The following is a 72,089-nucleotide window of genomic DNA, read 5'->3' as shown; positions in this document are numbered from 1 at the left end:
GTGCTTTGGAAAGCAGGGATTGCATTTGCGGCTCGAGGCTGCAGAAGAGATCTAATGCATGTTTTAAAAAGCAACATAATCAAATAAAAAAATATATATTTCTGTTGACATTTGGGCGCAAGTCATTCATTTATTCTTTTTTTCAGAAGCAACGCATATGCAAACAGAACGTAAATAGAGCCTACTTACATACCAGAATACAAGCCTACCTACATACCAGAATACAAAAAGTTCATAATCACCGAGTTCATTGTGGGCCGTGTGCGAGTGGCCGCAGTAGACTCATCACTCAGGGTGGTGCGTTCCACCGTGCAGAGGGTCCCGGTAGAGCTCTGTACACGAGAAATCCGAGCAGAACCCCCGTCTCATTCCCTTCATGTCGACGTTTGTTGCCATTGCCTCACTCTGAAAACAATATTTTTAACGGTCAGTCATTTAACGCCCATACTCAACCTAGCGCTAAAGCGCCTAAGAAAAAAAAAAAAAGAAGAAAAAGCAAACTCCTGTTTATATATTTTTCGCAGATGTACCACACAGAAAAAAAGATATTCAACCAGCTACAGAAAACAAGGAGCATAATAAACATCATAAATAAAATCTCCAAAAAAAAACCATGATCGGCGCCGAAAAAAAAAAAAAAAAAAAAAGCCGGTAGCTTTGCTGGCGCGACCGTCAAAGTATAACAAACAAAAAAGTACCGCAAAAAAATATTAAAAAAAAAATGTACTCCAGGGTTATCGCGGCATTTTTCCCCTCTTTCCGCATGCAGACGCCGCGACGCCGACGCAACGCGCAAAGAAAAAAAAAAAACCTTTTTCTCTTCTTTTTTTTTGTGGGGTTTGAATTAGAAGTTTGTCCACCCTTCCCACCCCCCCTTTTCACATACATACACACACATTATGGGTTTTTGCTTGCCTCCCACTTGAGAAAGAAGTTCATAATCACTGTAACGCTAACGATGTCTACAACATAACGTTGCAGTGCAAATTGCTGTAATGAACTCTGAAGGCAAACAAACGCAAAATCGCCAACATTGTTTCCGTCAATCAACGCTCTCGGGCGGTCAACCTCAATCATTTAGAGTGCACACCGAGAAAGAAATCGGCGAGCCAAGCTTACAAACACTGACTGCCCCAGCTAGGGTGCCTTTATGCTGGCTTTGCCTTAGGGAAGGTGATGCCATCCTTTGAAGTACTCGATGCCGACAGTGTACGCTCACGGATGAAATACAAGGAAATTGCCGGTAATGAAATGCCGGCGTAGCAGTGCCAAAGCTAGCAGCTCGAGCTGGGAGAAGAACGAACGCGCGTCCGAAATTAAAAAGTAGACAAAAGCGTCGGGCAGAAAATGGTCTGATATCACCAGCCTAAGACAGACGCGTACACATTGGGGCACCCTAACCCGCTAAAAGTGTTTTGTGCTAAAGACAGCCCTGCGGCTCACGGCAGGGCAAACGATTATCGACGCTTTGTCGTAGCTGAACGAGCAGATCCAGGAAGCGACCGCGTCCGCGGACTGCAGCTGAACACTCTTACTCTACATGCAGAGCTCGTAGATCTCACAGCCAGCGTGAAAATATTGATGGCTCGTTATTCCCACCCGCAATGCACCCAAAACAAAACCGTCAATATGACAGGATTACTCACCCGAAGGAAGTCAAACGAGCAGCATGACGCTTGCGACCCTCCGGCAACGACCGTTTCCAGCTCTCCGTGAATTGGCGCGAAGCCTTAGCACCGTCCGAACTCTTTGCCGTGGATTAGTGCGCCTGCCCCTCTCCTCCTGACCGAACTACATCGGTCCAGTTAAGAGGGACCAGTCCCCTTTTAATATGAAGGGAGACCCGTGAATCTTTCTGTCGGTCTTTCCTGTTCAGAGGGACTAACGAAACGATTTCCTTGGTCTCTCTTAATATGTTGGTGTCCCTCTAGATGTTGCTATTTTATTTTTCAATTTCCCTCTTAAAAAGAGCTGTCCCCCTGAAAGCATTGGTGTCCCCTCTAAAATCAGAGGGACAGCGTTTTTTATGAGAAACCGGTTTTAGAGTGTGGAGAAGGGGAACAAGAGGGACATAGGACAAACACAGTTTGTGTTTGTCCTTTGTTTCCTACTCCAGGGATTATTTTCGGCACATGAAGAAACGGCTAAGGCGAACGCATTCAAAGCAATGTGTAGTTTACTTTTAATGCATGACTTGGCTGTCGATGTCGATGATAGTTGCCGGAAGGGCGTCAATAAATGTCTGTAGCGGTTCGACAGAACAGACCCACGTGCAATTTTGGGGTCTAGTGTAACGAAAAGGGTGTTTGACGACGCAGCTTGCGAAACCTCGAGATGTCACGGACATAAGATTCAATCTACATTGGAGCGCTCTTGATCCGTCCGTATAGACGATAGGCGGTGATCAGGCGCTTGATTGCGGCAAGTGATTTCCGCGCCACAACAAAAAATAGCTCTTGCGATATGTTTTTGTTTCTAACATCGTTCTTTCTACTTCGGATGTTTCATCGTCAACTGGACCACACAAACGAATGACGTTGTCAATGGCTGCGATTGACGTATCTAAAGGTGAGCGATAGGGGCCGACGCAATTTGAAATCGCATTCATTCTTATCGGTGCTGTGGCCTTCCAAACTCGTTCGTGAATGCTGCCTTGACACGGATCCGAGAGTTTATGCTTTCCCAGTGGTTATCAAAGCACCTGAGTGCAGTGTTCACCCAAGTAAGACAGTGTTTGCAAGTAGGCCAGTGAAGTTTCGGTGGTTGAATTGGCTGGGGTGTTCATTGTAATTTTAAATTCAATCACTGATCTCAACCTCAGAGGTCCCATGAATACTTGTGAGTGTCTTTTGCGATGTGTTACCAGTGGCATAACTGCGCCGGGAATCGGGGTGGTGCATATTTGATGTGACATAATGCCTTGGGCAGTTCTCGCGCTGTGCAGCTCTACGGTCCTTTTACCCCCAAGCTGACACTGTGGTGGGAGTTAGGCACTCGCCGGTCCAATCAGTGGCACCCTTCCATCACCAGACCCCGCTCACAGCGCTTGCCTATAGACGGGAGCGTGATCACGGGGCGAACCCATGACTGGTTCAGGGTGTACTTAGCTTCCACCGCAGTACCAGCTTAGGGGTGAATCTGCGTATATATCTCCTAACGAAACGCGTTCGAGAGGCTGGGAAGCGATAGCATTCCCACCCAGTTAAAGGACGGTGCGTCGGTTTAATGGGACGATTTGAAGGAGGGAAGAGTGATTACTGTGCAGGCCGCCAGGCCGGTCCGGCACAAGACTATTCGAGAAGCCCGAGTCATTGGAGCGCAGTCAGCCAGGGCCTCTCTTTCTTGTCTGTCACAACACTAAAACGCACTTTCATACTTTTCACAACCGTCTAAGTAGCTCCAAGGTAAAGCGCCGGCCAACGCGATCCCAGTCGACCAGATTGAATCTAGGTCGATGTGTCGGTAATCTCAGAAGGAGAAGGAGCAGTCTAACCTTGGTTTAGGTTTTACGTAGAAGGATACCTAAATAGGAGGTAAGTAAAAACAGGCTATATATCACCTTTGTAGTCAAGATTATTAATCAGTCATTTGTGCGAGCGCCACGTGCGTCGTTGGTTTGCCATGCAACCTCCTAGATTTAGACTTTAATCGTAAACACGTAGACATTATAGTGGTTTCACTGGGTCGGTGGCAGATGCATGTTATATTGCCGCGCGCAGGTGCCGGGAAAGCAAAGCTCGGTCACGGTGCTCTAGAAAGTTCTCGTTTATTCTTGTTCCGGATGTAACTTCCGCCCTTTAATCCTGCTCTCTTGTTCTAGAAAGTGCGTGTTCATTCTCGCCCCGCGCGCGCGACGCTCGAGCCTTCTACGCCGAATCTTCGAGATTGTGACTGACTCAAGATGAGAGGCCGCTGCGACCTTGTCGAGTCAGTTTCGCCCCAGCGGTCGACTCTGCTGTCTCGCCGACTTCGACGCCCGCGACGCTCTGTTATTATCTTTTGTACCCTTTTAATTTTGGCACAAGTTCGCCAGATTAAACGTTTATTTCTTTCTTTTTATTTCCTGTTTTTTCGGTCACCACTTGTGACATTTTGGTGGAGGTGCGGGGTACCGCATGTCCGTGCAGCGCAGCCCTACGCCGACAGTCTGTCAAGAGCTCCTGTCGAGGCCTGTCCTGCCTGTATCGAAGACGACGACGATGAGTGTTTCCTCGGCGCTTTGGACGTCAGCGACATGGCAGCACTCCAACGAGACGACCCTGAACTGCGAGCGCTCATCGAGCACTTAGAGGGACAAGCGAGTTCGGTTCCCCGTGCTTTCTTAAGAATCCTGCATACATTCTCCATGCGGCGAGGGGTGCTGTACAAGGAGAACTTCGTCAGCAACAACACAGCATGGCTGTTGGTTGTTCCAGTCAGCCTTCGAGACGAAATATTCCAAGGATGCCATGACGACCCAAGGGCTGGACACCTTGGCTACAGCAGGACGCTCGCCAGGATTCGAGAAAAGTACTACTGGCCGAGGCTACCGAAGACCGTTCACCTATACATTCGATCATGCCACGAGTGTCAGCGACGCAACAAACCGCCAACGAAGCCATCAGGACTTCTGCATCCGATTTCTCCCCCGTCTATGCCGTTCCAGCAGATCGGAATGGATTTACTTGGCCCTTTCCCATCGTCAACGTCGGGAAACCGCTGGATTATCGTCGCCACCGATTATCTCACACGGTACGCCGAGACGAAAGCCCTTCCAGCAGGCACGGCTGTTGAAGTCGCCAAGTTTTTCATTGAGTCCATTGTCCTCCGGCACGGCGCCCCTGAAGTCCTCATCACAGACCGTGGATCTTCGTTCATGGCCCAGCTGACGCAAGAGATCCTTCGTCTCAGTGGCACCGGCCATCGTCGAACCACTGCATACCACCCGCAGACCAACGGGCTGACCAAGCGACTCAACAAGACAATCGCCAAAATGATCTCTATGTACGTCGACGTAGAGCACAAGACGTGCGACGAGGTGTTACCCTACGTCACGTTCGCCTACGATACGGCCGTTCAGGAGACCACTGGATTCACCCCTTTCCAGCTGGTACATGGTCGGAAGGTAACGACCATGCTGGACGCAATGCTGCCCCATGAGTCATCTGACAATGAGAGCGACGACGCCCAGGCGGTTGCTCAACGCGCCGAAGAAGCCCGCCAGCTCGCCCGACTCATGATTCAAGACCAGCAACGCGTCGACGCGGGCCGCTACAACCTTCGACGCAGGGACGTTCACTTGCAGCCCGGAGACAGGGTGTGGGTGTGGACGCCCATCCGTCGCCGCGGCCTCAGTGAGAAACTGCTGAAACGGTACTTTGGATCATACAAGGTACTTCGTCGCCTCGGCGAGCTGAACTACGAGGTGATGCCCGACGGAACAAGAACATCATCACGCCGCCCATCACGACCTGAAGTCGTCCACGTCGAGCTCTTGAAGCCGTACTACGCTCGATAGGACTGTGGATCTTTTGTGTTTCAAATGACTCTTTAGTTTGTCGTTCTTTTTATGTGCTTTGTTTTGTTTTGTTTTGCATCGAGGCGATGTACTTTTTAAGGGGGGAGTAATGCCGCGCGCAGGTGCCGGGAAAGCAACGCTCGGTCACGGTGCTCTAGAAAGCTCTCGTTTATTCTTGTTCCGGATGTAACTTACGCCCTTTAATCCTGCTCTCTTGTTCTAGAAAGTGCGTGTTCATTCTCGCCCCGCGCGCGTGACGCTCGAGCCTTATACGCCGAATCTTCGAGATTGTGACGCACTCAAGATAAGAGGCCGCCCGCGACCTGGTCGAGTCAGTTTCGCCCCAGCGCTCGACTCTGCTGTCTCGCCGACTTCGACGCCCGCGACGCTCTGTTATTATTATTTGTACCCTTTTATTTTCGGCACAAGTTCGCCACATTAAACGTTTATTTCTTCCTTTTTATTTCCTGTTTTTTTGGTCACCACCCGTGACAATATACCATCAGTACGCAACTCCATGACAAAAAGTACACTAGATTTAAATTTAAGATGTATATTGCCCATTCAATATATATTATCTTATACGTGTATACTTCTTTTCTAACCGTTGGTATTTTTTTTTTGTGGTTACTTCAATAAATGAAAAATGCAAGACAAGCAAACTTCAATTTTTGTTTCTATCTTCAGCATGCTGCAAAGGACAATGAATATGCACAGGTAAGCTCCGCATGAGTCGTGAAAAACAGACCATACGAAAATCACAATAAAGCGAACATTCTAGCTCAAACTAAAACGCTGTACTAAAAAAAAAAGAATCAAGAGGTGTGTTAAAAGTAATTAATTTCTTTTTTTCATACAGTGAGTATAAACTAGATCCGGGTTTGATTTCCTAACAATTGTTTGAAATAAAAAAAAGAGCTAATTGCGATTGTTTAATTAAAAAAAATGTTTGTAACGTGAGGGACGTACGTATTATACATAGAGTTGCTCGTTTTGGGGTTTTATTATTATTATTTTTTTTTATTCGGGGGTAAAAATTGGGTGCTAGTTTTCAAGCTAATCATCGGGGAGAATTTTTTTTTATTTGTGGAAACTTTTTGAAAGTCGGGTTTTTTTCGGGTTCAATTTACAAAAGTACTCAGTAATACATTCGTTTTTTTTTTCTTTTTCTTCTTTTTTTTTAGGGGGGGGGGGGGGGGGTATTAAAAGGTTTTTAACGCTCACGCGTTAAAATTAGGGATCTCTTTCAAGCAGGTAATCAGGGTGCCATCAGGGTTTTCCAGCTCCGATTGCCGTCGGTCGCTTCAAGCGGAGCACCGCCCACGGAATCTTCCTTTCCCTCAGTTGTCACCAAAAACCCCGACTGTTCAAGGGACGGTCGTCTTCTATCAGATATTTCGCTATGGAATAAACCTGTTAAGTTTTCTCGATTTCTTTACGCGACTCACCGGCTCGGGCTCGGACGTTGTTCGTGAGAAAGTTTGGACGCCAGCGAGGGGCCATGCTACCCGAGAGACAAGGATGGGCGTCGACACCTAACAGCGCTTGAAGGGGGATTGATAGCGCATTTGACAAACTGCGTGCAGCACGTCCGAAGCTACGTGGCGCGCCAAGGCGGTTCCACCTGCACAGCGGGGAGACGGAAATGTCCCTTTGGGGCCCCAACGCCTATTGTCGCTTTTCTTCAGCCGGCCTCCGTAGAATGTCAGAGCGTGTTAGGCGCGCTCGTTGGGCGGTTGGTTGAGAGCCGTGTAGCGTCCACAGCGCTGCACGCAGCTTGAGAAATGAACTCTTCACCGCATTCGGCGTGAGTTTAATACCATGAGGGCGCCACAGTATTCGCTGCCCCAGTAGACTTCCAGTGGCGTACTTATTTGTTCTCCATCAGCGCTATGCAATCGGATAAGAACCTTTCTCTCGTAGAAGTATCTGTAATACGTTTATAAGGACTTGCGCGCATTGTAGGAAGTAGTGTAAATAACAAAATGTGGAAAAACAAAGTGGATCAAAGCCAGAAGCGTGCAGGGGTCCGCCGGTAGCAGGCGGTAGCGAGCTTGTTTGCAAATAAACATCGGTAAGGTAGGCTAGCTAGCATGTGTGTACCGCAAACTCCGCGTGGCGTAAAATTACTAGCTTGGTTATGGGGTTTCGGAATTCGGTGAGATATCGGGTTTAACCCGATTCTCCTGGAACATGTCTGGCGTGTAAAAATTGGGTGAATTTGGGTTTTCCCCCAAAAACGAACAACCCTAATTATATAGGGATCTGCGGCTGTCGTTTCGTTACGCATAAATAGCGCTACTCGTTCTCTTGGCGGGCGCGCTCATACGTGTTAGCAGTACATGGAGCAGACGACGCGCAAGGCTGGCGCGATTTTCGCGCTGGTCTCGCACCTCTTAAGTAATGTACCGAAGGCAAAAGGGCTTGACATTAGGTGTTTTGTGTAGCCCATTGACACAGCATCGACTTTAACAGAAAGGTAAAATATGTGTCCCCCGCAACCTTTCATTCGTTTCATGGGAGGTGATTCAAGGAAGATCGCCAGAAGCATGAATCATCTTCAGCTGTGTGAAGGACAGAGTTAATTATAGTTTCCCTATCTTGCGCATGATTCAGCAGTGCAACTAGGCTCACTTGTCACGTTAATAAGGACTTTCAGTAGATCGCACGCAAGAGAATGCACGAGTTTTGCGTTGCCTAAGGGAGCTCGTGCCATCGCTTTAAAGTAGAGGTGTGCAAATACCGCCTCGAAGCGAATATCACAAAGTTATTCAAAGCTTTCCCAGTGCAAGGAAAAGCAACGACAATCGGTTTCCTTAACAGCGTAAAAGCTAGGGATGACACCGCGCTATTCGCTTCGAACCGGTTTTCGCACACCTTTAAAGGCCCCTTCGCACAGTTGCGTTTGAGAGCGTTTGATTGTGCTTGACCGCGTTACGGCTGCGACAAACCAAGACGTACGTCTCTGCTTCTTATGCCGCGTGCGAAGCCATTCCTTGAATTAGATACCAAGCTTCATACGAAGGAGAGAGGTGCCGGTGACTCGCTTTCGTTTCCTTGACGCAACGCAACCAAAAGCACTCAAACGCTCTAAACCGCAATTGTGCGTAGGGGCTTTGCCGCCGCATGCACTGACCACTAAACCGCATCCGCAGAGCGGTTGCCAACGCAGTTCTTTAAAGATGCAGTACAAATTCAAGCGCAATTGATGATCAAAAATAGCAGATCCGCTTCGCGGTTGCGATTAATTCGCCAGTATGAATGCAACTAGAGAGCGGACTGAGCTCGCACCCGCCCAGCCTGCAACCAGCAGATGGCGTTCCACGATAAATTCCTAATCTAATATGCTACGATTAGTCCCCGTGGTTGTCGACAAAATAAACTCTAATATGCGGTTACCATGTTTTAAGCAACTTTAATGTTGAGAACCAGGCTCACTATGCTTAACTTCCAATTTCGCTCAGCGATACTTGCAAAAGAAATCGAGTAAGCGGCAAAAGATGTGAGGCAAAATGAGGCTGATAGTCGTATCCCATATTGCGCACTAACTTGCACGCAGACTAGAAAAAATATTTGACAACGACGGATGCACTCTAATTTTTTATATATTAATAACTTTTTGTAGTTAGCCAATAAATCGCATAATTACTTTCAATAAGCTCTAAAATATTGGACATTAGAACATTCATGGGTCGACTAATGAGAGCGTGTTTGTATTGTTTTATGTATAAAAGGAACGCAGCATAAAGAAGTCAGGGACAGGACACATCACAAATTTCAATATCTGAAAATGTATAGCCGAAATTCAAGATGAATTTCATTTTTTCGCAAATAAAAATAAATAAATAATATTCATGATCCTTTCCTTGCGCAGAGGTTCTAGATGAATCAAGTATAACTCCCCATAAACAGCAAGCAGAGAAATCAATCACGCGTGAAACTTATTTGAAGTCCCCCACAACTATATGTTCTTGATTATACTCCTAAGGTTGAAAAAAAAAAAGTTTAAGAAGACGCCAGTATTAGCACACATTTAAGTCGATCGCAGATAATGTTTTCGCCCATAAACGTTTGAGTATATTACGAATGGACGTGCCTTGATTATGATCCTACCGCTATGACGGCATCCGTACGTGTGCGCAAACACAACAAGGTGTCGCAACATGCAGTATAGTTACCAATTTTGTTGTCCGACCCGCTCGAAACACCTGGGAACAGATGAGCGGTGGGCGTATTAGCGTACCGCTTCGGATTTTTATACAGTTTGACTTAGTGATGCTGCCCGGCTGTGCATGCCTCCTCATTAACCTGATTCGCATCAAGTAAAAAAGCCGTGGCATGCTTCGGGCAGTCGTAGCTCCGTCTTTCTGCGAGCGCTTGCCACAGTTCAAGCGTGTTTATAACAGCGCAGCTACGTGCGAAAAGACAATTTGAACGCTGCAGCATTCTTATCCGTGGCCGAATGACTCAGATTTTTAAAAACGAGCAAGAACGAGCGGGAAAAAAAAGATAGCGTTTATCTTCAGGCATATGTCTTAGGCGACTCTGTCGTGCTGCGTCCACTTGTGAGGCGCAGTTCGCTTTTGACAAATGTTCATACGCGTGGATTATCTCCTCCATCCCGTAGACCTGGAATACAGCAAACCTACATCTGCGGAAATTCGTCCAGAAAGAAAAAAAAAAAAAAAAGACTGCTCGCCATTTTTTATCGGTAGGGAAGCCGTATATAGTATTGCAACATCGTGCTCGGCATTCCAACTGGCAGCGCAACGGTACCAGAAAATTCCACATTCGGGCGAATTGGCGCCACGGCGTGGCGCCACTGGAATCGCTCCAGCGCGACCCCTGGCCCAGCCGAACGGTCCAATATTACCACAGTAAGTGTCTGCCGTACGCACCTGCCGATAGATTTCCGAGAAAGCGACTGAAAGCTGTGCTCCATTTCATTGAAACCTCGCGATCAACACCGTTTCGTCGGAAATCGTACCGAAGGCAATGGCGCATCCCTCCGATCTCATTGTGTTCGCACTTTTCACCGTGTCCGTTATTGGCCTTGGCCTAGTATTTTCCTTCAAGAGGACTGGCCGCTTGACTTTTGAAGAAATGTTTCTCGGTAGTCGGACGTTGAGAATGGTACCATTAGCCTTATCCGCAGTGTCTTCAGTCATGTCTTCGATTGGAATCATAGCGTTCACTGCCCACTCCTATGCTTACGGCACCCATATGGGATGGATATCATTGGGAGTTTTATTGTGTATCCCCATCACGACAGATGTCATCATTCCTGTACTTTACAGATTGAAGATTACATCAATATTCGAGGTAAGACTGAGAGATCACGCCAAGGTTTGTTTTAGGTTCTACATTCATGCGGGTTGAGACATTTCACCTCTCCTTTTTTTTTGTGGGACCGACCTGTATTTGACTGCGCAAGTGGCTCAATGTTGAATTAATTGATTTGTATATTTTACATTGGCGACACTGGCGGTGTTGCACCTGCAAAAGCCCAGCTCCACCAAGGTTCTGTTAAAGGTATATTAGAAACCCGAAATTTATAAAGATAATACACCTGAATTTGGAAACAATTATTTAGAAGTCCAAATCCTCAAAATGAGGCTAAAATAAAATTTATCCTTAAAATATATATTTCTTGAATTACCGAAAAACATGACGCTCACAAATGACGGAACGTAACCATGTCTTGAACTGAAACTAAACCTCCTTTTTTAATAATAAAAGACTGCTGCACTTGTTCACTTTTTTCACAGTGTACAGGAATTTTTGTTGCAGTCAACAAAAACACAAATATCCGAATTCAAAGCGAGAGCCTGTGTTGGGCTTTTGGGTACTAAAGCTTCGTGTAAAAATGTCGCTACATTTAAAATTACATAATAATGGCACTTTTTGGTTCTTTACCCTCTCATACGCCTCCGCGAATTGCAGACTCGATATTTTATTCTACAGAAAAAAGTAAACACACAGTGTTAGTTTATAAACAAAAATCACAATATTTTTGCGTCTACACACAAAACAGTCGTTTGAGGAGGTTTTAGATGCTGTTCTGAAGATACTAACTCATAAATACAATTAAATACATCTGCACTATTTGAAGTAAGTTTATTTTCCTCCGATAAATGAAACAAGCTACGGGCGTGTCTGTTGGTAAATGAATCCAAGTCCATAAATTAGGAAGGTATGTGGGCTCGTTCCGATAAGACGACTTTTATAAGTTGAAACGAAAAAATGTTGGAAGAAGCAGTTGAAAAAAATTCAGCTTACACATATATATGTTTTACAATCTTAGTTTAGCATTTGATATTTATGAACCATGCTCTTTAAATTTCTGGTAAACCAAAGAAAAAAATTAAGTTTGAGGAAAACAAGTGAAAAATAAAAACGGATTTGCAAACATTACAGTTATTTTTAAAATATTGTATTAATGGATTCAATGGATGATGCTAGGGATACGCCAGGGTTCCAGATAGAGCCTGCATACTCAAATTTGGTGCGCACTAAAGTTTTATATAGGAGAAGTTTAAGTGAAACAGGGGCAAGGGAAAAGTTTCTTCTGAGATAGCCTGATAAGCGATTAGCGTTGTTAGTGATATAGTCGACATGGATGTTCCAGGAGAGATCGTTGGTTATATGAACACCGAGATATTTATAGGTAGACACAGAAAGCAAGGTGGAGTTATTAATACAGTAGGAGGGACAAGTGTTATTTTGACGGGACACTCTCATAGATTTACATTTAAAGGTGTTAAGTTCCATAAGCCAATTATCGCACCAGCGGGGGACGTTGTTAATATCGGTCTGAAGAGCAGATATGTCAGAGTCGTTAATGATGTCCTTATAAATTATACAGTCATCAGCGAATAGGCTAATAGAAGAAGATACATGCGTGGGAAGATCGTTAATATATATAAGAAATAGAAGTGGACCCTATACGGAACCTTGTGGGACACCGGACTTGACAGGTGAAGTTGAAGAATTATTTCCGTTAGCGTGAACAAATTGGTAGCGGTCTGATAGAAACGATTCTATCCAAGCGATTATATTTAGATCTATGTTAAGTTTACGGAGTTTATGAAGAAACAGCGCGTGAGGAACCTTGTTGAAAGCTTTTGAGAAATCAAGAAATATGCAGTCAGTCCTGGAACCCCGGTCAAGTGTTACGTGAAGGTCATAAGTAAAGGTTAGGAGTTGAGTTTCACATGAATAAAACCTTCGAAATCCATGTTGCGCTGAGTTAAAAAACGAATTTGAATCTAGAAAATTGAAAATGTTAGTGTAAATGATGTGCTCAAGGATTTTACAAGGGATGCTCGTTAAAGAAATGGGACGAAAGTTTAAAGGGTTATGCTTATCGCCACCTTTGTGGAGAGGGATCACCTTCCCCACCTTCCAATCTTTTGGCAATTCTCCTTGTTCGAGTGATTGCGAAAATAATTTAGATAAGATAACGCATGAGTACGTATTAGTGTTTTTCAAAAACGTAGCATTAATATTATCAATGCCTGCGGTCGTATTGGTTTTAAGGTTTTCAATAATATTAGATACACCTTCACAGTTTACAATAACAGGAAACATGGGCAAAAAGTCATAAGTTCTAAATACAGGACAATCTGAGGTTACCGTGCATGAAAAAGATCCAACAAACACATCATTTAAAAAAAAAGAACACACTTCACTTGGCACCTCCTCTCCATGGGTGTTCCTAAGCACTATGCCAGTACTAGAAGGAGGGTTAATAACTTTCCAGAATTGACGCGGATTTTTAAGCAACATTGACGGCAGCGTATTGTTAAAGTAATGTAATTTTGCCTCTTCGACTGCTTTCTTATATACGTTAGCTGCAACATGGTAGGCCTCCCAGCGTTGTACATGGTCCGATAGCTTTGCAGTGCGAAATAATCGTTTCTTTTTATTTGACAGCTTTTTTAATGTCACGCTGTACCATGGAGATTCTGGTGAAGAAGATACCACGCGAAGGGGAACATGGGCGTTCATGAGTGACATAACTTTCTCTTTAAATAAACACCAGTTATCATCAACTGAGCGCTACAGAAAAACAACCCATGTAGTCCTCTAGAGAATGGCAAAGTTCGTTGTTGATTGAATTAAAATCAGCCCTAGCATAGTCCAAAAATGTTTTCGTCTGATTGGACGTACTGCGTCCAGGAATGTTTAAAAAAAAGTGTAGTAGGGAATGATCACTGAGACCAGGCATGTAAGTTAACGAGGAGATCAGCTCAGGCGACGTTGTTAATATGAGACCGGTTTTGCACTGCTTTAAGGTATCGAAAAATTAAGATTGATGGGGGTTCCAAATCAATGCCGCATGCTCTAGTTCAGGTCTAATATACGCTTCTTAAGCCATTTTTCGAACGTGTGGAGGGGCCTCTCGTAAGTTTCGTCTGACGAATCCAAGAGTCTTCGATGCTTTTGCTAAAATGGATTCAATGTGGGTTGTCCAAGACAGGTTTGTAGTTAATATGATGCCAAGGTATTTGTACATGGAAACGGGTTCGATCACATCAATATCTATGGTATACTGATATGCTAATAGGGACTGCTTTCTGGTCAACTGAATTAATTTGGACTTGGATTAATTGAGCGATATCAACCATTTTCTGCACCAGTGGCCAATTTTCTCTATATCATTTTGAAGTTGGAAGTTATCTGTTACTGATGAAATATTGTTGTATATGACACAGTCATCTGCAAAAGGCCGAATTTTCGTGGAAATGATACACGGAAGATTGTCAATGAAGATTAAAAAAAGCAGGGGCCAAGAAAGGAACGGTGTGGAACCCGTGACGTAACGTTGCTAGTCTTGATTTGTGAACATTAGTGACTGTGTATTGAACGCGAGATGAGAGAAAATGATCAATCCAGGAAAGTACTACTAATAATTGCAGTGGTGATAGCTTGGAGAGAAGAGGTTAGTGAAGAACACGATCGAACGCTTTTGAGAAGTTCAGAAAAATGGCGTTGGTTTGTGCACGACTTTCAAGGTTTTTGTGCAATTCGCGAACACATTCGCACAGCTGAGTCTCGCAAGAGAAACCCCTGCGGAAGCCATGCTGGTGTCTGAAGAGAAAATTGTTTGAGGACAAATGAGTCATGATGTGTGAATACAAGATGTACTCTAGAAATTTAGATTACATGCAGGTTAAAGAAATAGGACGACAGTTAGAGGCTAAAGACCGAATTCCCTGTTTGAAGATTGGGCCAACCTTACCGATCTTCCAATAAAGGGGTAGGCAGCTTTGGGAGAATGACTGGTTGAAGATGATATTAAGAAAGTTGCTGGATATAGCAGCTGTATTGTTTTAGAAATTTCGCATTGATATTGTTGGGGCCTGCTGAGGACGAAAGATTAAGTTTTTCAGTGAGTTTAATTATTCCAATTGTGTAAACAGTGACCGGTGACATAAGTCATGACACTCTTCAGGTATGGTTGGAATATTAAATGGGTGTTCATTTGTAAATATTGAAGAAAGGTAGTCATTTGACACTTCGGGGCAGTCACTCTCTCTGACTGGTTATTCGTTGAGGTTGGTGAGATTTATGGTCCTGGAACTGCTTTTTGGTGACATAAGCTTCCAAACTTTCGTCGGATTATTGCGCGAAATTGTTGGTAAACTTTGAGAAAACAATTTCGTTTTCGATACTCTAAGACTTTTGCTGTAGTTTCTGAGAGCAGCGTAGTAAGAGTCACAAGCACATGATAGGTTAGTTCGCTTAGCTTTGATGAAGAGTTGTTTTTTCTTGTTACATATTGACTTTAATGTTTTATTTTAGCAGGGGTTAGATGAGTCGGTGCGAATTTGTATAGTGGGCACAAGTTTTTGCACCAAGTTGAGAACTTTATTTTTGAAAAGATTCCAATTTTCTTCGATACTTCTTAGCTAAAACTCTGATTGGAAGGTGTCATAATAAATTGCTAATTCGTTATTTATTCCTTCATAGTTGGCTTTATTCTAGACGTGGATAGTTTTGAAATTAAGACCCTTCACAAAAAAAAGTAATGAAACAATAACGTGCATCGTTTCGTGGTCACTTAAACCTTCAGAGAGTTGGATGGACTTTACGAGGTCGGAAGATGTAGTTAGTATGAGATCGGGAATGTTAGACGAGCGTGTGGGCTCGTTCACAACCTACGTCAGGTTAAGCGTGAGGCACATATAAAGAAAATTTTCAGATGTGCCAGACCCTTCGGATGATAAACATGCCCAGTCAATCTGGGGGAGATTGAAATAACCAAACAGTAAAAAACGTGCTTTGAGAAAACGAGTTTTAATGTCAACCAAAATTAGGAGAGCTTGGCAGAAAACAGGGCTTTACAGTCAGGTGGCCTGTAACACGCACCAAGAATAATATTGTTTGAAGGGGTAAATATCCTGCGGAAATTTCACTGCTACTATCTATGGTTTCGACGTCAAAGCAGTTAATGATCTCTTTTATGGCGATAAGCACACCACTCACTCTTCGCGCATTTCTATCATGACGAAAATATTCCATTGCGCACGACAGGTAAAAATCTCTTTATCGCCTATACTGGGATCAAGCCTTTTCGTTAAGATAACGATATCTGATGAGCTGTCCTCTATGATACCATGAAGTTCTTCGCGTTTCGGGATGACGCTTCGCATGTTAGTGAATAGGACTGAATGGATCGTGTTTTGTCGTGATGTCGGAGTCCACAAGAAGTAAAAGACCCGTTTCGTGTTGTTTGCTAGGAATTCGGTTCGAGGGAATAAAGCTTCTCTAGAGGTCGAGATTCTTCGTTAAAAAGAGTAGCGTTTCTTAACAACAAGCGATTTGTGGAAGCGTATCTTGAAAGGAACGTTTGAGGCTCTCCCATACTCAAAGAATCTCCTTTTAGGCAGCCGTACCGAAGCGGAGAAGTCCTCTCGGATAGCAAAAATAGAACCTTTCAACTTCACTCCGCGGGCCCATACGCCTTCCTTGTCCTTGAAACAAGAAAATTTGACAATAATTGGTCTGTTTTTGCCCACTTGAAATCTACCAAGTCGATGCGACCATTCTAGATTTGCCGGATTCAAGGAAAATTCAAATTTTTCGGGGCAGAACGCAACGACCTTTCCTTTTTATTGACTCCAGCTTTTAGAGGGGTAATCAAGACAGCGAAAGAACAAGTTAGACATTCGAAGTATATTTTGCTGGTCAGCACATCGTTTACGAACATCAGCCAACTGAGTAGACATACTGTTTGAAGAGGTGGGACTCGATACGACGTGTGTGGCAGTCAACTCCGTTTCGACGGCGGTTAATCTTGCGGAGTGTTGGCCCATTGATGCATTTGTGATTTTTCGTTCCCTTTCAAGGGCACTGATTTTGGCCGGCATGCTACTTCGCGATGCCTCAATCCGCTGAACAATGGCTAGAATGTGGGCTATCTGCTGGCTGTCGGTGAGGGGGCAGGGGATCGATTCAACGTCCCCCGAGACTCTGAAAAAGCAGTTGTGAGAGGCGTGCAACGTAGTAAAATTTAAAACCACGGTGGCACAGCCACCTCAAGCAAGAGCGCACTTCGTCGTTCGGGCATGACATCGTTAACAAACAGAGATCGTTACTGCGAAAGCACCGAACATTGGTGAAGTAGCGAACCTGAATAAACAGACCGAAATGCGTCATTGCGTGAGCGGAATTACTTCTCTTCGATATTTTGCGCCCACAGAGGTAATGCGCAGGGTTCTTTACCTTAATGGTCCCTGACATTGACTCGGCACCCAAGTCCTCTTTGTATAGATTTTGTTGCCTCTAGCCGTTCTGTACAGTCTTAGCGTTGGTTGAGCTTCGGCTCGGTTGACCTTTTCTTCACAGGTATTTCTACGGTTACATTATTGTGCTAATATAAAAAAAGCTATCGCGATTGTGTAAGAAATAAATACCTCAATAGCTATTGCGAAAGGAGAATCATTTTATCCATTGATCTATATTTCAGCGTGTCTTCACATTGTTGTTTAGTTACGTAATAATCATTAATAATTCTATACACAGTCTATGTGTCTACTTTCCTGCACAACACTGAGAGCCAATCATCGCAACGTACGGAGGCAGCTCAGCGAATGACGATGCCGAAACATGTTTACATAAAAAAAGCAATATGAGTTGTGACATTAAGCAATGCAAAACGTCACGCTTGTATTGCTTGTCGCAACTCAGACTGCGTTCTTTGGTCTAGACATATTTTTCGGTATCATCATTCGCGGAGCTGCCTCCATAAGTTGCGGCGATTTTCTCTCCGAACGTGGTGCGAGAAAGTAGACGCACGTGATTTTTTTAGAGTGTACAGGGCCGTTTGATCATGAATACCACTTCTTGTTTCAGTATCTCCGAGCACGCTACTCTCGTGGGTTCTCCCTCACATCGTTGGTGGTCTATTTCGTTCTCACAGTAAGTTTATAAAAGGGTCATTCCATCTCAAATGTACCGGACGTTGTGCTCGACCACATTCCATTTCTAAAAAAATATGCATGGACTTTTGCCGCATTGTCCGTAGCCATGTCCTAAAATAGTTTTAACGAAAAAATATTTTTGATGGCGTGAGCTCGGTTTTAATTTTGAAAAATAGCGTGAAACTAGGTATCACTATAATTTGAAAAAAATTCGCTTTTTTATGAGACACCCAACAATATTTTTTTCTTAAATCTGCACGGCTTTCGACTTGGAATGTGGTTGGACTTGTGCAGTTAACACAATTTTGTTGAAAATTTTAACAATTTGATATTTTATGGAAAAATAATTTATTGCTCCGGGCAGTTAATCTAAAATTTAACTGACTTCCCTGTAGGTATACAATGTATTAAAAAAGTTTAAACCGCTCGATTAAAAGTCTCGCAGTAAAAAGAAATCCTGAAGTTGCCAAAAAGTGCATTTTGAGGCATAAACAGCAGTTTATTTGACCCTGAGGTGGTCCAAATAAAAATGCACATTATGGTGGGTTTGGAAGAAAAATCGATTGTCCTTTGATTCTGAAGGTTTATTCAAAGTTAAATTTCTTCAAAGCGAGAAAACAATTTTTGAAGTTGAACTCTCGTACCACAACCCGGCGTCGCTTCTTAACGCTTCTTCGCCGCACAGCACGCCACCGGCGACGATAGCTGACACGATTCGGTGTAAAGAAAGAACGCAGTTTACGACCGCATCCTCTTGTCCCTCTTTTCAGCTGCAAGGGAAGAAACGGCGGTCATCGTGTCGATAATCGGAGGTGCCGCGAGTGCGTAGCCATAGCAGGCCCGTTGTGCCCTTTCTATCCGAGGGCGGCTCCTCACACTCCCAAAACGCGATGCCTAATCGACGGGCGGCATCAGCTGATGTGGACTTCTCCTAAAAGGGAAGCGTGACAATAAAGCAACGAAATCTAGCCGTCACGCATACTGCGATTAAAACTGGAACGATTCAGCGACGCGAGAATTTGCCGTTTCAAAGCCGATTTAAACACAAACGAGGGGTGAGCCTCCAACGGCGCGTATCCGTTAACACCCCTGTGCCTCGTCGTTTGAAATTGCCCGTCCACTCGGCTTTTGTGTTGCTGTTTAAATAGTGTCCTGGCGTTAAAAATAGACAGTGACTGCGATGTGTACGTAACAAAAAGCAAGTTTATTAGTGGATGCTCTGACCCGGCAGCGCTAAGTATCTGCCGATATCAAGACAGTGGTATACCACAGGAGGACACCGCCGCGCAAAACTGTCGAAATAGAAAAATTCATAAAGCAGCAAGTGTGGAAAAAAGCTTTTCCCCACCAAGATGTACCGACATCTTGGTGGGAAGATGTACCCGACACGCAGGCAGACAGCAGTCCTGCTGTCTGCCTGCGTGCTCAAGTTGTGACACCGTCGCACGCTTTGCCAGGTTCAAGGGTGGCGTGCTGTGCAGAGAAAAGGCGCAAGAAACGACGCCAGGTTGCGGCGCAAAAACTCAACTCCAAAATGTTTTTTTTTATATTTAGAATACAAATATTTTATTTAAGCTTTCAAGAACATAAGGAAATAAACTCTTCTGTAGTAGTCATGCATGTTTTGTATCTTTCTTTGGGCCACCTCAAGGCAGGATTGACGGCTCTTAAAACGGCAAAACGCAATTTTGCCAAAAAAAAAATTGTTGTTTTTCGGCATAATATTTAGTTGTACGGCCGAAAACCTTTCTTTCTTTTTCTTTTTGTGCAGTACACCTACAGGGCTATCAATAAGACGTTTTACAGTCACCTGCAGCGACGAGATAGTTCGTAACAAAGCTATTAAAAATGCTAAAATTCTTAGATATTTTTCTTTTTTTTTTAAATTGCTTTAAGATAATATTCATGATGCTAATTACATAGCCAGCAATCCAAATATCGTGTGGTTGTTAGGCAAAAATAGTCCACCTTTCCATACATATATCTTACATCTCATGGAGAAGTAAGATATATTTATGCAGAAGTCCACGTCACCTGCCGCATTGAGAAGTCCACGTCAGCTGATGCCGCCCGTCGATTAGGCATCGCGTTTCGGAGTGTGAAGAGCCGCCCTCGGATATAAAGGGCACAACAGGCCTGCTATGGCTACGCACTGACGGCACCTCCGATTATCGACACGATGCCCGCCATTTCTTCCTTTGCAGCTGAAAAGACGGACAAGGGAAACCGGTGGTAAACTCCGTTCTTTCTTTGGACCTAATCGTATCAGCTATCGTCGCCAATGGCATGCAGTGCGGCGAAGAGGCGTTAAGAAGCTACGTCGGGTTGTGGTGCGAGAGTTCAACTTCAAAAATTGTTTTCTCGCTTTAAACAAAAATTACTTTTAATAAACCTTCACAACCAAAAGACAATGAATTTTTCTTCCAAACCCACTATAATTTGTATTTTTACTTAAACCAACCCAGGGTCAAATAAACGGCTATTTATGCGTCAAAACGCACTTTTTGGCAAATTCGGGATGTTTGTTTACTGCGAGACATTTAATTAAGCGGTTTAAACATTTTTTTATACATTACATACATACAGGGCAGCCGGTAAAAGGTTCTATTAAGTCCTCGGAGCAATTATATAATTTTTAATAAAATAACACAAATGCTAAAATTTAAAAGAATTCTTTTTAATATATATTTAAATTAAACAAGACTGCACAAGCCCAACCACATTGCAGGTCGAAAGCCGTGCAAATTTAAGAAAAATGTATTGTTGGTGGTTTCATAAAAACTGATATTTCATAAATTATAGAGTGATACCTAGTTTGACGCTATTTTTAAACGTCAAAACCGAGCTCACGCCTTGAATTTCTTTTTTCGTCAAAACTATTTTAGGGCATGGTTACAGACAATAAAGCATCAGCCCATGATTTTTTTTTTTTTTTGAAATCGAAGGTGGTCGAGCGCAACGTCTGGGACGTTTGAGATGGAATGACCCAAGACCTCTTTTATTTTAGAAATTGTATGTATCTCATAAATTAAATATATTATAAGGAGATGTTTGTACACTAAAGCTGTTATAGAAATCGAGATCCTTAATATGGACGAAAACAATCCCTGGAGAAGGGGAACAAGAAGGGCAAAGGACAAACACAAATTTACAAACACAGCTAGGTGACTGGTGCGCGACCAAAACTGGGCCAGGCGTACTTTGGCGGTCGCACACCAGTCACCTAGATGTGTTTGGAGATTTATGTTTGTTTTTTGCCCCTCTTGTTGTCCTCCTCCAGGGACTATTTTCGTCATTCTTGTCTAGCTCGTTCGCAAATTTGCAATTAATTGCATTACAATCATAATTCTTAATGCAAAAGGTATTGCTGTAGGACAGGCGTCCCTAAACTTCATCAATACGGGGCCGGATTAGGGATCTATCGCAATCTCGAGGGTATGAAAAAAACAGTAATTAAAAACGAGAGACAACTAAATATATAAACCTAGATAAGCTTTTAACCAAGGAAATTAATGTTAAAGTAATAGAGAAACCGTATTGTGTGACTGATTAGGTATGCTTTCCAGTATGTAGCTTATTTTGACATTATACATCAATAGTGACCAAGTGAACTCTCCAGTCAGAGAGTATGGGAACTTTGGCACTTACGTGCAGTGCAAACGATCAATGAAAATGGAAAAATACCAATGCTGATAATATGCAAGAGATGTAATGATAATGCTAATAATGCAAAGGGGCATGCGAGCTGGACAAGAATAACGAAAATGTTCACTGGGAGAGGGGGAACAAATGGGACAAATGACAAGCACAAATATAGAAACTCACCTAGGTGAGTCATGCGCAACTCAAAAAAATATACCTGGTAATGTTATGGAAGCAGGGGCCTCTCTATTTCTCATGGAACGCTCTACCGACTGAGCTAGTCAGGAGTTAGACGCGCAGAACAAGCAGGTTGTGACAGGCTCCACCATTCTAACACCAGCAGGGGTGAACGGCCTCCATTTTGAGGTTATGATGATAGTGAAATTAACTTTTGCTCTTCTGACGCCTAACTCCTGGTTAGTCAGTTGGTAGATTGTTCCACCGGAAATGGAGAGGCCACTCTTTCAATAAGACGTGTGAGGAGGTTCGATATTCGAAGTTAAGCTCTCTGTAGTACATTAAACTATTGACGGGGCGTGTGCTATTTCTATCTGAGTTTTAGTAGTGCCGTAGAAAAACAATAGCGAAACGAATCTAAGGAAACTCACGAAATGCGTTACGGGATACAGAATTCGAGTAGGGTAGTTATAAAAGAACTATTTGATGTACTAATGAATATTAAATGCGAGTATCGACACAAATAAGATTGCGAAAGTCAGAGTGAAACTGTTCAGCAGTTCACTTCATCTGACAACGACGGTGATGGCGTTGTGGCAACGATGTTCTGGAGATGTCTTCCAGGGTCGGTGCAGCCGCCGCTGTGTGTAGTCCGATATAACGGAATATTGTCTTCACGATACAACTCCGTCGACGGCTCCCAAGTAGTTTTCACCCAGACAGCTTTCGTCCCCGTTGTTCCGGCCACCTCTTCTTCTTCTCCTTCTTCTTGTCTCATGTTTCTTTTTTTTTTCGAATACTGTCTTCTTTCTTGCACCTTAATCAGATTTCAAATCACAGTTAACCACACCAGGACTAGGCGGATTTTTTCAGTCGTGCACCACTCACCTGGCTGTGTTTGGACATTTACACCTGTTCCTTGTCCCGCTTGTTCCCCTTCTCCAGGGAATATTATCGCAAAAGTTATGAAAAAGGGCCCTAAGCACTATGTATATGAGAATGAATATAACTTAAAAATAGTCATACAAACATAAAGCAGGGGATTATGGTGGCTGTACCCCACCATTGTCATCACAGGATGTGATGACAATGTTAAATTATAAATAGGGCGAGGCTACCGGCGTTGTTATGCAGTTTCTACAGTTCTTTTTAATATCTTCGTCTGTGCATTTCTAGAGCGTCCCGCTGCAGTTTCTTTTCTCGCAGTTTTTGCGCTGGTAGCAGTGTGTCTGCTGGAAGCGGGCAGCGGGCCATGCTTCATTGGTAGGACCGCAGCCGGACGCGGGCCGCTCGGATAAAACATAGAACATAGAACATAGAACATAGCTTCATTGATTCCGCGGCCCTGATCTGGCCCGCGGACCGGTGTTTGGAGACCCCAGTTCTAGGGCAACGTCATTATCCCATGGCGTAGGTCAGGCACAGACGTACAGTAATAACAGAACGTTGAAGGCCTCTGTTAATACTTTGCGTGGTGAGAAGCAAAATATTACTAAATAACTGTTACATTGTTTGGTTTTCATAGTACTCAGTAATTAAATGTTGGTAACCAGTTTTTGAGTGTAACAATACGAGTTTCAAATGAGAGAGGAAAAAAGTTTCCTTCGTGAAATTCGTTGTGGCATTTCGGCATGTGTGGTGTCTAATTCTCGAACTGAAATGATATGACGTGGCCTCGAGCCCGTCGCTAGCAAAACAGACGTCGGGTGGTGACTGAACAACGACTATGTTTATTTCGGCCGATCGATTTTTTATGTACAGTGAGTGGTCGATCAGCTGCTATCGCGAAAGAACACAACAGTAACAAGATATCAAGCGATACTAAAGTGCCCGACACCGCGTTTCCACCATTATATCCTCTTTAAAAGTTGAATCTATGCTCTGATTAGGTTCTTCCTGTGGAACTTCTGGGAATGCAGCTGGCGTGTCTGTATGATGACTTGCACACTTTGTTGCCGCAGGAGCTGACACCGCTGAATGTAGCAGCATGGTCGCCTCCTGGTGGTCGGGTAGTAGTCTTATCTCCGATAGCCTTTTCGGACCTGGTCAGTGTGCCGAGCCACCGCCTTGTACGAAGTCAATACGGTCATCATCCGTGACTGATCCGTAAAGTACCTTTCACCTGGCGTCCAGCTGTCTAGCTCCTTGATCATAGTTGCGAACGTAGAATGTATCTCCGGTGCAAAGTTCCAATCCGCTTTCTCCTGCTGTTCTCCCCAAAAATCAGATAGAAAACAAGTATCTATCCACGAGCGGATTTGATACCCCAACAGAACTTCAACCGGTGATGTTACAGAGACTTGGGAGTTTTTTTGTTTTGCCAGGTTCCTCCAGCATGGGTAGCAGCAATTCGCTTAAAGGGAAGCTACGGAGCTTCTTGGAAAAAATGAGTTAGAAGTGAATTCTAGTGTATGTTTACCCCGTGAACCCGAATACCCAAACCATTTGCTGCGTAAGTATTGTTAAACGCGAGAAAAACGCGAAAGACAGTCGCTGTCCGTGACGTCATCGACGGCTCTTTTGGCTGCCCAAGGCTAGGGAGGCGGGGCTTCAGTGCTATTTTGAAATTGCTCGTATGGCTCTCCGGCGCGTCGCATTGAAATACAATTTTGATATCTGTTAATCTAAAGGCCAAATGAACGCAATTCAAGCGTTTTCTCTCAAATGTAGAAGTGCCCCATCTTCCCTTTAAGGCGTCGACGTTTACCATTAGTTTGCCGGGCTGCTAGTCGAGCTGGTGCTGGTAGCCCCCAAGTAGCAGGGCTCAAAGATATATGCGTGCAGCCAGCATGACTGCGGTGTGTCGGCCGGTCATCAGCAGTCCCAGTAGCGGCTAGTAGTCGGTGATCATATGAATTCTGTTCTTCAGGAAAGGGGCACAAGCGATGTGTCTTATGTTCATTTCCATGGAATGCAGTTCCTCACGTCAATCTGATATCCAAAACCCTGAAGTGCTTGCAAACCTTTTCGGTTTGAGAGCACTTCAATTCATTGGCCTATTCGTACCTCCACGAGGTAGAAATGGGTCGGTGGTCCCTCAAGAACTCCAAGTTTCGGAGAAAAGACTGCTTGTACTCTGTCAGAACAATGCGGAGACTTTGATGCGGGCTGGTGTGAGACTGCGGTTTCGTCGTCAAGCTCAAAACTTGGAGATTCCATTTATTCAACTGTTAAAGAAAATCCCTTCCGCACAAAGATGGTGCTTAGCAGTCTATGACAATCACAGTACCATTCAGCGCAGTTGACAAGTAGTACACTTCAATTGTGAACTCCCACAAAATTTAAATCAAGCGGATGTGGCAACCCAGGTTCACTCGGGACTTTTGCACCGGTCGCCTGCTTGCGCGGTGCAGTTCGTGTATTTTTTTCCTGATGATGCATACCGATGATATTTCGACAATTTCCATAACTAAACCATTGCCGCCGCATTTGAACAGGCGTCGCGCTGGAGGTACAAGATTCCTTGCATTCTGAGTTAATAAAGTCCAAATTTCCGTAGTCCGGTTGTCGCTGCTGTCCTCTGACGAGTGTCCCGTTACCGGAAACGTCTTGCCTTGTGTGCTGAACGTTCTGTGTTGTTCTTTGCCGCTCTTGTTGTTTTGTACACAAGCGGGCCAAATGCCATTGCTTGGCACACTGGAAAGCACGTTGCAGTCTTCCATTTGCAGCTTTCGCTGTCGTGGTTAGCATTACCACAGCGATCCCATCCAGACAATGAATGCGATGTTGCAGTGAAATATTTTTTCCACTGATCCTTCAGCCTATGAATCTCACGTGATCCCTTACCTGTCGATATATGTTGTGCGTCAACGTCTGCAGTTTCTTCTACCAATGCCTGAAACTCCGCATCTTGCAACGTCAGTTCGCGTTTGGCGAGAAGTTGTTTGTGTAGGTTTTCCGATCTAAGAACGCCACAGAGGATTCGGTTTGGAAGCACCCTGCCAAGCATACCCGCGAATTTGCAGTTATTCGCGATTCTTCGTATTATCCTTCCTCTTGGCATCGGTTAAAAAACTTTAAGCTATCTCAAATTTCATTTTGTTTAGGGTAGTATTAATCAAGAACCGTAACCACTTCCGAATACGTTAAATAATTGGGCTTGCTGGGTGCTAATCGTCCGCAGAAAACCTGTATCGTTCTTTTTACCCAACCTGCCACCAACATAGCTCTTTTCTTAGCGTCCGCCGTCACATCATTTTAACAATTTTAGTTTATGCAAAAAAAAAAAAAGTGGATTGCGTGTCAGGTGTCATTGATCAGTTACCCTTTTTGTGTGGCCTTTGTTACACTGGACAAACTAAGCTTTGATGGAACATAAGCGCTGTATAAAGATCAAGACCCGTACTCTGAAGTTTTGAAAACATCTGGCCGAATGTAACAATTGTATACCGTTGTGGAATTTGACATCAGTGGAAGAACGGGAAAAAGTTGACCACAAACGTTTGATAAAAGAATCGCTTTCAATACTACGGCGCGGAAACGCAGTCATAAGCCTTTGTTTGGCTTGGGCAAGGCACTTCGGCGGTTTCTTAGGCCTTGGAAAGTGCTGTCCTTGAACTGTCTACAAGTTTCCGGGAAGAAAATAGGTTTGTACCTTTTGGGCAAGGGTGACAGGTTCAAAGATACGAGAGGAGGTTGATGTCGCGGAGGCAGTTATTGTCGTGCTAACTCTCGGAGTGTACATGCGTGGAAAAAGGTCTTCTTGAGGTTTTCCGTTCCCCTTTTTTTCGTGTTTTTATTTATTTTTTTTATTTAGCTAGGTTTTGGAAAATAAATTTCCAGCTGTGCTTTAGACTTTTTAGTGTGCATATTGCTACCTGCACTCTCGGGGATTTTGAATCATATTTAATGTAGACGAGCTCGTTTACATCCTTACATTTATTGCATAATTCATTTCCTTCAAAATATGCTTCGAGTTTCACTAGGCTGGCGTTCCCCTTATCTTGCGCGTCGTCGAGGTGTGGCAGTTGATGGTTCAGCGTCGTCCTCCCTCGCGAGGTTATATCCGCCTCGTCGTCACCTTGACGGAATACTCATCTTCTGTCGTGCGTGGGTCTGTACTCATCGCACCTCTTACCGTAACGTGGCCTCAAGACCGCCGCTAGCAAATAAGACGTCTGGAGGTGGCGGAACAACGACTGGGTTTATTGCGGACGCATGCAGATTTATACACAAAGTCTTGGGTGATCGGCGCTTACCACTACAGAATACATCAACAATAGCAAAAGAGAAACAAGAAAACAAGCGATGCAAAAGAGCATGACACTGCGTTTCCGGACGAAATTATATTAATAACCTAGATTTAGTACGACGGAAATCCCGTTTTGAGATTGCATAGAGCGATAGCAACTTTTAGAGCTATTTATTCAAGACAGGCGTCCACAGAACAAGGCTCCTCTTTATGCCCAGGTCAGCAAGGCGCATCGGGTATTTAACGCAGCGTTGTTTCGTAGGACAGAGCTTTTCCTGTAGTGCTTATAACGCAACAGATTAAAAATCATTGACAGCTCGAAATGAACAGGACTTCCGCCGCTCGGCATCGGGCGCTCGCGCGTGCGCAGAACGCTTCTTGGAAAAGGTCCATTAATCTTGTTTTTATACAGCCGTGTATCAGCGGTGATTTCAGGTAGCGCTACCTAACTTCGATTGTAATTCGCTGCGCGTCCGCTTGGGAGACGCGGGGTTGACATGCCTGATAACCTTTCCACCGTATATATTTCGGCGCCAAAATGGTCGATTAAAGCTAAAATAGGACCGTGACAGCAGACGCTGTCGAATGCGTCCCTAACCGATACAGCCGCCAGTTCCTCGAGTGACCTTTGCGGGAAAAATCACTGCGTTGCGATCGCCGTTACCTGGGTTCTGGTGTACGGATCGGTGACACTTTCTCAGAGCAGGTTCTATGGCAGTCTCCCAATTGAGATGTTCTAGCAACGTTGGCTTTGAGGTCTAACGTCGTCAAGCGGTACGCTCAGCTCTTTGACGTGTCGGGAGGGCGCCGGTATGCGCTTGCCTGATGTTAGGCCTATAGGTAGGCCTAACTTTACGATTTTAGGTCTAACGTCGTTAACCGGTACCCGCAGCTAGAGCGATGTCGATGAAAAGAAGACGCGTGATTTCAGCACGCGCCGCGCCGAGCTTCGCACTCCCGCCGCTGCCTCACGCAGCGGCGCAGCAGTCACCAGCGAGCGAGGGCGGTCTGAGCGGCGCACCTCCGCACTCCCTGCTGGTGGTGGGGCCGCTTCTGCTCCTCACGGCGCCAAGAATGTCTTCGAATTCACAACTCATAAGAATTGCTTAGATGTCCTTTTACTTTCTTTGTGTGTGTACGTGGTTCGGGCTAGCTTTATATTTTTCGTCTGAATTCTGGTATCACGTGCCACGGTTACCTATATGTAACATTTAGTTGTACTAACTAGATTGTCTTTTCAAGATAACATGTTACGTGGCCTATTTTAAAAGAGGCTAGAAATTACTAACTGCTCTGTGCACCTTAAATTTGCTTCAATAAAGTTCGCAATCACTTTTTATTGCATTAGTTTTCTAGCGGTGTATTTTAATCGTGCGCTGTCTTGCTGCATCCGAGAGTTTTATTCAGGAGGGCTATACAACAGAAGTGCCTTTTTTAGAAATGCATTTGGTGCTGGAAAAACAGCTCACATTCTGTTACATGACCTGTAGCCCTTTGCCCTTTAGAATGGACATAATCCATCTCTTGGAGTTTACACTACATACCAGCTAATTAGTATTGAATACGAAACTATGGAATTATTTGAAGTAAAACAAGAAAATCTAATTACAGCAAAGCCAGGGAGCAGCAACGATCTGCGCAGCAGCCATGGCAATGTCAACAAGTGAGCAGGTTTTTTTTTTTTTTCTTTTGCCTCTGAAACATAGCAACACTGGTCAAATATCTGTATTTACCTTTAAATATGATTGCAGTTTTTCAGATCCCGTTCTTGTGGAACTGCCTGGCGATTGGGCTCACAGGAACCTTCTACACAGCTCTTGTAAGCAATCGTTTGGAGACCAGTCTCCCGGAAAACATCAAGGTGGTCGCCGGTATTTTGTGGGCTTCAATGTGGGCTTCAATAACATTTTAATAGTATTTCGCGCGTCAATAAATGGAATAATATAGAGCTATCTATATTTAAATGTTTTTTCAGCAACAGCTGAAACAGTAAGTCTATACTTCATTTCACTTTACGTCGGAGCGCGGCCGATGTTATAAACCGAAGGGCCAATCAAACAACGCGAAAAGCGAAACGTCATGGCGTGCTCTCTGCGCTTAATCGGACTAGCCGACGGAAGAACAAGCACAGACGGCTAATACCGGCTGGTCCTATCAACTGCAGAGACCACGCCATGACGTTGTGCCTCTTTCGCTGTTTTATAAGCCCTTCGGCTCATAACATCGGCCGCGCTCGGACCTCAACTGAAACAAAGTATAGTTAACCTTACCCTGTCTTTTCTTCTACATCGTGAATTCGCTTTATCACCGTCAAGAGTTTCTTCAATCGCCGCGCGTGAGAAATCACTGACGATCGAACCAATCTTAACAAAAGCCATGAGAAAGATAGAAAGAAGGCTAGCGAAGGGAAAAATCGTTATTTTACATAACCTTACGTATTAAATTTCCAGTAAGTGCAAAAGCGCTGTCTGTAAACCGATGTTTTCTTTCATCTCTCATTTTTCTTTTCAGAGACGTAAGCAGTAAACCCGGATCCCATCATAATCTGTTTTAATGTTAGAACAAACCTGAACATCTAATCTTTATCATAATAATGTTGCATGTAAAGCGAATATCGTTTGTTTGTTTAAGGATCAAGCGGGAATTTCGGAGTAAAAAACAGTGCCCTTTGAACAATGAGCGCAAAGCACCAGAACTTTTTAAATGAGTCTAACGAATCCCCTTTTCCTAACACGATATTCTCACTTAACAGAACTCTGCACCACAGAATTATGCGCCACATGTAGCAGGCGATCTGGTAGAAATGAACGGATGTTACGTCCGTCGCGCCCAATGTTACTCGATCAACTCAGCTGGCTAACAAACTCCAACGGAGAGCGTAGTCCCTTCTCGTAACCCTCAGCCAGGCTAACGCTGTTCGTGACGTCATTGTGTATCTCTCTTTTTGATAATTGCCGTTTTGTCTCATATTATTGTAATTAGTACTGCATTTCACTTATTCTCAAAATTTATTTGCAATTCCAACTGTTATAACCTTGCTCTGTTTATTCAGTGTTATTTTATTTATAAGTTTATAATTATTATGAGTGTTTAACTTACTGTTATTCTGTTCATTTTATATCACTGCAATTAGTTCTGTGTTTCACTTATTCATGTCATAATTTATTTTCTATTCTGACTGCTGTAAATTTGTTTTATTATTATTGCTACCATTAACAGGAGGTCCCTTTCCAGTCTCTGACTCTGGGACCTCCTTCTGTAATATTTCTAATGTATTTACCTTTGATCAACGCACAATAAAACCTGAAACCTGAAAAAAAAAAACCCTGAAACCTGAAGCGCCGACCTTCTTTCTCGATGCGGCGCATCTTGGAACAACAGTTCAAAACACGGCCGCCGCGCTAGCTGGAAGGAAGGATGACGCTGGAAGGCTGACGCTTCAAACAGCATTTCCGAATCTAGGGGTTATCAGCGGAAACTGATGTGTGTCAGCGCGTGTCTTAGAAGGGATCACGCTCTCCGTGAGAGTCTGCCAACTGAGTTGATCAAGTAACGTTGGTTGCGCCTTCCATGTTGACCTCAGGGAAATATTTGCTCAATATCCCGGAGGTAGCAAATCCATCCTTAGAAATTTCCATTCAAGTTATTGACAGTCTACAAAATGCGCGGCAGGAATTTTATGTTCATGTTTTTTTTTTTTTTGTGATTCCTTTGTCGCCATTTTTATTGGCAAATGAACCTTACAAAAAATTGAATTGAGCTTCAATTTAAAGTGTAAAGGACTCACTCAATAGACTGCATTCAGTCTCAATTGAAGCTCAATTGACTTTTTCTATTGAGTCCCCATTGAACCCTACCAGGGTATTGGCCACTGAGTCTTAATTGAATTTTTAGCAATTGCATTTCAATTGAATTTTGGCAATAGCGTTTCAATATAACTTTTGCTATTTAGTTTCAATAAAAAATCGCAATTGAATTTCAATTGAATTTTTGCAACTGGTTTCAATCTAATTTATTTAAACTGCTTTTAAAAAATTGCAACTGGTTGAGAATCGTTTTGTATAATTCCTTAAAGCTTGCGAATAAAGGAAAGAAAGCACATAGAGGAAACCAACACAAACATCCTAACTAAGCACTCGCAACCCACTAAGCGTACTCCCCTTGACTTAATCTTTGCATGTGGGATATCAGTTATTTACTCCTTTCGTTTGAGAACAATCTACTATAATATCCTTTATTCTTGCTGCCTTAATTTTATTGTTTGAACATCGGGCAACGCGGCCATTAAGCTTTGTAAATTTTATAGACTGGAATTCGCCTCGCAAGACAATGAATTAATAATCGCGCTCTCTAAATTTGGAGAATTTTCCAAGGCGCTGAATTTGCGAAAACTAAGGGTTATACAGTATACTGATGTGACATAAAGACAATTTTTGTTTTCTAGGGAGGACTGAGAGGAGTTGTTTGGACGGACAGTATTCAAGCCATCATTACTATATTTGCGCCAACTGCGATCATCGTGAAAGCAATCTATGATTCCCAAAGTGGAATTTTTAAACTTCGCCCTCTCAGCGACTTTGATGTTGGATACTTCGTTGCTGAGTATGATTGCATTACTTATGCTCCGAATCCTCTATATTAGTAAGACGTTTGAGACATTGACTAATACATATTTAAAGTGTAGCTTTGCACTTATTGAAATTATATAAACAAAATGTGAAACATTGCACCATCTCTTATAAAACTGAAGTAATATGTAACATAACTATTTTTCTTAATAATTTACTCAAATTCTTTTAGCAATATCATAGCTGAAGATAAAAAAGAAGAAAACGTTTTACCAAGAATTGGGCAAGATTTCTCTTAAATGTCAGAAAAACTCCGAACCTTCTCTGAAGGAACTTGACTACTCCTAAGCGGTCACCCATGGGGATTCTTAGATCGTTCATTTTTGGTAATAACTCAGTCTGCGCTTTCTAGAAATCCTTCAAATCTGGAATTGCGCTCATGGGGGGCCAACTTCAATATTAAAAATTCAATTAAACATTGTAATACTGCTTTTTTTCTGCGGCTTGACGCAGATACAAGGGGGCGCCGTCAGACAAAGTTTTTAAACAATAATTGTTGTATTGCGTATCCTACACCCAAAGTTGCGCCGCGGTTCTTAAACTATATTGTACAAGGCGCCTAAATATAGCAATAATAGTAAAGTTCGGAATCTCCCCGGGATTAACTATCTTCATTGGTCAAATATAATGAGAGTGGTGAGGGCCCGAGTACGAGCCTTTAAGAGAAAAGAGTGCCTGTGGATTTCTATTGCTGCTTGTTTACGAGGACGTCTTGCCATCTAGAACTGGACATCTTTCTTGACTAAAGCCGAACAAACGGTATGCCCATTAAAAACAAGCTTCTACAGAAAAAAGAACAAACAAAGAACTCGAGCTCCTTTTTAAGAAGTTATGTCGTAGTTGCATATAACCTGATTCAAAGCATAAACATAGTTCACAGCTCTGCTTACTATTCAACACCGGCCAAATAGCGTCATTTATCGGCCAACCCGATTCGCCATTATTGATTTTAAATTATTCAAGACAGAACTTCCTTCTATAAACATATTTCGTGTATAAATCAATTATCACTGAGATTTTGTGTGCGCTTGGAATGAATGAAATGAGCCTACTAATATGTTCAGCCCTGGGAAAAGACCGGTGAAATTTTTTTTTTCGGCGATGCTTTGGCCTAGGTTATATGAGCTGAGCTCACACATTTAGGATTACTAAAAATATTGAGAATAAAAAAAAGTTCTTTTTAACTTAATATTTGTGAAGGAGACGTTGCTTTTTTCTAAATGTCGACTAAGGTAGAGCTCATGAAACATTTTCGACGTTAAAATAGGTTGTTAACCATTCGAGATAAAACATAACCCGTCATTTTTGCATGCCAAGTTAGAGCCAAACGGTGAGTCACCCTCATAAAATCCGGTCATTTTAAACGTATTGCATATATTGTTGAACACTTTATTTACGCTAACCCTTGAATTCCGGCACCTTGAAAGCTAACAATTTCCAGGCGGGCAAATATTTCAAGTAACTATTTCACGTCTTCAAAACCACTTTGAACTATGCAACTTCCGTGTTATAATTAAGTCCGAAATTCTTTTAGAGTTTTGCTTGAGCGAGATTGACATCGAAGCACACACATGGGCGAATCTACACGTACAAAGTGCGGTACTCACTGCATCCGTTTTGTTACCTCCTGTGTCGCACTCTCGTCATGCGCGTGGGATACAGCTGCTGTATACCATATTTTATTCTGTCGGAGGGTATATGTGTTGCTTTTCATTGGTGCAATGGTGGTAGTAGTACATAAAACATAAACCTACGAACCTTCGGCAAGAATATACACATGCAGTTGCGATGGGGGAGGGGGGGGTAATCAGAGGAGAAGTATTTAACAATGGGGGGGGGCGGACTAGAAGCTCTTCAATAATTATTTAGATTACATCAGAGCGCTCGTGACTCAGAAAATTCACTTAGAGTTGAGGGGTACATCAAAATTCAATCTACTTTGTTTTTGTAATAACTAAAAATAAAAGCACCGTCAGGAACATCTCGCTTTCTGTTCGTCATTTTATAAGCGACACAGAATAATGCGCGAAATGAGGGACCTTAACAACGAAAGTTATTGCACGTCTGGATTTAAACGGTTCAGCCCTATCTGTACATCCAGGCAGCACACTTTGAAGCCTGTGTGCCTACGGTGTTTACGCGTGTCTGTGTGATGTGAGCACATTTTTCAGCTTCGTCGCCAGCAACCTTTTTATTCATCTTAGCCGCCCTTCGTTAAAACCTCTTGCAAAAAAAAAGCATGTGAACGTTTTTTTTATTATTTTTTGTTTTACGAGCAAACAGTGTGGAATTAGATATTTACTCGACATTCAACGTTTTCGACACTATTTGGTACCATACCCTTCGAATCTAATCAGGGCTGAAATTTCCATATTCTCACACCTTTAGTTTGTAACGCCCGATTTAATCTTCAACATCTTGAACACCTAGCTAAGACTAGGAACAAAAACTGGAGAAGACACTCACTAAAAGCGGGATGTGTTTGTTGTCCACTTTCTGTTCCTGGGCTTGGGTGTTCAAGATGTTCCAAGTTCACCTGCTCGATTGCATCTTCTCAGTTATTTCTATTAATATTCTTGTGGAATGTATGTTCAGTTCTCATCTTAGCGATTCATATACAAAAAAAGCTATGTCTACTTTATTAACATTGCCCAATAAAATAGGACCATAATATAGGACCTACGATCATCGTTTCGCGATAAATATCACACGAAACGAATGATGCGTAGGACCACGTGTATGAAAGGAAAGGTTTGGAGAATTTTATTACTCATCATTTCGAATTACGTCGAGTGCCGATTCGTTCTCTGGAATCCAGAGGTACTGGGTTTTATTTTTTCTGCCACCTGTTCTCATAAACTTTTGTACAAAATGAGTGCGGAGCTGAATAACGACTGCTCACGTACATTAAAGCTTTTAGATGATAAAGTGCCAACCTTGTATCAGAAATTATCAAAAACAAAGCAATTTCCAAGAGGTAAACATTTCCGAAATATATCGTACTTTGTTCGAATTCTACTTTAATAATTAACCCAATTGCCGAAAGGGATATTTTGAAGAGCCGGCTGTATTCCCAAATTCCTAACAAAGGACGGGTGTTAATGCTCATGCATGAATATTTAACAAAGTAGAATAATATGTCACCGAGATGGCTGCGGATTACTATTAACGAATCCCAACTTTGTGAAAAAGAAATAATAGTGAGGTATACAATGAGAGTTGCTAAAGACGTGATTTCTTGTTCTTTGCTTATAGCTGTAAGTATGTTTTGGCTAATTCTGGTATTTTGCGTTCTCCCCAGCACTGCATTGGACTTCACGAAGGATGAGAACATCTGGTCATGTTTATTAGGAATACTGCCGATTCATCTCTACCGATTTGGTATGGATCAAATGGTTGTTCAGAGATATCTGGCAGCCAGGACACTCGAAGAAGCAAAAAGGTATTAATTTCTGTCTAGTTGTGTGCACGAACATTAAAAATTTATTCCGTCAGTAGAAAACACATGGTTCTGTTTTGTAGAAGAAAGGCTGAAGAAAAAAAATCGTTACCAAGGGGCGTCAGACTGCCAGCTTTCACCAGGGCAAAAATTAATAAGAACATCAACGCACTTTTTTTTTTTTTAAGGCTGAAACTGATACGCGTTGATATGCACGAGCGATAGGAAGGTCGGTCATTTCGCTCTGTAACTTGTGCTTGCATCTTTTAGTAACGCTAGTTTCTATGCAGCATTACGATGCCTCACAGATGACTACAATAAAACGCTTCTGTATCACTGTGAACCTAAGCTGCAGAGCGAACTACAATTTTCTTAACATAAAAAATGGTTTGGTAGGCTTTTATAGATATATAATTATTTTATTGCCAATCAATGTCCATGCGAAAACTGAACAAACTATGGATGAACCAACACTACGGATGAAGAGAAAGGACAAAGAGAGGGCGTTTGGTCGCTGGTAGCTAGCCGGGTCCTTCCGACGCTGCACTGGTGATTTCTCCCGCATAGGAGACAAAACGTCTGCTCATAAATTGTTGACTTTGCTATATAAGTCGGAGGTATTCGCCTCGTAATCAAGGTCTAGATAATTTAGCAGTCATCAAAATTATACTAAACCCAAGGAAGCGTTATGACTATTTAAGAATTAGCAAGCCCGATACGGGGTAAAAAAAAAAAATATTTTTAGAGCCCCTTTCGAAATTTGGCGTACATTTTTCATAACAATGTCAATGTAATTTATATCAGTGATCAAAAATCTTTTATAAAAACAGTAAACTACCAGGAACTTGAGAACGTTTCATAGCACAGAAAACCATGTATATATATATATATATATATATATATATATATATATATATATATATATATATACATAAACATTTAAATAAATAGAAAGTGTTCGTCAATCACGCGTGGTTGAAGGCTATAGGGTAGTTTATATCTAGTTTATTACGTTCCAAGTATTCAAATCTTGCCGCTAATATGCAGCTAAAAGAATTCCAGCAGAGGTCTTGCGGGTTTTTATTTTAGTAGAAGTGCAGTTACTGAGAAATTTCTAACATTCACAGTGGCCAAATGCGCACTACGTTAGACATTTTCAAGCCAATGATAGCGGCGCACCATCAAAAAAATAAACGGTAACCTGTTAATAGTACACCCCTTGTAGCTCATTAGCACTGGTGATGTCTCCCGCATAGGAGACGAAACGTCTGCTCATAAATTGTTGACTTTGTTATATAAGTCAGAGGTATTCGCCTCGTAATCAATGTCTAGATAATTTAGCAGTCATCAGAAATATACTAAACCCAGAGAAACGTTATGTCTATTTGACAATTACCAAACACAATACCGGGTAAAAAAAAATATTCTAGAGCCGCTTTCAAAAATTGATATTCATTTTTCATAACAATGTCGATGTAATTTATATTAGTGATCAAAAAATCTTTTATAAAAATAGTAAATTAATAGGAACTTGAGGACGTTTCATGGCACAGAAAACCACACACACACACATATATATATATATATAAACATTTAAATAAATAGAAAATGTTCGTCAAACACACTCTAAAAAAAAGGGAGGAGAAATGGAGGAAAAAGCAATGTTCCTCCCTGTCGCCTACGGAAGGGAGGAAATCGCACCCGTTCCTCCATTTCACCGGTTTAGATGCAGCGCCACTTGGTGGCGCTTGAAAAAGGGACGAAAATTCCTGCCCCATGTTCGCGGCGGCAGCGGCGGTCGAACCGCCGCTGCCGCCGCGAACATGTTCAATGGCGGTGACGGCAACTTGAGGGATTGGGTACCGTCACCTTGAGCAATCCCACTACTGCCCATGCGTGGTGCTAGGAGAGAAAAAGTGGAGCTGCGGGGGCTAGCGGAAATTTACTACTTTAAGAAAAAAAAAAAAAAAAAAGCGAGGCGCGTAGCGCGATGTGCGTCTCGCAAGAATCACGCCGCATGCCCGCTTCGAGATCGGGCTTATTCATTGTGGATGAAACCTTGCAGCTGCGATACGTACAGGTGGCGACTTATCACTGGCATAGCAAGTACGACAGCTTTCGTCGCGTTTCTTGCTACATGACAAGTAGACATAGTGAACCTGGAGCGAGGGAACAAAAAAAGGGCAGACAGACTCGAAACTATCTATCCTTAACCAGCTCGCCTGCCTAGAGCCAACCTGCATCAGCCAGGCGGCGCCAGCAGAGTGAGAGCGCACGGTTATACCCTGTCTCATGTTAACTTGGCAAAGGGTGAACGATAAGCATCACATTCCGTGCCGAAGGCTTCGAAATGCGTGACGTGTACGAGCGCAACGCACACATATTGCAGCATGACGCAGCGAAAAGCCTGATACCTCTCCGGAGTTGAGGCGCGCTCCGGTGATAGGCAGTCACGTTCCGATTGGCCCGCCAGGGCCGTAGCTTCCGCACTACTGGCACGTTACGCGGTCACGGCTTCCTGGGATACCCAGTATTTCTTGCTTCAGACACTAGGCTAAGCGCCGCGGCGCCACCAGAGTAAAAGCTCACGTTTCAACAATGCAGCCTCACTCCCAGGGGTACCCAATATTTCTTGCTTCAGTCGCTAGATGCCGCCAAGCCAAACAGCATTGCAGGTTGCCCATTTGCTTTAACTTCAGTAACAAGTAGGGCGCAGAAGAAATAATCGTCGTAAGCGTGGAATCCTTTTTTCGCTTGATCGCGTAGTTGGTAAGACCACAGCTCTATTGGAGTCGACACGTCTATACTTTTCTAGCCCCGTCACCTCCGCCAGAAACACATACTCTTGAAATAAAGCGTACGTACCATACAGCGAGAGGTAATCCGTGCCGCGTTTATTTCAGTTCTGTGTAAAACAGAACGGCATATCCAGTCGATAGGACCGAGCACTGCGTTGTGGCGAGCGACTTCGTCCGACACACGCTGTAGTCCTTCAACGTCGGGATCATGACCGGCTTGGGGGAACACGCGATTTATTTATTTTATTTCTTTTTTCAAAAACCTGAGCCCCGCACAAGAAATGACACTGAAATGACGATTCGGCGAAAGAATGAAGAAACGTATCCGGGAGACAAGGTCAACTATTCAATCATACGTTGTTGCTGTTGTAGGGTGCTTACTTGTGTTTCGTGTATCCTGTGTGTTCACTGTTGTCTGTGTATTTACCATGTAGCGGTCGAGGGTGGGGGACATTGGAAAACAAATTGGCACTTCGCCAACATTTTTTTTTTCTGTTTAGAGCGCCATCTGGTGGAAGCTATACGAATTACATGAGGGGAGAAAGTTTCCTCCATTGGGCGAAAAAAGGTGGCAATTTTCCTCCCCTCTTAGGGGAGGAAGGTTTTGTCCACGAGCAAAAATAGGTGGCAACTTTCCTCCCTTCCTAGGGGAGGAAATTTCGTCCCGTTTTCTAGGAGGAAATTTCCTCCCATTGTAGAGCAATATATGATACACGCAAGTTCCTTCTTGAAGGGAGGAAGTACTACTCCCTTTTTTTTAGAGTGCACGCGTGGTTGAAGGCTATAGGGTAGTTGATATCTAGTTTATTACGTTCCAAATATTCAAATTTTTCTGCTAATGTGCAGCTAAAGGAATTCCAGCAGAGGTCTTGTGGGTTTTTATTGCAGTAGAAGTGCAATTACTGGGCAATTTCTAACATTCACAGTGGCCAAATGCGCACTACGTTGGACATTTTCAAGCCAATGATAACGGCGCACCATCAAACAAATAAACGCTAACCTGTTAATAGTACACCTTTTATAGTTCATTAGCTTCTATAAATATTACTTTGGCGCGGTGGATACTTGCTTTAAGTTTAAGCTTAGGCCTTCACAGCAGAATTGCGCGCTACGGCCCTTTTTGGTGTTTTTTTTTTTTCTGTAACACAAAATATTTAGTTTATTTCCTTCAAGGAAGGAGGAGTAACGCTCGTCTTATTGACAAATGCGCTGAATTGCAATGAACATTATGCGCCTGTATGTTTTTGCCGGCGCAAATCTGAAAGAAAAGGCGGTCACGGAATATCCTCTCTTATCGTTGGTTCAGAAAAATTGCAAGAAAAAAGCACAGTCATGCCATTTTTTTTTAGAAATTCAGTTAATGTATCGTTTTCCGGCTGTTTGTTGTTAGGGGCAAAGTTCTATAGATATTTTCACTACACGGCCGTCAGTGGAATATGAGCATTGTAAGAGTTTTAAAATAAAATGTACTGGAAAGGTGACATGTGCACCATAAAGGAAAGAAGATTGGTGAAAGATGCAACATCATAAAATGGCCAGATCCCCACTCACTATAGAACTAGGGAAAGCGCAGCCTCACTCGATATGTTTCCATTGGTTTATGCAGAAGTGCTCGAGTTGGAACGGCACTGTGGGCACTATTCAATTTAGTGCTAACGGCGTTGGGAATTTTCCTCATCTACTGGTTCAGAGACTGTGACCCGCTATTACTAGGGGACATCAAGCAACTCGACCAGGTAGGTAATAATTACCAAATAAATGAACACTCTCCAGGTGTTGAATTCTAGATTAACCTTGTTTTCCTAACAATGTTACGTTTTAGTACAGTAAAATAAAAATGTTGGCTTGGGAACGCTTTGCTTTTGACGCTCCGTTCCCTCTCGAACAAATAACGGTGTCCTTTAAAAAAAAAATATTGCTTTTTAACAGAACCCCTGAATCCCAAACTCCCAGTTCTCACTAACTCTAGCGAGAAAATTTACTTTACGTGACCTATACAGCAAGTGGTAAAATTAACGTCACTTGACCTGTACGTCAATTGAATTACCCAGCTAAATTTAGCGTGAACATTTAGTCGTGATTTAAACGTCAATTCAGTTTTAACTAAATTTAGCGGGGAATTTGACGTAATTTGACCTTTATACGAGGGAGAGTCAAATAGTAACCGCAGTTTAGCCGTCAGAAAATGAAATCTAGTGATAGATTGCTGCGCTGGAAATATGGTTTGACCGACCAGAAGGGGGAGCTCTGCACGGTGGCCTGGCGGCTTGGTGGGAAATGTCACACGACTACAGCACTTTCGAAATAGCCGCCCCCTTGTTAGCATGCATCAAGGAGGAGCGGCGTTCGGTTATTTGATTTTTCGGGGCAGAGGGCGAAAAACTTGCTGACATTTATCGAAGGATGCTAAAGCAGTACGCAGACGCGTGGGCATCGCTTCGGCAGGTGTACGAGTGACACAAAAGGTTTCAAAGTGGATCGTCCAAATAGACGGACGCACCTCGCCCCCACCGGGCTCACTCTTCAAAAATGCCGGACACAATCTCTGCTGTAAAACGGGTCATACACGGGAACCGTCGTGTCACCATCGATAAAGTGGCTGAAGAGTTGAATGTTAGTTCAGGCGCTACGTACCATATTATTCATCATATTCTGCAGTACAACCAAGTATGCGCCAGATGGGTACCAAAACAACCTATGCCGTAACTTAAGGAGCGCCGTGTCGATGCTTGTGAGACACTACTGGGACACTACGGAGCCGAGGGCGATAATTTTCTTCCCAGCGTCCCCTGTCATGAATACTGGTTTCACTACGACCAGACAGAGACAAAGCAAGCAAGCAAGGAGTGGCGACACACAATGTCACCAAGGCCGAAGAAGTTCATACAACGCCAACGGTGCGTGGGCTAACGCTCATGGTCTTTTGGGGCCATAAAGGCCCAATAGTTGAACATTACATCCCCAAAGGACTCACCGCGAACAGTGCATTATACTGCAACCTTATTGACATTCATTTGAAGCCTGCAATCGGGTTAAACCGTCGCGGATTTTTCATCTCAAGGGTGTTGCTGCATCAGGACAATGCGCTCCCTCATACAACACGTACGACAGTGGGAAAAAATTAAATGACTGCGGCTCTAATGCATTCCGCAGCCACCATACTGACCAGACCTCGCACCGAGTGATTTTTACCTATCGGGACCTCTTAAAGAGACTCCCTGGGGAAAGAAGCTTGATATAGATTACCTTAAAGCGGTAATGCATTCCTAACTATGAAGTTAGCCACAAGATTTTTATTCCCCGGAACAATCTATGCATTGGTGAAGCGTTGGCGCACATGTATCAAGAGAGGAAGTGACTATGTTGAAAAAAAAGGCTTTTTATGATATCTATACTAACAAGAAAAAAAAATTGTGGTTACTTTTTGACTGCCTCGTACCAATGTAGCTTCTTCACGAAATTGAGCGGAAAATACACGTCACGCGACTTAACAAATCCCTCTCCCCACTCTTTCCCCATCCTGTTCACTCTTTATTGCTCCTCTCCAAAACCGCCTAGAATACAAAGCTCGAGCGCTGGGAGACATGATTGTCAAAAACGGCACAGAGAAGTCGCTGTTGTACTGTCAGTTCCTCCCATGGCCTATGGCTTTATGTACGTGGGGCAGCAGAAGCAGTGCTTAAATGATAAGCTCCTTTATTGCTTGAGCGCTATTAAGAACAAGTCCCCGATATCTGAGATCGCTAAATATGTGCAAGAATGCTATAAATGTTTGCTTCACTGGGGTTGCACTGTTGTGTTATGCTGAGAAGGCGACTGCGCTAAAAGAGTCGTGGGGGTCGCTAAACTCGCCAAACACAAAGTTGGGGTTGAAGTTCGCTATGCGCGCTGATTGGACTCACGCGACAATGGCGTCACGCGGGACGATATGGCAATCATCCAAACTCTCTCGGTGCTCAAATTCTGCTCAAATTCTAGCGAGCTTGCGAAATGCAACGTTCTAGCGAGCTTCATCGGAGCGTGTGCGAGCAACACCGTGGGGCCAGCCGATTGAACGGCTGCACAGATGACGTCGTGTCCACTCATCCCTACATTATTATGCCGTATTAGAACCAATGCTGCTTAGACCGTCCCTAGGCCGCCTGTAAATACTCTGGACTTCCTCGTCGGAAGATCGTTGTTTCTACAAGTGATTGGTGACGACAATGTGACGTTTCACAACTTTGTAAAGGGTTATTTGTGGCAAAAATCTTCGCTTCGGAAACTTGGCGAAGATTGAACTTTGCGATATCGTGGAGCCGTGCGCGGTGTACGCGGCTTTAGAGCTCATCTTCCTATACTGTCCTACAATGTCGTGCGCGCTACCATGGTCTTTCAGAGGCGGTGTATGTAGTGACGTTGGTTGTGATGGTGATGGCTAGGTGCGACCAACACAGACTGAGAAACGAAGTGTCACAGAAATTGTTCGGGAAAGAGAAAAATAAAGATGTGGGAGGGTGGTGGTAGTAAAAAAAGGGGGAATTCCCTTTCGCAAATTTCGTATTAAACCTTTTTGAAATGTCTGGGAACTATACGTATAAAAGGCTATGGTATCCGTCTGGGGCGATCGGCTCCCGCCTTTAGCTCCTTGTACACATTGCTCTCTCGTTCGACACCACTGGAGGGGGGGATTTATCACCAACTTCCCCATTCTCCTATTTCTGCGACCCTGCAGAGACGTTCACTACTCAGCTACAACGAAGACCAGCACAGCTTGCAATTTTCGAAAGAATTAATCTAGAGGCTCCGGAATTAAGCTCGTTCGCGTTCCATTTTCACACAAACGGCCGTGACATACTTTCAAAGGAGAGGCTTATGCCAGAGTTCGTAGTGTGCAGGCGCATTCAGTAACGTAAATAATATTATAGATCCTACCTTTGAATCAGAGTCAGGATTATCAGTATTGAACGACAAATTCAGTGGTGCGTGTTCGAATGGACGTTGAAAAGTTTGATTTTGTACTATGGAAGCTTGGAGTTATCGCGTTCTTAAAACAGCATCGTCAATATTGACAATTTGACATTGCTATTATTTTTGTTGATCATAGCGGAATCGACCTTTCCGAAAAAAAAAAACAAAAAAAAAACAGGAACCTTTGCTACGCTGGAAATTGTGGGGCTGTTGGGATGTACTATGGGGGAAAAATGAAATGCGAACAGAGGAGCGCGTGGCTCGCGGTACAGGCTGCGCCGCCTGGAAGTGAGCCTAGCAGCGAGGGTACGTGGCCTACTCCGACGCGTTCACGCCCCTCCCTCCGTGCTCCCCAAGCTTCAGCAGTGCGCCTCTTAGTGCGCTGAGAGCTATCACTGCTATCTTTGCTGGCTCAGCGCGTGCGGTGCAAAGAAGCTTGCCGCACTCGCCGAGCAGGCAAAGATAGCGGTGACAGCTTTCAGCGCACTGAGAGGCGCACTGCCGAAGCTGGGGGAGCGCCAATCTAGGGGCGTGAACACATCGAAGTAGGCCACGCACCCTCGCCCCTAGGTTCACTTCCAGGCGGCGCAGCCTGTACCGCGAGCCACGCGCTCCTCTGTTCGCATTTCATTTTTCCCCGATAGTACGCTCGTGCCGGCCCGAACACTTCGTATATCCTGGTAGCCGGCACGATTCATTCTTTCTCATCGTTAAGAGCTCAGACCATAGGCAAAAATGAAGCGAATGGAAAAGGTGACCACAAACCCTGTTTTGTTTCCATCCACCTTCTCTGCGTCTTGAAATTACTAAACGTTAAACCAACGTCAATTTCTTATTCGCTTGGATAATTTCGCGTGCCGACATATGAACGTTAAAATGTATAAAGACGAAACTGGGGGCACCACATACTTCCGGAAAGGTCTAACAATCTCAGATTAGCTAATCATAAAAAGCCTACATAAAACTATCTTATTCCGTCGAGGGGGGGACAACTGCCCGAAGTGAAAATCCGCCCAAAAGAGAACAACGCTATTCGGCTGGTTCTGATTTAGCCAAGTCGGGCTTCATGAGAAATGAAAAGAACGGCAGGTACGTTTTCAATAAATTCTACTTTATCGGCGGAAATAACAGCAATATCAGACTCAACTTCGACGGCATTGACTTTAGAATGAAGTTACTCCAAGCCTCCGCCGTGCTTTATAGAGTCCATTGAACATGTTGGTTGCAGCTGATAATCTTTGTGGTGACGATGAACCACGGTGGTCTCCGCGCGCTCTCTCGTGCCTCTCTAGTTCGGCGACAAGGGAATGGAAGGAATTTTTCGCCCCTTCAATGAAAACCGTATAGGGAGTATTCACTGGCGGGCATAGCTGTGTCCACGAATGCTGAGCGCGTGCTGACGGAGAGCTTCCACAGTTCTTTTGCAACGTGCTTTCCCCACCATCAAGCGTGCTGGGCTTAGCAGTCTATTCACGTGAGTTTGCTCTGATCATGCGCACTAAACAGCACCCACAAATATGGCGTCCAGTGAATACTTCCTATAGAAGATGACCGGATCTGCGAGTTTGCGAAAAAAGAAATCTTCGCGACAATCTTTCTGCTTCCCCCTCCCCCCATGTCACAACACAAACGATCTTTGCGTTTGGCAAGTTTAGTCACAGGGGACGATCAGGATTGTTTCCATCAGTCAGCCTTCGATTGCGCATGATGAGGCAAACCGAAAGCATTTGGTTTTGTCATTTTTAACGCGATAGCGTTTAGGCCCGCTTCAGAGGGGGCAACATTTCCAGCAATATCTGGGTTGCTGGCGGGTTGTTCCCTATCTTTCCCTAGATCGACACGAATTGCTGAGATCGGGTCCGGCTCGAACGAGCAAGAAACTCAGAGCAATTCGAAGACGTTTGAAACGGCTGCAGCCAATCAGGGACGCGATATTTTCACCTGACACCCCTGTGGTGGTGATGATGACAGCTATAACCTTGGTTCTGGTTTGAAATTAATCGTTTTTGGAAATAAACCTTTTCAGAAAGATGAGTTAGTATTCTCAACACCATTCAAAGCTATAAAAATACGTTTTTAGCGCGTAGCTGTGCGTCTAAATAGTGTAAGAAAAATCAAACTTCATGATGATGATGGCAAGTCGTACCAATTCGGTTACTGCGTGTGAACGCGGGCGGCCCGTGTTGCTGGAGTTGGGACGTCAAGTTGGTGGGCGAAATTGCCCAGTCTGAAGCGGGCCTAGTAACTCGTGTAGCAGAGCATCCGGCGTGGGTGGCGCAACAAGAAAAGGCGGCCTCGGTTGCAAAGTCATGTGACGTCACAGCCACATCACCTCGCGCGAGAATTTTGAACGCCCCTGTGTGAACCGAACTTGAGCGCCGGTAGCCGAGGCTGGCGCGTTTTGAAGTCCTGAGCGTCGTCCTCGATGCCGTCCTTGAGAGACGTCGTCTTCTAGGACAGTGATTCTCATTTAATGATGTTGCGCGAACCCACTGGGATGGCGGAGATGATGGAGGACCCCGTTCATGGTGAGGGAAGGGAAAGGTAGAGGTTAATTATGATAATGATTTAATAAACTAATTCAGCTAAGGGAATAGTGTGAAGCAGACCTATACGGTCGTCGTACACATGAGAAAAACCATTCGGAAATTGGAACGCTTCTTCATAATCTGAAGAAAAAAAAATACAACCTTTATTGCATGGCTAACTGATGAGGCAGGTCTTCGCGGACCCCTAGAATGCCTTCGCAAACTTTTTTGGGTCTGCCGCAGGGCTGCCAACTCGAGGAACATTTCCCAGATTGAGTTAATATCCAGGTCTATGTAGAATAAGCGAAAACCTGCCGGTTTCAGGGAACTTTTTGGCACCGTTTTATCAGTAATTTCGGAAGGTTAATTATGACTTATTTCTCTAAATAACATTGCCAGCGGCTCTGGCTATGTTGGGTTCTTCCCTTCAGCAGTTTGGCGGCTTGTTGTGCGATCATCTGGCAAGATTAAGTAGCACTAAGACCATTTTTGCGGCCAATCAGTTTTTTATTGCCCCACCGCCCCCGTGAAACCTACGGAGGAAAGGACAAGTCAAGTCGAAGTATCTGAGAGCGCCGATGTGCCTTCCCGAAAAAGAAAGCTTGAGTACAAAAATAAATACAGTGGTGTATGGAGATACCGACTTAACATGTCCAAGTTACAATCTTACCATGGCTAGTTCGAGTTTGTGAAGTACCGTGCACGAAATGGTACTTTCTATGCGTCGTGTTCAGCGTGTTCGGGTCCGGGAACTCTCCCTTGTGCTTCACGATTTGTTTTGGACTGACTATAATAAAAAATGCCAATGAAGTTTTTATCACACTACAATGTTTTGATGATGCGCATAACATCTATGGTGAAGATAGGAATTCATTCGACAGTTGAAACCTTCCTTCGCCACATTCGCCTTGGCCACAGTTTTGGCCCAATAAACCAATTTTTGTGAAACGTACGCGTGGCGTAAAGGCTATTTGCTATATATCTCTAGGTATGAGTGGATGTAAGTTAGAAAGCAATGAATATTTAATATTATACAATTATTGGGGCAAGCGAGGTAAATTTGGGCAGAAATAGGAAAAATTCAGGCGCCCCCTAGGGAAATTTTGACTTTCCGTGTTGGCAGCCCTGGCCCACGGACCCCCATTTGAGAAAAACTGTTCTAGGACATCGTCCTTGATATTGTCCTTCAGGTCGTCCTACAGGTCATCCTAGACGTCGTTCATTATGTCGTCCAGTAGGATGATGTCAAAGATGACGTCATCTCGGATGTCAGCTTTGGCATCGACCTAGACGCCGTCCTCGACGTAGTTCGAAACGTTTTCCTTGAAGTCGTTCATAAGGTCGTTTTTGACGTCATCCTTGACGCTGCCCTTGATGTCATCCTCGACGTCGTCCGATATGTCGTTCTTTAGGTCGTCATAGAGTTTGTTATATGCTTGTATGTGGCGCTATTACGTAACACTCTTAAAGACGAAGCTTAAGCCTCCTCCAAGGTTTTGATGCTCTTGAAGAAAATGGTCTTATTTTTAATATCGTTTTATTAGGCATCAGGAGGATCCTTTGAGCGAATGGCCAGAGGTACGCCGGGTCAGTCTTTGAGTCAATGTGTGAGGGAGATAGGACACTGCCTTTCACGAGTTCGGGTCGGTGCTTTGATGTATGTCAAGACGAGATGTACCATAGCTGATAGTCACGGGGCGAGTGCAAATTTGCCGAGAGACATCTAGCGTATGCCGGGTCGGTCTTGGGGTTAATATGTGTGTGTGCGGGGGGGGGTAGTTATACATTGTTTTGTACAAGTTGAGGTTTGTTAATTTAAATGGAGGACAAGACGTACTGTACCCTGGCTGATGGTCAGGATGGCGTATACAAATTTGCTAAGAGACGTGTGTAGGAGATTGCATAATACAATTTTTCCAGTAAAATTTAGTAGCTGCGTTTTAGGCGTTTTCTGTTTGTCCCCTTCGCCCGTATTACACTCTTACATTACAGCCTCTTTTTTAAACCGGAGGCATTTTGAGAAACAGTAATATTAGTGTGTGCCGTTTAGCATGTTTTTTCTTTTAATAATTGTTTATAGCCTTCATTTATCTAATAAAGTTCTGACTATCAAATGTCCTTCACACGAAGCTTCTTTCTCACTTTATATATACCTATTTTTTTGCGTTCTACCGCGAAGCGCTAGATCGCCTTCTGCGGTTGCACGTCAAACGGTGTGTCTCCGAGTCCCATGATTGTTAGAGATTGATCTTTATCAAATTGGGCGTGTATTTGTCTCGTAAAACACGACCTTAGAACGGTTATCCACGCGCGATTCTCTCAATTTCATACTGTATCGCAGCGTCTGTTGGCCGACGCCTGTAACGTCAACGGAGGATTTCTACGGCCTTGTCTTCTAAGCGTTGTTGATCCCACCCATGCCTCCCTAACCCTCACTCCTTCTTCAACTCGCTTCCCTTCACACCTACCTTAAATTCCCAACATCTTCCTCAATCCCCATTGTACTCCCTTTTTATTGATCAGTGAAACACGAATCCCGTTTCCTCATTTCTTTCTCATCCCTTCCTTCTCACTCTTTGAACAAATCCATCTCCTCACCGTCCTGCAGTGCTCTCCCCTCTCACAGGTGCCTTCCTGAAATGCCCCCCAGGTAACAAAGCCGTAGATCCGAATGGGATGGCTTCATCAGAGAAGGCCAACGCTGGACACAGATTAGAGACGTGCGCAACGTCAGCGCTTGGCTTCGAGTCAAGTTTAAGCCGAACGTTGGCGCAAGCATCGTGTACAATCTGCGCCCAGCTTTGGCTTTCGGCAAAGCTGGGCATGACGCCACATCATTCAGCTGTAAGGCCCTGTTTTGTGTGATTTTGTTGCTTCCTCCTCCATCCTCCCACCCTGGTCGCGAGTCGCCTCGCTGGCTTTGAGGCGAAGCGCTGGCCTACCAATCGCCAGGTGGTGGATTTGAATTGCCACCAAAGTGCCATCTATCTGACGAAGGCTTGTTGCGGAAAAGGCGCCCTGTAATCTAGATTTCGGTTGCACGTCAAATGATTTCCATGTGGTAGAAATAAATTCTCAGTTCTTCACTGGGGCATGCCAGCTATCCTTCATTGTTTTAGCACGTAAAACCTCAAAATTTGACTTAGATTTGTACCTGGTCACGTAACACACCATTTTTGCGAATCTTATTCTTAAAAAATGGGTTCTTTACTGTCGTGTGTACTGTTTAATTCCTTCCGAACAATTGAAACACTCGCTCATGAATACGACATTTCATGCATTGTAGGACTTTAAAACAAAATGTCGCTGGCAATTTTGTTATGATAAAAATTAGGTCGCATTTGTTTCTCCGCACAAATTGCTCACATTTATGATTGTTGAAGTGTAGGACAATACAAAATAAGCCGATTTTCCCCAATGCACGGAAAAAAAAACAGCCATATTTGCCTAACATCAGCTGATTTCATCTTGACAGTATTTATTAATGCACGTATCTTTGCCCTCAGTACCAGAAGGCGCGGATTAGATAGACATGCACAATGTAAAACCAATGCAAATAAACAAATAAAAACTGAAGTAGTAATTTAAAGCCAAAACATTTATATGTGCCATACTAAAGGTTGCCGTGGTTAACTGGTTCCAGCTCCTGCCATTCTACGTAAAGAAGCACCTCACTCAATATCCAGGATTTTCCGGGCTCTTTCTTGCTGGAATTGTCTCGGCGGCCACAAGGTATTTGAAACATGGCAGGCCTATCGAACGATTGAAATAAAACCTTTTGGATCACCGTGAAACTAAATCACTAACTAGAGAAGCATACTCAGAGCAATGACAGAACTTTACAGATTTTAGGTGCAATATAACCTGAAGATGTATGTTAACTCTGCAATATTCTTCGCGAATTTCCATCGTTGTGGTGATTTCTATAAAAGCTTTCTGTACGAAATCCTAGATATTTCTGAAGCTATGCCTGCAATCAAACGTGTCACCTCAAAATTAATCGAGCTAACAAACTTCCCCGATCTAAACGTTTGAAAGGGAGAGTACCTACATTGAGAGAAACGCACTTTAATAAACTAATACTGTAAAAGCAACCTGCCGCACGCTTGCGTCTAGTATCAGGAAGACAGATATAACAGATTGATGCAAGAAGTTCTTTACTCTGTGATGTCTTTTTCTTCTATAAAATTTCAAATTGCATAGCAAATATTTGAGCTCTCAAATATTCGCTATACTTTGCGCATTGAGGAAATACATTGAGTTGCCTTATGTTGATAAATATACCACCGAGTAAATAGACCAACCGACGACAGTAGTGAGTAGTAAGCATATCACTCTTCGGCTTTCGCACCTCCTGCACTGGTTAACAGCTCGGAATCTTTCAGAGCACGCAGTCCGTTCTTCGTGCTTGGGTTGATAGTCCTAACTACTATTGGGTGTCACAGAATAATCTTTGTATTGCATTTGTTGCACAAGTACGAAAACAAATAAAACTTGATATCATTTGAAATATCTCACAAAACAAATATTATGTCTTTTTGCGTGGAATAAGCTTCAGTTTTTTTGCGTGTAACATTTTTTTTTATATTTCTAGCGTAAATATACAAGCTAAATTTTATGGCTTACAGATTCGTGTTAAAACAGGAGTGAAAGCTACGTTAATTTGTTTTGCGCAGTTCAGCAATAAGGCTAGGTGGATATAATATATGGAGCTAGTCGACACACTCAGTAGGATAATTAACCAAGAATTGTGAACTACATTTTTTTATGATTGAATATAAAGTTATGGTTTAGAAACTCGAGGGGCGTCATCGAAAGTCACTAAGCCAATAGCATTTAGCGAGACTAAGCAAATGGGAACCCGGGTAGAGCGCTAAATTTACCAGAGACGGATGAAAAGAGGTGCGAAAACCGTGCGGGTGGCTTTCGGACTTTCAGCCTTGCGTCTGTTGCACGAGTGTCAACTTTAGCACACCACCGAGCTTTCCATGTGTTCCAAGTACTTTAAGATATATGCTTTCTTAGTTGTCTAAATGCCGTTCAAAAACTTCCCATTTGAAACAATATATTTACATTCAATAACTAAATATTTATTTAACATATCTAAGTTATTTACTCAGTTACTGGGACGATTAGGACACTATACTATGGCCATATAACCCATCTGCACAGACGGTATTAGATTGGCTTTTACTGACTTCTTATATAGTGTGTAAAGCAGAAAGCGCGATGTACGGCTTTGATGTGCACGCACACGAATGGAGCCCCCCTCCCCGGCCCCCTCCCCCTCTCTCTCAGTTTTGTAGAACCAATATTATTCTGTACCTTTATTCGTTATTCTACAAAGTTAATGTGCACAGTATAGCACTTGCGAATGTTTAATATTGCCTTGCTTTATGACGCAAAACCCCCAAAATACGGTTTTCAGTTAAATTGAAACTTACATTTTAACTTATAGTTAAGGGGGTACGAACATTCGAATTTCGCATTATAATCTAATTGTGAGGGCCTAAATAATTTGTTTCAGTTTTAGAATTCCTAGCATTAGAGTTTTCGAATTATGTGGCACATCGAGTGCCAGTGGAACACGAAATCAGGTTTATTTAAGAGCGCTATCCCTATATCGGCATATAGTCCTCGCAGGCTTCTCCTGGATCTAAGTCAAGTCTGCAGTGAGAGGTCCGAACGGACACACCATTACATAAAAAAATATTTGTTCTTTGTATTTCTGCAACGAAAGTGTTGCGACCGATCTGCTTCGAAGTTCTTGACGAAAACCCTTAAAACACCCACGTCGTCATTTTGAATTCAAGTATCCTGAATCACACACCGCCAACTTTGGGCGGTAGAAATTTGTTGCACCAATAATACGATAAATCATAACCAAAATGCCAATAAGGAAGATAATTGAACCCACCTCGTCCGCTAAACAGTCAGTTCCCACGGTTTCGAGTGAGGTTGCACGGATAGATGTAGGAAGACGTAACCCTGATTTAAAGGCTTAGGCAATATCCGTCCATCCATGGACACTCAATTGGGGTTCTCCCTCTGCTGGGAGCGGCCTGTCGAGTTGCTTTTTTTTTTTTTTTTTTTGACAGAGAAAATGAAAGTGTCCAAGGCGGCTTCATTGAGTGGTATTGAGGCTGGTGGCGCAAAATAACGGCAACAACGGCCGGCGGCGAACGAGTGGGCGAGTCACGAACAACGTAAAAACATTGACCCTGTCTGCTGGACTGCGCTTCCAGGAACTAACTCAGTAAACTAAGCTGGATCCCTTTTTCTGCCCATCCGGCTGAAGTGGCAGGCCGTAGCGAACCGGCAGTGATCAGCCCACGGTGGTCCATTCAGGCTGCAGGCTGCGGACGCCGTTCAACCACATCCATAATAACCAAGCGTAGATGTTTATGATGAACCTATTCCTCAGCTGTGTCTCAGGCAGCGTTTTCATTATGGCTAACCACACTACTTTCACTCCTTGCGGTGAAATACTCAAGTAAGCGTGTTTTAGAGCGCAGCTCGTGAGCGGCCGTTTCGGGCTTGAGCAGCGTCGCCGTCGACGTCGCCGTCAGCGTAACCGCGCGTTGCATTATGGAACATTTCCCATAATGACATCACATGTGACGTCACGAGAGTCACGAGGGTGGAGCAGGAAATACTTTCCGCTACTTTTATCACAAAACATTTTCCGCAAGATTTAGCGAAACAAAAACCCTCTAGATTTAGCAAAAATATTTGCTGCTAAATTTGGCGGAAAAATATTCCCCGTTAGTCCCCGCTTTAGTGGAAAGAATCTCTCCGTTAAATTTGGCAGTAATAATTACCCGCTGAACTTAGCGTAAAAATTTCTCCGCTAAATTCAGAGAAAAATACTCCCCGCTAAATTCAGAGAAAATATACTCCCCGCTAAATTTAGCAGAAAAATGTCTCGCCTAAATTTAGCGGAAAAATATCCTGCGCCAAATTTAGTGGGTATTTTTTTCCGCTGAATTTCGCGGATAAATTTTCCAGCTAAATTTAGCGTAAGAAAGTTTCCACTGAATTTAGCCGAAAAATTTCCCTTAAAATTGAGCGGGAAAAGAATTTCCGCTGAATTTAGCGCAAAACTTCCCCGCTATATTTATAAAAAAAAAGTTTCCCCACTATATTTAGCGGACAAAATACCCCGATAAAGTTAGCGACAAAATTTCCCCGCTAGGTTTAGCGGGTAATTTGTTTCGCTAAATTTAGGGGGACATTTTTTCCCTAAACGTACTGGGGAAATTGGTCCGCAAAATTTAACGGGGATTTTTTTTCCGCTGAATAGAGCTCGAAATGTAACGTACATTTCCCGCTAAATTTGAGGGGCCAGGAGAGGAGCAGGGGAGCGGAGGAGAGGAAGGAGGGGCATACCCTCTCCTCTGTACCTTCCCCTCCTTCTGCTAAAGAGCTGCGCACTAATTCGGCATTACTGGGAGTTTTAAATGGCTTTCATTTGTATTTTATTTTTCATTTCATTTATTTATCCTTAAGGGCCCGGGTGGGGCATTATGTAAGGGGGGAGTAGACGAGAACTAAAACACACTTTGACACTTGAAAACGACAAAAATAGGAAAAGGATTACAGTTGAAAACAAGCGTGTTGGTTAATAGATACAAAACTTGAAAGTATAAAACAGAGAGGACGAGGACGGGAACAGGACATCTTTCAAAAGATGTCCTGTTCCGGTCCTCGTCCTCTCTGTTTTATACTTTCAAGTTTTGTAGGAAAAGGAGAGAGTCAAAATAACAATAGTAAAAAACACAAAGTACTGAAATGGTTTAGTCGGGAATGGTTGATGGCTGTGTAGAGAGACTTCCTGGCGAAACCTTATTAGGTCAGTAATGACTAGAATATCGTCGGGAAAAGAGTTCCAGATGGCTTTCCTCTTTTCTAGTTTGTGTGCATTGCAAGTTAATGATTTGATATTCGTTCTTGATTCGACATTCGCTTTGTTATTGACTATTGGGACCTATATTTGTCAAACTTGAATCTCGCTGAAATGTCGCTACTCGCGTATATCTACACATAGGTACTAAAAGGGACTTGACTATTTATGACATTCGCAGGATCATAAATGGTGAAAAGCAGTTTGTCGCCATGGCACGTAAACTTCCACACCTTGTTTCTCAACTGACTTACGTGTTTTGGCTATTTTCCTATGTATCTTTGTCTTGGTGTTTTACGTCTCCAGTGCATTATTGAGTGCTGACAAATGGAACATTTCAATCACAGCACAATATCGTCCATCATAAACTCCCAGGCTGCTGTAATCTACACCGACGTTGTTTCCCATCATTTCTCGCTATCCGAACTACAAGCCACACGACTGACAAGAGTGCTTGGTATGAAGTTTCGGGGAAAATCATCTTATACAACCCCATTTCTTCTAATTGTTGATATGGTAAAGTGTACATTGATTCAAAGCCGCTGCCAATCTCTCACCCTTATTTTTTTATTATAATATAAGGATCCATCTCAAAAGAGTGTTCAATTTGATTAAGTTGTAAGAATAATAACTGACTAAACTATGGTTGGTTACAGGTTAAGAACCCAGTAAATGCTCAGCCATCAGCAAGTGCATGCTCATGCTGCGTTTTGTTGATATTGCTTGCCTCTGTGATGAAGTGTTATAAAAAAAGGAGGCTTAGCAGCTACTTAATTAATAACCTGTCATCAACTATTATTAGCTTTATGTTATTGCATAATTGTTCATCAGTCGAAATTAAATGATTTGACGTTGTCCTAAGTTTTTCCCAGTCATAGTTAAAAGGTATGAGAAGAAAAACTGCAGCCTTCGCTGGAATTGGCACATTGTGATGTTCCTCTAAGTCAGTCTAAAAACTACACAAATAATATGGCGAAAAATGCAAAATTTGCAGTTTTAAGTGGTTTGGTACCCTTCGACCACTCCTGAGGAGTGTGTTGAATTCCGTTATTGTTTGTTGTACTTCAATTGAATGCCTCGCACTATTGATAGCAGCACGGCTAACTGGTCTCCTTTCAAAAACCTGGCTGGATGACTGTGTTAAAGTGATTGTAATTTTGCACTTGTGTGTTTGAACAAAATTGAGCACACGACAATGACGATAATAATCGCTGAAGAAGGGGAACGAGGACAGAAAGAATACACACAAATCCCCCAACCCAGCTAGCTAGGTGACTTGTAGGCACCGAAAAAATCCACATTTTCCTGTATCAAACAAGGGACCTCTTAATAACCATTGTAGCGCTCTACCAACTGAAAATCAAGAGTTAAAGGTCAGTAGAGCAAGCGGGTTTTATCTGCTGCCACAGAGTCTTTGTCTTACATTAACAAAAGTGAATGGCCAGCATCTTAAGGTTCGAATGATAAAGGCAATACAGTTTCGCTCGAAAGCGGTAAAGTCAAAGAATTGTTCGTTATCCTTTTCAATGGCTTGCCGGTGAATTGCCAAGGCATCATACTTGGATCAAAGACGCCATGTATTAACTAAAGAATAGTCAGTGAAATATAAATCTCAAATATTTTGGCAAATAGAATAAAAATTGCCAAGTGGACACCGAACAATTAGAAGTAAAGCTGAACTCTCGCACTTGTTTGGTGATTTATGTCTAAAGATGCCTAATAAATGTCAAAGTACTCAGCACAAAGGCTCACTTCGGTGAATGGAAGACACCCAGACCCTTTCCAAAGAAGCTCAAGACTTCAAAAATTCTATTTTGGTTTATTTGGGCGTTTTAAAGTAATAAATTTCAAGTCCAACACCAACGTTTTGCCCATAAAACCCTGCTACATATGGTCTTCGCGAAAATCACTGATAACATTATTTTGAAGACAAACCCAATCTAAATGGTATATTCTACATCGAAGCCATAAACAAAACGTGATATACATTTAACTAAATGAAATCGCTGATAAGAAAGGCGCTGTGGTGCAAAAGTCAGCATACCCAACCAGTAATTGGGACACGCGGTGTTTTGATTCCGCGCCGCCAAATATTTTTTTTTATCGGCGGCTGTGTAATCATCATATTTGTCGACCAGTACGTTTCAGTGATTTGCACAGTTTTCATTATTCAACTTGCAGGATAAGAGGCGATCCAAGAGGACCGGGCAGCTTGCTTGTCTGTAAATATTTGGAAGTATCAAGCACCGAAATACTGAAGAAGGCTTCCGAATCTACACACTCGTTCGGCCCTTATCATATCTTCCGTGCTCTAACCTTGACTAAATTTCACGTGAAATTTAGGAAATGCAACAGTTTTTACCAAGAGAAGAGAAGAAAAACAGCTCAAGCACATAGCTCTGTTTGTAGATTTGTGTTAGTCCTTTGTCCCCATTGTTCCCCTGCTCCTGGGAATATTATCTTCATTATTGTCGATCTCGCTCGCAGCCTTGCATTCAATGAATTTATCAACACAACCATTTAAGTGACTACACAGTTTTGTTCGTGCTGCAATTTTTTATAATCCACAGTGGTACTATCTTCGATATCAAATTAGTTATTTGCAATACTTTTGTTTTAAACAGCCTTTGCCACGGGAAGCGTTATGACCCTGTATAGCGCCGCTATACCTTCCCTGGGTTCTTTGACCAGAGTAAGTTCCACCCCTGCTGAAACCATCCTCAGCTCATTTCTCGAAAACTGTAGAACGGATAGTCGCAGATAACTACTATATTTGTAGGTATCGTTTCAGTTATAGGATTATAGACACAACAGGTTACTACCAGCGTTAAATGTGTTTTAACTCCAACGTGTAATTTGCAAACATTGCAAAAATCTGGTTTATTGTAAAATGTATGGAATATCTTCTGAAGTAAATTCGTGTCATATCAGTAATAAAAAGAAAGCCACTACTACACGGAATCTTCTTGACATAAGAACATATCCAATGCTGAAGCTAGGACGCTACCCAATTCTATCAATCTGTTGTGTATTTGTGCCTTTCAATGATGAGTGTCACCTTTCAATGAGTAAGAAATATTCAGATCAGCAGCAATTTGTTTTACTGAAAGTTCCATGATTATTCCGAGGTAGAACGCCAAGAAAATGCCTAACTTGGCACAAGCTTGGCCATCCCAGAGGCCTAGCTTGAGCCTAACATAGTTTTCCTTCAAAGCATTAGTTAGTGCCGGATTATTTTGCCTTTAACGTTTCTATGGTTTGCCTGAGAATTACCAAGGTGCCAGACCTGAAAGATGTCTGCCACCTATGAACTGAAAAACCAGCTGTGAAACACATCTCTGGACTTTTTTTGTTCAATTATGATCAAAGTTGCCACGTAGACACCGAACAATTAGGAGTGAAACCTAACTCTAGCACTTGCTTGGTGATGTAGGCCTAAGGATGTTACATGGCAGCGAAAGTACCAACAGTGCGACGGCTAAATTTGGTTAATTAGGGCCAAGATTTCCAAACTCTAACCTAAGAAGATCAAGACTTTATAGAGCATACATTGGCTTGATTGCGCCTTTTAAAGTATTAATTCCAAAACAAATACCATTTTTTGCCCACAAAACTCTACTACCTGGGGTCTTCTCAATAATCAATAATAACATCATTATGAAGGCAAACGCTATCTAAATGGTATATTCTAGATCGAAATCATAAACAAACCTTGTATACATTTAATGCTTTTAAATCACTAAAGATACAAGACGCCTTTCGATGATGAGTGTCACCTTTCAATGAGTAACAAATATTCAGATCAGCAGCAATTTGTTTTACTGAAAGTTCCATGATTATTCCAAGGTAGAACGCTAAGAAAATGCCTAACTTGGCACAAGCTTGGCCATCCCAGAGGCCTAGTTTGAGCCTAACATAGTTTTCCTTCAAAGCGTTAGTTAGTGCGGGATTATTTTGTCTTTAACGTTTCTATGGTTTGCCTGAGAATTACCGAGGTGCCAGACCTGAAAGATGTCTGCCACCTATGAACTGAAAAACCAGCTGTGAAACATATCTCTGGAGTTTTTTTGTGCAATTATGATCAAAGTTGCCACGTAGACACCGGACAATTAGGAGTGAAACCTAACTCTAGCACTTGCTTGGCGATGTAGGCCTAAGGATGTTACATGGCAGCGAAAGTACCAACAGTGCGACGGCTAAATTTGGTTAATTAGGGCCAAGATTCCCAAACTCTAACCTAAGAAGATCAAGACTTTATAGAGCATTCGTAGGCTTCATTGCGCCTTTTAAAGTATTAATTCCAAGACAAATACCATTTTTTGCCCACAAAACTCTGCTACCTGGGGTCTTCTCAATAATCAATAATAACATCATTATGAAGGCAAACGCTATCTAAATGGTATATTCTAGATCGAAATCATAAACAAACCTTGTATACATTTAATGATTTTAAATCACTGAAAATACAAGACGCTGTGGAGGTAAAGTAAGCTTATCCAACCGGTAACTGGGAGACGTAATGTTCAAATTCCTGCGCCAACAAATGTTTTGTTTTTTCGGCTGCCGTGTAACACTTTTTTTTTTTTCGATGAGTAGGGTGTAGCCATTTGCCTGTTTTTGATTATTGAACTTGCAGGATGATAGGCGATCCAAGATAAAAAGGTAGCTTGTCAAAATATTTTGAAATCTCAATCCTATTATACGACTGAACAACACTCTCTTGCATTTTTGAATAAAGGATTGTGAAGTTGCATCGTTTCAATATGAGTGGAAGGTGCATGAGCGCTCGCGCTTTCTTACTGTAACCGAAGAAGGATTTTAAAGCTACGTGCTCGTTTGGCCCTGATCATATCTTTCGTACTGCAACCTTGACTGAATCGTAGAAAAGAGGTTTCTGCTAAACTCTAGTTCCTGCAATTCATCTACATAATTTCGCGTAATAATTTTGGGCGGATTCTTCTTGGTGTTAGCAAAATCAGCCTGTGAACACGGCCTGGAATCTACACCCAATTCACACGTTGCATTACTCAAACACATAATGCATTTCTCCACAGATAATGATGATTTTGTTCAGTGCTGCAACAGGACCTTTCGTTGGTATGTTTCTTATGGCATTAACCTTTCCGTGCGTCAATAGTAAGGTGAGTTAACATTCTTTATCGGAATCACTTTACTTTTGAGCCCAATTAGTCGAGCAGAAATACTCAGTATTAAGGTAAATTTTATTCTATGAGATACACTACATTCTGCGCTCTATTTGAAACTTCAATATAAAAAAATAAAAACATTTCACACGCGGAAACAGCGTTCCTGGGACCCTTAGTTTTGGTGGTTTTGGTTTCAGTGTATAATATACTCGTCAGTGCGATGAGCCAGGTTTTATTTTATTTTTGTGCGGCTCCCCATGTTGCCATTAACAAAAAAACAAAAACAAAAAAAAACGTGCAATTAAAAAATGACTTGTGGTCACATGATTGGAGGTGTTTGGGCTGCCTGATACTTCTAGTTCAAAGTATATGCCCTGCGGATTGCTAGGGCAGAAAGTTTGACATTTCGGCTATACGCTCAATATGATAGGGCAGAAGATAAAGCTCTTTTAAATGCTGGAGCCGTTCCAAACAGCAGAAGTTAGAACCTTTATTTTCAACACGCCAAACGGTTGGTGCTCTTTCACTGAGTACCTCTAGAACTCTTTTTTTTTCTTTAAATATTTGTAAGAATTAGCTTTGAAGGTTTCGAACCAGACCTAAATTCTTTTGAAATTACTCCTTTCTAAAAGGGCGCTGTTCGAAACGCCTAATTAAAAAGTAATTGCTATTATAAAGTGGTGAACATCCGAATGAAGGAAGAGGATAAACAATCGTTAGATTTATTACAGAGCTAAAAGAATTATAAAACTCAAGGATGCTTGGCAGATGTTTGCGGGCTTAATTAACACACAATGAGTTAGTCAATAACCTGCACGCGTGTTCGCAGAGTTTTTTTTTTGTCAATTAGAAACGGCCACAATCTTATTCACGCCCATGAATACATTTTTGTGGTCTTCTCACTACCGTTGATTTAGGTATTTCTTGTCGTCCGTCAAAACAATGTCTGTTATTTAGTTCGACCTCCTTTTTTTTCGGCGCACTGAATCTAGTCAATGGCAATTTCGATAACGCTTTATTTAATAAAAAAGAACATTTGACGCAATAATGCAAATAACCACTTAAATGGTATACACTGCGACTTTAAATTCTAGGGCGCTGGGACGGCCACACTGCTGGCTATCACTTTCCAATTGTGGCTCATGTACAACAAATTTCTTCTTGACATTCGGCCAACAAGGATTCCTGTAACCCTGAACAACTGCCCACGCAATAGCACTTCATCACTCGTGCAATCAAGCAACATGTCTTTCGTTTCATCAACGTAAGTCTTAGGCTCTGGGTTTACATCTAAGCCCAGTAGAGCCTAAACTGGGCGTAGAAACCATGGAAGTATGAACAGGAACGACATAACGACATAACATATTGCGAATTGGCAAATCAGGTTTTAAGTAAGGGGACCTTTTCCTGACTGTAAATAAGCAACTATTTCTCACACCGGATCAAGTCAACCAAACGAGCAAATCGCCGGTGAAGCCGGACGTAAAGGTCGCGGTGTGTAGGAACGCCTCCAGGGATTACCCTAACAGCCTTTGGTACCAAATTAACTGTCCCTAACGTCCAATAGCGTAATTTCGTTATGTTCACTTTGGTTATCGTTGGGGGCGTGTCGCCCTAAACCGCAAGCTTCACTCTGTTTCACCTCCAATGGCATCATGTCTACTCCAGAAGCTTACCTCCATGGGCGTAACAGAGTACTTTCTCGGCTTGCAAATTTGTTGTGTCCCCAAAAACACCAAGAACCTTTTCGGGACGGATATCGCCGAAAATTATATGTCGCCGAATCGCTTGCTAGTTTCTAACGCATATCAAAGGAGACCTTTTATCGCACACAGAGTGGGAGTCATGGTTTACCTAATAAACGTATTCCTAAAAAATACGGCATCAATGAACAAAGCGCCAGTACATAGCAATTCCGAAATTTTCATTGTGGCATTTGTTATATTTTCTCTAATAAAGTTATTTACTCATAAATTTGAAATTTCGAAGAAAAAAAAAAACTCCTTGAAGAGAACGCAAATTTAACCATATTGCACAGCCGTATATCACGAATAACTGCTTCTGATTGCTTTAGATGCGCACCACGGTTTTAGCTAAGATCCTTAAATTGAGTTTCGATTTATAGAGTTGTTTTAAATCAAGTAATTCTAATCAAGACTGTGATAACATGAAACATCTGTTAAAACAAAGTAGAGAATATAACCAAAATGCTGCATATACAAACTCATACGCACTTATAAACACCATTCAGTTATATTCTCTAGTGTCTTCTGGGAGCACATTTCTAGATTGGAAACATATCTGCTGCAATACTCGTATACATCGCACTCTTTAAATACTTAATCATAAGTATTTAATGAGTTTGGTGTATAAAAATACTGTTGCTGACAAGTTATCAAGCTCCAGATTAGTGCTCCTCGATTTGAAGAAAAAAAATAATGCAGCGCGTTTTCTTTCGAGAGAGTGAGGTAATACAATCAAATATATATTAAAATAAAAACACTGTGATGGTTGCTCTTTCTCTAGATCTCAAAGGATCGATTGACCTTGCATTTCACAAGGGTGATATGGTCAGTTTTAACTATTAATCGGAAGCGTGTTGCATTGTTTGAATTTGTTGACTTCAATGTCAACAGCGTGTGCCGATACCAGACATTTACTGATTGGAAATAAGGTGAATATGTTTGTAGCTTTGTACTATTGTGTTAGATTAATAAAATATTTAAGCGGCCTTAGTTGAGGTAACGTTTTACTATAGTAATGAAACCACTGTGCGTGTCCAAATAAAGTTTTGCGTATACGTCAAGGCCTAGGTGTTTGCTCGAGGTTCTTTCCCTGGGTATTGAGGTCTATACGGTAGGAAAAATAGTGTGGTCGCTTTCGTTACCTGGTGACATAAATATTGTTTTATAAAACCAATCGTCCATGAGCCAGGTAACACCAGTTGAGGATACGATGTAAAGCGTTTCTAACTTCGATATTAACACTGTGTGCTTAATTTGTCTGTAAAATATGCAAACATAAGCGAGAACAGAAATTCTTATATTAGCATTTCCACATACGTGATATCTGCAATCCAGAAAGAGGATAAGCGCCTGCACCCGCAGATGCTGAACACCAGATGGAACAGATTTTTTAACACAGGTGGTGCATTATTTGCCATATACTGATTTTCGTCTTTGAGGCAGTCCGATATCGAATACGGAAGTTTGCAAGTTCCGTGTAGATCTTCAAACATTCACCAGACGTGGACTGATCTGGCCATTGCTGTGCTTAAATTATGTTTTTCAAATCTTTTTATGCGGCGGTGGCGTTAATTAAAGTTCAATGTTGCATTTCAAACTTTTCGTTTTACATCTTCCTAATTATTGTTTGTCTTTCATTGTAATAGACGCTCGATTATTGCAGTAATGCTCACTCAGTAAGCTAAACTCTGATCTGAAACAACAATTACCTTTCTATTTAACACGTGTCGAAAACTTATGCAGCTTTAGGAGACAGTCATGCAGTTATTTTCATCTTATGCAGAGCAAACGATGGCTTCAGTCTTTTCATGCTGTCTTCATACTGGAGCAACCTGTTCAGCGCCATATTCACCATTTTATTGGGACTGGCAATCAGCGCCTTGACAGGTATTTTATTGAATTCGATATTATTGGATAAATTCCAGCCCTAATTATTCAACACGTTCCGCGCACGATTTTCATCAATATTTATAATATTTTGATATCGTTAAGCTAAAACGTGTGTAACGTGAGAGCAGGTATTTCTTTTTGGAATATCAAAATGAATTTCTGTGAAATAAAAAGCTTTTGTACTTTTATATTTTTTATACTTTTATAAATATAAAAATTATATTTTGTATATTTTTTTATAAAACTTTTCTGAGATTTATGTCTTTTTATTTTGCTGTTTGCAGGCAAAGACAAATTTTGCTGCACTGATGTTATCATTTTATTGTTCCTTTTTTAGGTGGGCTAAAAACATATCCCAAACAGCTACACTTGACGAATGACGTCTTCCTGCGACTCTGGCGATTGATGAAGTTCATCTCTCCGGCAAGTGCTTCTGTGGTATGGTATAACTTTATTTAAAACCAAGGCCGAAATCTATATCACTCATTCCTCAATATCAAGTTGTTAATTGTAGAACGCGTTGTATGTATCAATAAATACTTTATTAATGATGTAAGTTTAATTGCCACTCCAACAGGTTCGGTAAAAATGAAAAAAATTTCTCATTCAAATACAAAAAAAACATATTACTTGCACCTTTTGATTTAGTTAACGGTAAGTTGATTAAGTGTGTTATCCGGTCCTAACCACTACCCGTGCGTTAGGGCGGAAGCTGGGTGTACGGTGTTCCATAATTTCGTTTTGAGGTGCGTACAAACGCCGATATCTTTTCTTCCAAAGCCAGGTGGCTCCCTTTATAGTATTATATTGCACCACCTCCTTGAACTGTTCATCTTCTCGATTCTGTACGTTTCTGTATGTTGCAAGTGTATGCCAAAATTCGTCACATTTTAATTCATTTTACCACACTTACTTCCTATATTGTACATGAAGACATAGTGTAAGCATAATGTTATATATTCAAGTTTTACAAAATCTACCTTGAACATCGGGGCACATTTCAGAATGACATAGTTTGTCATTTTTGTTTCAGCGCACTTCACCTGATGCTCGCAAGCACAACAAAAGCACATCTGAGATCAACAGTCAAGAAACTCTGAATCTCGCCAAAGCAACATATGTTTGAAAAAAACCACACTAATTTAGAAAATTATGTACTGATAAATAGAAAAAAAGTGGAAGCCGTTTACAACTCCCTGTAACACTGAATTAGAGCGCAGCTCTTGAGGAGGAGGATGGAAGGGTACTGGGGGGGGGGGTGAAGTGACCTGGGGGGGTCACGTGACCTTCGGGGGTCACGTGACGATGCCGATGATGTCATCAGTGACGTCACTGATGACGTCATCAGTGACGATGACGATGCGGACTCCGATGGCGTCATCAGCAATGATGACGATGACGATGCGGATGTCGGTGGCGTCATCAGTGACGTCACTGATGACGTCATCAGTGATGATGACGATGACGATGCGGATGCCGGTGAGGTCATCAGTTATGTCACTGATAACGTCATCAGTGATGATGACGATGACGATGCAGATGCCGGTGACGTCATCGGGGAGGTCACGTGACCTCGCGGGGGGTCACGTGACCCTGGGGGTGTCACGTGACCTCGGGGGGGTGTCACGTGACTTCGGGGGGTGGGGGTCACGTGACCTCCGGGGGGGCACGGGACCTCGGGGGATCACGTGACTTTGGGTGTCACGTGACCTTGGGGGTCACGTGACCCTGGGGGAGGGGTCACGCGACCTCTGGGGGTCACGCGACCTTGGGATGACCTTGGGGGCCGCGTGACCTTTGGGTGACCTTGGTCACGCCGACGCCGACGGCGACGCCGCTCAAGCCGGGAACGGGCCCCTAAGAGCTGCGCTTTAAAAATATACTGTACTATCGGGGAAAAATGAAATGCGAACAGAGGAGCGCGTGGCTCGCGGTACAGGCTGCGCCGCCTGGAAGTGAGCCTAGGAGCGAGGGTGCGTGGCCTACTCCGACGCGTTCACGCCCCTCCCTCTGTGCTCCCCAAGCTTCAGCAGTGCGCCTCTTAGTGCGCTGAAAGCTATCACTGCTATCTTTGCTGGCTCAGCGCGTGTGGTGCAAAGAAGCTCGCCGCACTCGCCGAGCAGGCAAAGATAGCAGTGACAGCTTTCAGCGCACTAAGAGGCGCACTGCCGAAGCTGGGGGAGCGCCAATCTAGGGGCGTGAACGCATCGAAGTAGGCCACGCAGCCTCGCCCCTAGGTTCACTTCCAGGCAGCGCAGCCTGTACCGCGAGCCACGCGCTCCTCTGTTCGCATTTCATTTTTCCCCGATAGTACGTCCACCACACATCCCAAAATATTCAGACATTTAATCTGCTATTATTCTGTAATCCCCAATTTCAAATCACGTTTTATGAAAATACGAGAAATACTGATTGCGAGAAAAGCACAAAATGTTACAGTAAACTCTGCAGGCAGTAGGAGAAATGCCAATAGTTGAGAGAAACGCGCTCCTGTCGAGTTGTTTATTACATTTCGACTACGGCTGCATCTTTTGTTGTGCTAATTGGTTGGAACATATTGGTGAAGGAGCCGCTTGAGAGCACAGAAACAAAGGATGCAAGGAATTATGATTCTTTTGATTTACCTTTATAGCACGTCTTTTTTGGAGTGAGGGAGAACTATAATGATGCCAGGATGTGAAAGCTCGCAAACGTGTTTGTTTGAAATGCTGATGTCATAAAGTTTTGCATATGTCAAAACACCATTAAAAGCTCCCTATATATATTTTTTTAACAGCAGGAAACCAGGGATTTTTTTTTTCGGAATAGGGTGCTTACATTCTGCATCGCGGTTCCTAACCTGGTTTCTCCTAAACCCCATTACCTAGACTCGGTAGCGCAGGCCAGTTTGAATATAAGCATAGTTGTGTGTAATCACCAGGTCCCGGACTTCGTCATATTATCAAATACCGTTGAGTATAATACAAGAAACTCCGGGCTAAAATGGGAGAGGGAGGTAGAAAGCGATCATGGCGGTGTGGAGTGGACAACTCGCCACTTTCCCCGGAAATGAATCAAGTGGGTCTGACTCACTAGTGAAATTGATACTCTATGAAATATTCCCATTTTTTGATGGAGCATAGGCAGCATAAGCTCGTGATATTGGACCTCTTGGTATTTTTATGTCAAAATGCAGTGTGTTGTATAGACCAGTCAGTATTTGTATCGCGATTTTGTTCAATCTAAATAATTATTAACCTTTTTTTAGCTTTTTGATTTATTTGTTTTATTCCTACCGAAACGTCTTATTAGATGCCCTTGGCTCCAAGTGACCATAATTGGCAATAGGCATAATTTTTTATGAGACCGACTTGAAATGACTCCAAGTGACTAGAATTGATAATTATGTGATTTTTTTGTGTGTTTACTCTTATGAACGGCCTCAAGTAGCTTTTGTTGGCTATCAGCATCTTCTTTGCCCAGATTGAACTTAAATGGCTGCCAATAGCTATTGATGAGATAATTGACAATTACCCATTTCGTCGTTGGTGAATGCACATGATTTCAACTGGCCATTATTGGTATCAGCCTCCACTTTTATATATATTTGACAGATATGGGGGGGGGCTACAAATATTAATGAGTAATGAAAACTGAGCTATTTATGTTTATAAACTGGAATGACTTCAGGTGGCTATTGTTGGCGATTAGAATATATTTCTTAACAGATTGGCTCAATGGCTACTAATGGCTGTTAGTCAGTATAACAGCAATTATCTGCTTCTGAGTGTTTACGAATGAGAATGGATTCAAGTGGCTATTATTGGCTATAACCACCTATTTTCGAATAGATTGGCTGCAAATGGCTACAAACCGCTATTAGTAGATAACTATTGCTTGAGCTATTTTTTATATTTATGAAATGGAATGGGCTTGAGTGGATAATATTGGCTATTTGTAATTATTTTTGACCAGATAGAATTGAAATGGCTGCTGATGGATATTGATGAGATCATTAAACAAATACGTGCTATTTCAGTACTTAAATATGAGTATGGCTTCAAGCGGCTATTATTGACTTATGCATCAAATTTTAGATAAATTTGATTGAAATGGGCTAAACATGGCTATTAGTGACTAGTGTTGATATTTATGGGTGTTTTAGTGTTTACTAACTGGAATGACTTTAAGGGGCTATTGTTGGCTATTAGAATATATTTCTGACCAGATTGGCTTCAAATGGCTAGCAATGGCTATTTGTAAGTATAATTGACAATTATGGGCTATTTCAGTGTTTATGGATGAAAATGGCCAGAAGTGGCTATTACTGGCTATAAACATTTATTTTTATTGCAATGGCTTAATTTGACTACAAATGGCCATTAATGACTACTGTTGATACTTATGAGTGATTTTTGTGTTCACCAACTGGACTGGCTTTAAGTGGCTATTTTTGGCTTTTATCATCTATTTCTGACTAGATTGGCTTCAAATGGCTAGCAATGACTATTAGTGAGTATAATTGACAATTATGTGCTATATCAGTATTTTTGGATGAAACTGGCTACAAGTGGCTATTACTGGCTATAAGCATTTAAATTGGCTTAAAATTGCTACAAATGGCTAGTAGTGACTAGTATTGATATTTATCAGCAGGTTTTATGTTTACTAACTGGAATGGCTTTTAGTGGCTATTGTTGGCTATTGGCATCTATTTCTGGCAAGATTCGCCTCAAATGGCTTGCAATGGCTATTAGTGAGTATAATTGACAATTATGTGCTATTTCAGTGGTTTCGGATGAAACTGCCTACAAGTGGCTATTACTGGCTGTAAGCATATAGATTGGCTTATAATTGCTACAAATGGCTATTAGTGACTAGTGTTCATCTTTATAAGCAGGTTTTATGTTTACTAACTGGAATGGCTTTTAGTGGCTATTGTTGGCTATTAGCATCATTTCTGGCCAGATTTGCCTCAAATGGCTTGCAATGGCTATTAGTGAGTATAATTGACTATTATGTGCTATTTCAGTGTTTTTGAATGAAACTGGCTACAAGTGGCGATTTCTGGCTATAAACATTTAGATTGGCTTAAAATTGCTACAAATGGCTTGTAGTGACTAGTATTGATATTTATAAGCAGGTTTCATGCTTACTAACTGGAATGGCTTTTATTGGCTATTGTAGGCTATTGGCATCTATTTCTGGCCAGATTTGCCTCAAATGGCTTACAATGGCTATTAGTAAGTATAATTGACAATTCTGTGGTATTTCACTGTTTCTAAATGAAACTGGCTTCAAATGGCCATTACTGACTATAAGCATTTATTCTTTATCAAATTGGCTTGAAATAGCTACAAATGGCTATTAGTCGCTAGTCTTGATAGTTATAAGCAATTTTAGTGTTTACTAAACGGACTTACTTTTAGTAGCTGTTGTTGTCTATTATCATTCCTTTTTAACCAGATTGGCTTCAATGGACTAGCAATGGCTATAGCAAGTATAATTGTGGATATTCATGAATAGCCATTCATAGCCATTCAATGGATATTCATTAATAGCCATGCATAGCCATTCAATAGATATTCACGAATAGCCATTCATAGCCATTTGAAGTCATTCTGGTAAAAAATAGATGGTAAGAGCCAAAACTAGCCACATCAAGCCATTTCAGTTTGTAGACAAAGAAACAGCTGATAATTATAAATACTAGTCACTTTAAGCCATTTGTAGCCAATTCAAGCCGCCCAGGTTAGGAACAGATGATTATAGCCACTAATAGCCAATCCAAGCCAACCAAGTCAAGAATAGATGCCTATAGCCAATAATATCCTGTTGAAGTCATTCGAATCTATATAGACTCCAATTGCATAAATTGTAAATAATAGTTGCTGATAGCCATGTATAGCCATTTTAAGTCAATCTAACAAAAATACAAGCTAATAGCCAATAATAGCCATTTGAAGTCATTTTCAGTGATAATCACTGAAATAGCATAGAATTATCATTTATATCCACGAATAGCCATTCTTAGCCATTTGAAGCCAGTCTGGTGAAAAATATATGGTAATAGCCGAAAGTAGCCACATAGAGCCATTTCAGTTTGTAGATAAAGAAATAGCTGTTAATTAGAAATACTAGTCACTTTAAGCCATTTGTAGCCAATTCAAGCCACCCAAGTCAGGAACAGATGATTATAGCCAATAATAGCCAATCCAAGCGAACCAAGTCAAGAACAGGTGCCTATAGCCAATACTGTCCAGTTCAAGTCATTCAAATCTATACAAACTACAATTGCATAAATTGCCAATAATAGTCGCTGATAGACATATATAGCCATTTCAAGGCGATTCGGCCAAGAACTGCCCATAGCCAATAATAGTAGACACTTGAATTCATTCATATTCAAAGCATCATGAATACCATGTCACTAAATGTCACTAATGTTCATTCTGAAGCGATTTAAGGTGATATTGTTAAGATGATATGCAATTGCTAAACAATAGCCGCTTGAAGCCATTTCATTCATAAGTATAAAATAGCAGAATCTTGCAACCAATAAGCACTAATAGACATTTTTTGGCAATTCGAGCCAACCAGGTCAATAGCAGATGCATATAGCCAGTAGCCATTGGAAGCCAACTCAGCCTGCAAAAAATCAAATAAGTCGAAATAGTGACTGATCATCATTAATAGTGACTAGAAGTCATTTGGACCCCAAATCCGCCATATAATTTATAAACATGATAATATAGCCAATAATAGCCATATAAAGCCAAATCAGTCTGCACACAATCAGGTAAGTCGAAATAGTGACTAATAGCCATTGAAAGTCTCTAGAAGTCATTTGGACCCCGAATCTGCCATATAAATAAAAAAACATGATAGTATAGTCAATAGTAGCCATTGGAAGCCAACTGAGCCTGCATAAAATCAAATAAGTCGAATTAGTGACTGATAGGGATGGACAGTCACTACAAGTCATTCGGACCCCAAGCCCACCTTATAATTTATAAACATAATCATATAGCCAGTAATAGCCATATTAGGCCAAATCAGTCTGCAAAAAATCAGGTAAGTTGAAATAGTGACTAATAGCCAATGATAGTCATTAGAAGTTATTTGAACCACGAATCTGCCATATAAATACAAATTATTATTGTATAGCCAATAATAGTCATTTGAAGCCAACTCAGCCTGCACACAATTAAATAACTCAAAATTGTGACCAACAGTCATTAATAGTCAGTATAAGTCATTTTAACTCCGAATCTGCCATATAATTTATAAATATAATCATATAGTCAATAATAGCCATATGAAGCCAATCATTCTTCACACAATCAAATAACTCGAAATAGGGACTGATAATCATGGACAATCACCAGAAGTCATTTGGACCCTAAATCTGCCATATAATTATAAATATGAATGTATAGCCAATAGTAGCCATTGGAAGCCAACTCACTCTGCAGACAACAAATAACTTGAAAATGTGACCGATAGTGATTGATAGTCACGGAAGTAATTTGGACCCCAAATCTGCCATATAATTTATAAACATGATCACATAGCCAATATAGCCATATGAAGCCAGCTCAGTCTGCACACAATCAAATAACTCAAAATAGTGGCCAAAAGTCATTAAAAGTAACTAGAAGTCATTCGAACTACATATCTATCATGTCAAATTTTGATCAAAAAGCCAAAATTAGCCATCGAAAGCCAAGTCAGGCCGCGCGCAATCAAATAACTGAAAATGGTTACAAATAGTCATTGATTGGTCATTAAAGGTCATTTGGAGCCGAAATCCGCCATATAATTAGGAAATAAAATCAAATATCAAATAATTGTCATTCAAATCCAATCTGAGATATAACATTACAAATATCACGAAATGGTCACTAATGGTCATTAAAGTCTATCACAAATGGAACTATGCTAATAAACAGCTGCTCGGTCTAGATGCCCCGAAATAGCTTAGGATATTGGCCCAGAGCCATTAATAGCCCTTGGATGTCAATCTAGTTTATACTCGTTCAAATAAATCAGAAATATAATCCAATAGTAATTGCAGTCATTAGAGGCTAACCAGGCCCCCAAACGACAGGTAAAACTGAACCGGACACTATTTCTGCTTCCTTATAAATACTGACTCTTCGTCAAACAGCCAGTGTAGCATTTTCTGGCTGTAATTACTACGTCGTGTAGCATTTCCAGACTCATTGGAAGTGAATCTCATGCAATTTAAAATAATAACCCATGGAGCAATTACATATTTGAATTGTTGTGCTCTATTTCTAACTGCAAAGAGCCAGTCACTACAGCTAGTAACAGCCATAGCCTTTAGAGTGGTCCATAAACTGCCAATTCACTAGAAAATCACTAATTGCCAGTAGGTCATTTGTGCCAGGTGTAATACATTGGTCTATATAATCTAAATACTTAGTGGTAATATGAAGCGCACCTCATTATCAGAAATACCGTGTATCAACTCTTGCTCAATTGAAATCGGCACACCGATTTGCCATATATTCACAATTCTTGATAGTGTGTAGAGAAGAAATAGTGTAGTGAATGACTGTTTTATTTTAATTTCGAACGCATAGTTTACCATCCCACACCGAGAGATGGCAGCACTTCTGTGTCTCCCGACAACCCCATGTATTTTGGCTCGAGGTTCCACTATTGGTAGTCAATGGTATTTGATATTATGTTGAATATTGCACGACGGATCGCATTGCTTCGCCGTGAGAGGAGCAGGCATTGGCGCAAGGTCAGTTTCCCGAATCCCTCGCAGGATGGAGCCACCGGACGGAGCCGTGGAGAGATCCGGGGCCCGGGCCCCTCGACGAGGATGACGTTTTGTCAGGCCGGCGCAGCCGTAGCCTTGGCTATTGTAACGCGCTCCAGGGGGGAAGCCTCTTTCGGACGTCGATACAGGGCAGTGACGTCCGTGACGTCACTGCCGGAAACGTAAAAACAAGCAAAAAATGTCTCTGTTTATTATTATTTTTTTTTACGTTTTGCGGAGAGGTTGTTGCAGGTTGTTGTGTCTAGTGTTGGGGCGGGGGAGGCGGTGGTCACAGCGTGTTATCGTTGCAGTGTCATACGCTAAAGAACAGAGGCCAGATACATGAAACGATCTTACGCCAAGAATGCACGTACGACAACAGCTCTGGAGTCCTCGTTCCACGATCAAGTCAACATGACCGACAACGTCGCTCAGTTAATTGGTCGCGACGACCAACGGACATTTATTTTTCTACGTGCTCTTCTCGTGGGTTCCGATTTCAAGCAGCAGGAAAAAAGAAGGAAGTACTCGAAACTGGCCACGACGACCATGAACGCTGGATCCACAAACACCCAGGAAAAGGTACAACGGCAACGATGCCACCGACCGAGCGAGCTCGAGGCCTAGGAGGCACTCCGACTCGTCGCAGCGTTGCCGGCGTTGCTTCGACGGTCCTTGGCCAAGACCGTCTGCCCACGACCGACCGGCCTGCTTGCTGAATGGAATACGCTCCCGCGCGACCCTTGTTGACCCTTCCCGTATTACAGTTCGATCGCTGACCTCAGTTTAGATCAATCTCTTCCCCTTGTCATCTCCTTGTTTTCCGAGACAGCGGTGACAAACGCTGTCGTCGATTCTATCTCCTTGTTTTGTGCGATATGGAGCTCAAATAAATGCGGTATGGATTACTTTCATAACACGGTATCTACATTTTGTTATTAGTGGGCCATTTTTATTCTAACACGCTTGTCGCCACGGGGCGCGTTCACGCTCAATTGTTTCCGACAGCACATTACTGTCGAGGTATAACAGTCCGTGGGAGCTAAGCGATGCCGGTCCCACCTTTCTTTGCCGAGAGTCACGTCAGTATCGACTGGTACTCGTAAAAGATCGGTCCCGAAGCACTTCGATCAAACGCGCGCGTCCGCTCCAAGTGTGCACAGGTATTTGCATTGCTCTTGCTGACACACTCGTAGTTGAGACGTATATTTTTTAACGTCGGCTCTCACCTGCATCTCCGAGGCCGCGAAAAACGCCGCGGGAATTGGTTTCCATCTACGTCGCTTTGCAAACGACTGGCACGGACCGTTATTTAGCAACTATGACAGTTGTGCTTACTTCGGAGGAACGAGC

At 42.5% G+C, this 72,089-nt stretch overlaps 1 protein-coding gene and 1 long non-coding RNA gene across 2 annotated transcripts in view; one reads left to right on the top strand and one right to left on the bottom strand.

Annotated features, from left to right (window-relative positions):
- LOC121837431 overlaps positions 1-1,704 on the bottom strand; it is a 2,088-nt gene extending 384 nt beyond the window's left edge. Inside the window, exons 1-2 of the long non-coding RNA XR_006078166.1 lie at positions 1,647-1,704; positions 243-405 (exon numbers count right to left, since the gene is read on the bottom strand). This is a non-coding gene — a long non-coding RNA (uncharacterized LOC121837431). The remainder of the gene's footprint in view (positions 1-242; positions 406-1,646) is intronic.
- Positions 1,705-34,826: 33,122 nt separating this feature from the next.
- On the top strand, positions 34,827-49,050 carry LOC121047686 (putative sodium-dependent multivitamin transporter). The gene is made up of 3 exons (XM_040503139.2): positions 34,827-35,005; positions 39,407-39,536; positions 48,922-49,050. The coding sequence occupies exons 1-3, from the start codon at positions 34,827-34,829 to the stop codon at positions 49,048-49,050; spliced, it is 438 nt and encodes a 145-aa protein (XP_040359073.2).
- The last annotated feature ends 23,039 nt before the right edge of the window (positions 49,051-72,089 follow it).

Source organism: Ixodes scapularis, unplaced genomic scaffold (assembly GCF_016920785.2).
Source record: "Ixodes scapularis isolate PalLabHiFi unplaced genomic scaffold, ASM1692078v2 PGA_scaffold3__209_contigs__length_174095766, whole genome shotgun sequence".
NCBI classification, from domain to species: domain Eukaryota; kingdom Metazoa; phylum Arthropoda; class Arachnida; order Ixodida; family Ixodidae; genus Ixodes; species Ixodes scapularis.
Note: the sequence above shows the minus strand (reverse complement) of the source record. Positions and strands in the feature narration are given on the sequence as shown.

Coding starts and splice junctions, on each gene's coding strand:
- LOC121047686 (XM_040503139.2), top strand. CDS start 34,827: ATGTTTTGGCTAATTCTGGTATTTTGCGTTCTCCCCAGCACTGCATTG. Junction 35,006..39,406: donor ACACTCGAAGAAGCAAAAAG/GTATTAATTTCT, acceptor TGGTTTATGCAG/AAGTGCTCGAGTTGGAACGG. Junction 39,537..48,921: donor ACATCAAGCAACTCGACCAG/GTAGGTAATAAT, acceptor AACTGGTTCCAG/CTCCTGCCATTCTACGTAAA.